The following is a 72,089-nucleotide window of genomic DNA, read 5'->3' on the forward strand; positions in this document are numbered from 1 at the left end:
TAATTATTACCCGTCTGTCCACAGACACACCTTTTTCCGCCTGTCTCAATCAAAACTAACTGCAACTAACTTTTCAAATGAAAATGACAATTCCAGAGCCTGGCAATTCCGTACAATCTGTCAGAAAATCTCCAAAACTCACCAACAACGACTAGCAAGTAGCAGCAACAACCGTTGATCAAGCATTTACAATCATCTCAATCACTTCAAAAAACCAAACAAAAAAACAAAGCAATTGCGCAATAATCAAACTCTCGAGTAAATGTACTTTTCGTATTGCCGGCTACGCCGAACTCCAACAAAATCGGCGAATTTGGTTGCAGATGAAACCACGCCATAGAGAAAAAAAAGGCAAGCCAGCTCAGGCGGTTGAATCAAAACTCGAAGCAAGAGGAGAACAGAATCTGAATTCTGAATCGGCAGATGTAAAGATGACTAACGGAAAAAGCTTTCTTTTTCCGATCTATCAGGTAATGGCGTAGTGTGAAAATTCGGATATAGATACAGACAACAATTTTCTGTATCTATATGCAGAGAGAGAAAGGGCGGCGAACGAAAGAGAGAGAATTGTGAGAAATGGTTATAATTTAAGTATTTTAAGCGCGGGTAAGACCGTAAGAGTTAGAGGGAGAAAGGGAAATCGGTGGGAAATTATTTTTAAAAAAAAAATAGAAATGAAAGTGGGGAGGGACGGGTGGGTGATAAAATGCGCCGGGGTGTTGAAAGCGCACCTACAGCTCTGTAGCACACGTCAGCGGAAGTTTGGAGGCGTATGCGAAATTGAGGTGGGTGCGTAATATTGTGCACCGCCGCGCAGGTTAGAAGGATATAGTCTTAAAAAAGTGCAAGTTTGTATATGCAAAATCCTAAGTCGGATGGAGGACTTGGGCCCGTGGGTGTCAGCATGATGGCAATCCTCATTGTAAAATGAAGCGGGACAAGTTGACTATGAGGCCCTTCTTGAATGCTGAGGGATCCGGATCTGTTTGGTCGACGAGAATACTGCGTTGATTAATTAGACAAGCAGACGAAGAAATTTTATCCAGTCCAAATACTGACAAATACTTGGCTCGATTGCTAATATTGGGGGCTTTTTGTTTTTGGCTCGATAGAAATATCGGAGGGTTTTCTTTCATTTTTTTTATTTTATCCGTTGGTGTGTGTGCAACTTGATTTCATTATTTGCATTCATTAGATATCTAAACTGTATATGAAGCTTGAAGAAGGGGTTTGAAATTAATATTAAAATTAACATTTAGCATCACTTTATCAACTTTCTTTTTTATTCTTATCAAAATTATTTTTACTTTAACTACTTATAATTATTTACAACTACTTTTACTTTTAACCATTTAAATATATATTTTTTTAACATAACTATCTCTAAATATTATAATTACATATGAAATTATTTTATAAAAAATATTTAAAAGATTAAAGTTTGCTTCAATAATAAAAATTTTATCTAAAATATATAACTATAAATATTATGTATTTTTTTATTGCGCACACGTTGTATCATGTATGTGCATTTTGCAATAGTTTGTGTTAATTAGGGAAGGCAGCCAGGCAGTCAGCTGCCCAACCTCGTTCCCAACTCCCCCAATCATTGCTGCTCCTGCTCCGCTCCATTGCCTCGACAAATACCTCGCCCTATTCTACTGGAGTATCATTTATTATCTTATATTTGATTTAACTTTTTCTATTTATATAGATCTAAAATAATGTTTTATTAATCATTCTTTTGAAGTTTTAGCAAAATACTACATCATTTTATCATAAAAACATATTGTTTAATTCATACAAATATATTTATATAATAACAGTAACACATACTAGTATTTATTTCATATTATACATATAAAAACATAAATAGATGTTATATTATATTATGTTAAAATTTAGGTAGGTACCGGGCGGAGGATGGACCAAGGGTATGTTCCCCTGTCCCTCACCCCATTTAAGGCACTGGGAGAAAAATTCTCCCACCACCGCCGCCCCGCCTTGCCCCAATCCCCACCTTTATATTTTAGAACTACAGTGTCTCATTTTGAAATTTAGGGATTAGAGTGAAAATTCGGATACAATTGAACGGTGTAAAGTGACATTAATCCTAAACGGTTATAGGTTGCTATATTCTTTTTGAGTTAATTGTATAGGCAAATATAACAAAGACTTCCAAAAACGTAAAAGTTCTGGATTCTAATCTCCTTGCCCCTGTCCAATTTCTTAAATCTCACACCTCTCCTACTAAAAAATTTTTTTTAAAAAATATGACAAAGACTAACAAATAATAGTCTACTAGTACAGGTCGAGGGCATATGCCAATGTAACTGGACAGTTCTCTCTATTTAAACAAAATTCTAAATTGTTTGTTTATGCTTTTAAATCACTTTGAACTCAAGTTAGAACACTAGAAGTTAAAAATGATACTCCTACAATATGTGATTTAAGTTTTACATTTTTTAATTTATGATTTGATCAAATCATGACCATGAACTTTTTAAAACGGTTGTTTCGGTCAATCATTCTTAGGAAAGAGACAGTAAAAGTTATCCCTACAAATGTTCATAAATGGTATAATAATATATATACAAGTTATAATTCATGTTAAATTACTTGTGTACAATTTTGTAACAAAATATTATTATTGATTCTATGTATAGGCTCGCACGAATACTACTGAACATCACACTTATGTTTTGAGGTTGAGCAAGTAGCTAAACATTATTGAATTCCAATTGTCTAATTGCATCATTCAAATACACTTGTGTTGCACCGTTCTAGTCTGTACCCCTATTTCGTTTGGCAGCTCACATCTTACTCGAAAGGCTAGTATTGACAATTACTGAAGGCCCACGCTAGTTTGCCTCGCTGAAAGGAAAATCTACAGAAATTGTATATGTTGATGTTCTATTTGTTTGAATTTCTTGCCAAGCTTAAACTTTTAAGTGATAATTAATACCCACTCGTTGCATGATCAACCTTTGTGGTGTTGAGAAAGTCACTGGGATACCTTTCTTGTGAAAATAGTTAGGAAGTTATCTGCGAAGTATTTATTGCCATCTTAGCTGTACGAAAATGTGCAAGGATATTGTAGCATGTGAGGCTTTTTTTTAACCTTTTCTAATATTTGATAGTGTCATGATTAAAGCACACAAACAGAGGCCAGACGTGGTATAGAAGCAGGAGCTGATGGGAATTTCGGTCATCTCCTTGATGCCATCTATTCTTCTCAAAACTTTCACACGATCGAGGCATGCAAAAATCTTTTTGTCACTCGCAATTTTTCTTCTTCTGTTTTTCTTAAGAAGCAAATCCAAGCAAAAATGTATCTTCCCAATCCTCATATGCATCTCTCATTGTTTGAGATAAGACTAAAACAAGTAGGTTCTTTTGGGGTATAATATTGAGTCTTATAGCTAGGGTTTCAACTTTTAAAAGACGGGTTTTTTACTTTCTAGTAAAACTTAGGAAGTGATCATTTTGAAATAAAATTTAGGAAGCTGTATTAGTTAAACTAGTGTTTGATATCTTATAGTCGACCAAATGACTTATATAGTTATATTCACCTAAAAAGTTCTTTTTAGGCGATAGTGTATACACCGTCAGTGTAGGAAAGATTTACTCTTATTTTATTACTTACGCGGTTTATGTCATTGGTAACATGTTTCCCAATCGATGTAACGAATATACCAAACTACAATATTAAAGGAAATTAAATCAAGCTTAATTATATTACCAAATTACTTCGAAGTTGAAGCCGCGTTAGATTGCTTTATGTGAGCCATCATGCAAATTTCAATCTTGGTTGGCGTTAGCAAACTAAAATACGTTCAAGGAAGTTTCCTGTTTGTTTTTGGTCCGTTGGAGTCCTAGTTGATTGTCTTTTACATGTCCCAATCGATTAAACCTTTGTACGACTAGTGTCGATAGTAATTGGTTTAGCGAGTTTCCTTTTCTTTTATAATTTTGAATCAGGAGCAGGATGCCTTTATAAATTGCGAAACATGTATCATTATTTTATTGAAGAAAGAGTTGAGAAAGTATAGTTTTAAAGAACTGAGTTGTGATTTGTGAGTTGTCGCGAGTGAAAGATTATGACTTGATATTATTATTGTTGAGTTTTGAGTTAACAAACAGTTGAATATTTGTTGATATGTTTATTCTCCTCCTCCTCTTTTCACATATTTTTATCTGTGCTAAAATTGCTTGTATTACGCTTGTTTTTGTGCCGACAAGCAATATACAAATTAGATAAAATTGGTCAAGCTCAATGCAGTTTACAGAGATTAACACTAATTGAGGTCTACATGATCACTAGCCAGTCCACTTTACTAGCTCTATTGGAAACGAAAATAAGAGAATTCTTTTTTTATATTTCCGTGCTAGGGCATATGCTGCACTCAGCTACACAGTCAAGACCAAAACGATCTTTTAATTTCAACAAAATATGGGTTAATTATCTGGTAAAATAGTACATAATCTTGTTTTGGTGGTATTATAATGGGTATGTGGCGGGGCACGATGGAAATGGCCCCCGGTGGCGGTGGTTGGGTAGCTGTTGGCCTGGCCGTCATCCCGGAAAAGTCTCGCCTTCACTTCCCCAGAGGTCTGTGGAGTGTGTCCAAAAATTAAAATAGGATAATATACAATAGTCGTGCACCATTGTGGATTACATAGTGTATTAATATGTTTACATGTGGATTTTTTTCGAATATTACTTGGTTTGCATTATAAACATATTTTTCAATCAACGATTAATATTTTCAACAATCATTTTATCTCACATAGGGATGTAATCGAGCCGAGTCGAGCTCGAGTATCACTATACTCGAGCTCGACTCGACTCATACACACAGAGGCTCGAGCTCGACTCGAGCTCGATCGAGCCAAGAAAATCGATACTCGAAGATCGACTCGAAGAATTTCCTCAGGCTCGAGACTCGACTCGATAAGGCTCGATCTTTAATCGAGCCTTATCAAGTCGAGTCTTATCAAGCTTTTTGACTCGATTTGACGAAAAAAACATATCAAAGGTGATGTTTTGGGAAGATTCAAAGGCAAGCAAGTAGCTATCAGCTGGAGTAAATGAGGCATAAAATCCATGATTCATCAATACAAATACAACTAAAAGTATCCACATTCTACCTCCCACAGTTAGCATCTTTAACACCCCTAAAAATCAGATTCACCACAAAGAAGAATAGAGAAGAAAAAAGGGAAATTCCCACTTGCTGGATTGCTTGACATGAAACTTTCAAATTCAGCAATTACCCACCAACGGTAGGTGCCCACAAGAGCAGAAAATATGGATGATTCTAATTCCTCGGATCATAGTTCCTAAGTGTGCTGCAAAAGTACCCAAACTAACCAAAATTCCCCACAAAATTTCAAAACTCAGCAAAACATGAGCTGAGCCACCAAATTGAGAGACAAACAATTATCTCAAACAGCCACAATATCCCAACTACCACAAGCTCAATTCAGAAACCAATGCCAAGATCTATCCAGAAATTCCTTTTCCCCACAAATATCACTAATTACTAACTAAAGAAAGCTGCTTTAAACAAGAACATGTCAGAAAAATATGTTCCTGGTTCAGAAAAGGACAGTAAGACTTTCAATCTCCCAAGTACAGGAGTCCTGCAATTTCCGGAGGAGTTGCCTTTTAACAAGATTTCAAAATGTGTACACTGCTCATATCTGAAGTCTACAAAATTATTTACATAAATGGCGTGCCTGGTTAGGGAGAAAAAAGATGATTGATTATCCTAAGACCATTTCAGTTCTCAACTGTACAGCAAGTTAATATCAGCACGCCAACAAAACAAGTAAGGTAACTGCACTCAAAACTAGCTCATATAAGAATATAGTTAATCATCTGGAAGGTTTTTTTTTTTACTGACTTGACATATCAACCAACCAAATATTGAATGGCAGAGCTGAGTTTCACAACATTTAATATGGATCTCTGAGAACTAAGGATGCTTGAGACATGTAACTGCTATAAGCCTTCACAAAATTATCTATTAAAAACCTCAAAAAAAAATTGACAGAGATTCACATAAATCTGCTACAGGATAAGAAGCACTTGCTTGAGACTAGCATCTTATTTCAAGCCATCATGCAGTACAACTGCATAATTAGTCAATCTACTCACATCCAGTTAATTACCAAGTAAGGCTCAACAATGAGGCACAATCTAGAGGGGAGAACAATTATCTCTTTTACAGAGACGTTCCCCAAAAGTACAATATCAGAACAAGATGCCATTTACATATGCCCAGAAGGTGATCAACAATAGGACAAAACTGATTTAGGTGTCTGTGATGCATATGCATTGAATCATAATTCATATACTGCTAGCAAAGATTTGAGACCTAGAGCATGTTACTGAATCCACCACAAATCTGTTGAATAAAGGTAGCAGCTAAGATATAAAGAGTGGTCTATGATCCACTAAGGATGAGTCATTTTGGACAAGATTTTCAAGGCACTACCCACTACAACAATTGTTAACTAAATTAACTTGATATACTAAGCTAGATCTATAATAAACTTCTAGTTTCCAAGTGCGTTTGAAGTGCCGGAGACGAATATACCAAATTCAAAGATAATCAGTTGTCTGGGCCACACTTAGCACCTGGAAAACGTAATGAAAAAAACATTGAATCAGATGATTCTTCACAAATGGGAATTTGAGTGCTTACTCGACTCACATAGCACCTAAAATGTGCAAGACTGCATCCAGAAAGCCAGCCATCAGAAAGCCAGCCAAGACTGATCTAAAATGGCAGCCACGGCCAAGTTTCCTAGTCGATCTTGGCCCATTTTAATGCCAGAGACACAGAGCCAAAAACAGAGGAGCACTTACCTAAGTGAGCCAGAGATGAGCAGTGATGAACCAGCGATGAACTAGTGAGATCTTGGTGCTTCGTCTTCGACACTCGCCAGCGATGAACCAGCACGGCAGGACACAGCCGACAGGAGACGTACAGCGCGGCGGACTGGCGGAGGCCGGAGAGGCAGAGAGCAGCTTCGATTTGGGACTTGGGACTTGGGACTTGTTAAGGCGATGGCGATGGCGATGGAGTCTCACAGATGCGGCGAGCAACGGCGTCGGCGACGAACGGAGTGAGGGTGTAGATTGGTAAAGTGAATTTTTTTGCTAAGTAAGTCGCACAATCGGCCCTCGGCACAGAGAAGGAAGAAAAGAAGGTAATATTGAATTTTTAGACATTTTTCTTTTTAGTGTTTTTTACAATTATGTTATTACTTTTTTGCCATTATAGGATTTTATTATAAAGAAGGTAATATTGTAAATTTCATATAATTTATACCCATAATAGTCATTTTATAATTATAATAAATATATATTATTTAAATTAAAAATATTTTATTTAATTAACTCTGGCTCGTCGAGCTACTCGACGAGCCACGAGCTCGGAAAATAGGGCTCGAAACTCGACTCGCTTTGGTGTCGAGTTACTCGATACTCGACTCGAACTCGGTCAACCCGAGTTCGAGTCGAGTTGTTGACCGAGCTACTCGCGAGTAGCTCGCGAGTAGCTCGGCTCACCAACAACCCTAATCTCACATGCGCAAAAAAATGCTGTTTTAGTCCCTAATGTCCTTTGGTAGAATCAAATCTAGTACTTAATGTTTAGCAAATGTGCAATTTTAGTTCCTAAAGTTTTGGCAAGAGTAGATCTAGTCTCAAATATTAACAATTTGAAATAGATTTGAGACAATTGATGGATTTTTCTTAATATTGATGGAATCAGTCACGTGCAGTCACATGTTTATTAAATTAAACTTTAACAAAAAAACAACAAGTAATCTTGAATAATAAGAGTAACTTACATGATAGCACGTTAGTAACTAATTAATCAAGAAACAAAAAAAAAAAAGAAAATTTTGTTCATCCGTATGAAAAATTAAGTATTGTGATTTTTTTGATTAGGGACTAAGGGGGATAAAGAGTGAAAATGAGTCCTGGATCGATGAATTGGGTGCTATGACTAGTTTTGCTTTACAATTTTTGCCTTTTTACTAGTTAATTAGTTAGCACATGAGTTATTAGTTCTAAATTCTATTGTTTAAAGTTAGCTACTATTTCGTTTCTTTATTTTGAAACGAATAGTTAGCACCATTGCTACTAGCAATATGGTCATGGCAGTATAAAATGTGGTATTTTGGTACCATAATATTATTCTGAATGAAATACACATTGCTTGAATGCTTGATTTTCCGTGTTCCCAATTGGCCTTTGACTTGCTAGATTTTCCAAAATCTGACCTGTAATTTTCTCATTAAGGCAACTGCATGCCAGAAATGGTTTGTGTTTGGAAGTAGAGCGACATGCGCGCATTTGCCCGCCCGACATTTAATTTGAAACTGAATTAGGCATAAGTGATCTTATCTTCAAAAGAGTTGATTGACTAATAATACGACAACTTTTATGTTTCTTTCCTTCATTCAATGGAGAAAAAAAAGAATACAGGCGCTCCTTTTAGAACTTTGTCCTTTGCTATTTGCTAACGTTTAGAACTCCAAGAATAGCAGATATGGATGGTACTTTAAACACTAAACTAATGAAATTCCTCAATAGTATATGACAACCTCAAGAATAATGGTCAGTAGTCAAATCGATAAAGGAGAAGGATCATCCCAGATTAACAAAGCACATATATGCATATATTTTAGGATTATTATCACTTTATCCCCTTAAACTATATCACTATTATCAGTTTACCTCTTAACGTTATCTTTTAGTCACTTTACCCCCATAAGTAATTTAACTCAACATGTTAAGAAATTTCGGACAAAAATACTTTTTTATTTTATAGCATTACTACATTGTTATTATCACTTTAGTCGTTCAGATTATAGTGATACAATCACTTTAGTTCCTAACATTATTTCTAGACATTTTACCTCATCGTTAATCTAACTAGTATAGTCAAAAAATTTTAAATATATTTACCTTTTTATTTTATAGCATTACTACATTGTTGTTATCACTTTAGTCGTTCAGATTATGGTGATACAATCACTTTAGTTCCTAACATTATTTCTAGACATTTTACCTCATCGTTAATCTAACTAGTATAGTCAAAAAATTTTAAATATATTTACCCTTTTTATATATAATTAAAAAATTATATATATATTTTACCCCCATAAGTAATTCAACTCAACATATTAAGAAATTTTGGACAAAAATACCCTTTTTATTTTATAGCATTACTACATTGTTATTATCACTTTATTCATTTAAATTATAGTGATACAAACACTTTAGTTCCTAACAGTATTTTCTAAGCATTTTACCTCATCGTTAATCTAACTAGTATGGTAAAAAAATTTTAAATATGTTTACCCTTTTTTATATATAATTAAAAATAAAAAAGTTGGAATGGTTATTCTTTCTTTTTTTTCACTTTAAGAGATCGAAAAACATAAAAATAAAAGGATTTTCTCAAATTTCTTTTTTTTTCAAATTTATTAATACTAGGAAAAGAAAAGGAGATAGGAAAGAATGAGACAAAAAATTAGATTTTGCAAAAAAAAAAGAAAATAAAGAAAAGTCTAACATTATCGTATTACTTTAAAGTTGTCGAGATTATGATTGGAATTTGGTGATCAACAAAAAAAGAAATAATTTTAAAATAATAAAAGTATTTAATTCTTTCTTATTTGTAGTTTTTAAAAAAAGAATTGAGCTCTTTCTCTCCCTCTCCCCCTCCCCCCTCTCCATCTTTCTATTTTTTTTTCAATATTAATAAGATTGCCAAGAAGAAAGAAATTAATATTTTAACTTTTTTTCTTGATATTAAAAAGGAGAAGAGTCACTCTAATTTTTTTATTTTTTTTATTATGAAAAAATGAGGATATTTTCTTTTAAAACTTTTTAACTTGTTAAGTTGGTTTAATGGTAGGATAAATTGCCTAAAGAATAACTCTAAGGGGTAAATTGATAATGTGACTATATTTTATGGGGGTAAAGTGATAATAATTTTAAGGGTTAAACATGTCTTTTCACTTTAATTAACAAACTCTGTTAAGTTTGACCGTTAGTTTTGGGGGTAAAGTGACTAAAAAATAACGTTAAGGGAGAAATTGATAGTAGCACTAAACGTTAAGAGGGTAAAGTGATAATAATCTTATATTTTAGTTTGCATAACCTTGATGGAAAGTACTTAACAGGTCGTCTTTGAATAATTAGAGCATTAAATTTTGAAAAGTTACATAAGTTGTCAACTATTTGTAGAGAAAACACTTTTTATTAAGCGATATAACGGAAGAATAAGTGCATGGCCGTAGATATAATGACTGTACGACTAATGCAATGTACTTAAAAAACCTTGGAAGTAATTAATGATGGATCATTTAATTGCTGACTAATTCATCCATGTTTCATTTTTCTAGCTGGTGCTCTATGAATACTGGTTAAAATGTATTTCAGGTGTTTTTATTTTTAGAAATATAAGATTATTTAGGAAAAGCGTATAAATGCAAGGGGATTAATTAGGGAAGGTGTATAAATGTAAGATAAAGTAGTAATTATTAGTATATATATACATGATAGGTTAGATAAAATATAGGTGTTTTAACATATCCTCTATGGACACCTGTCAGAAAAACCTTCATTTTTTTCTTGTATAGTTATTTTACATAGTCAATGAGTTATTGAAAGACCAAATGTTACCATTAAATAAAAAGAAAAATAAGCAGTCGGTTATTCAGTTTCCAAAAAAATGGCAAAACCCTAAGGACCTGTGGTGGTGAAGTTGCTAGATTCTCAATGTGTTTGGATTGTAAATTATCTGAGATAATTTTGTGAAAAAAGAATTGTAGCACTTTTTTGATATGACCTATGTGAGATAAAAAGGTGATTGGAAAATGTGTTGATGATGCAAGCAAATCAGTGTGTGTAAATAAGTTGTAAATAAAGTGTAATAACTTACAATCCAAACATTGAAAGGCCTAGTCTTTAACTTCTTGTTTTTGGAAATTCTTTCGGAAAAAAAAAAGATGGATTGTGCCAAAAAATTTTCAAACAGATAATTCCAATAAGAAGATGTATCATTTCTTTCTTGTACTCATCTCATTACTTAATGCAGTTATATAATGGAGCTTATACTACACGAATCCAATACTTGTCAATGGTATTCATAACAATTCTTGATCTGAAAGATAGAACATGATTCCACTATAGGACGAAATTTAACATTGCAAGCATATTTTTCAGTCTGCCAAAGGAATATACATCTTATGACGTTTGAAACTTGTTCTCGATCGAAAGCCAACAAAACACTGAGGAGGAACCCTTTCATCCAATTAATGGCATTTGTTCTTCTGAGCTGTTCTCCAAAACTTCCAAGTTCCGACATCCATTTGTCGAGGGTAATATAATATTCACAAACTTGTTTTTCACTTTTTGTGGATCCTATTATACGTGCTTCTCGTTTAGCCTAGAAAACATTCAAAGTATAATAAAGGGTTGCATGAATATCATAACCCTTTCTTGCTCTCAACTCTATATAATGACCAGAAGAAAACTTTATTGTGACAACTTTGTTTGGCTTGTCATTTTTCACCTAAAAATTTTTGCATTTTTTCGTGAATAAATTTTCTAATCATCTTTCATTTCACATATATCAAATTATTATTGTATATTTTTATACAAAAATTCTGAAAAATAACCTAGCTTTTGAAATTTATAAGGATTATGGTACCAAGCATAATTATGTCAAAGCATTGTGGTAAATGTATTGGTTTTAGGTTTTTTGGCATGGTTTCCCTCGTATAATGAAATTCTTGGATTCCAATTCCGACCAAATGTGGTTGCGATTTTCTCTAACCTCCTCTTAGAGGACTAGATATCTTTTTTCCAAGGACAAAATTAACATACTACTATAGTAGCAAGTAATCCATGATCAGACATTTGAATAATGACTTTAGTCCAATGGTGAAAGTGTCGTTAGCTCGTGCTATAACATAGATCCAATACCCTTTTTCTTAGGTTAATTACAAATTGACTTTCAACACTTGCAGATTTGACACCCCTTTTTCTCTATCCTTCATGCAGAAGACTGATTATCCTTTTTTTTTTTTTCCAAGGACTTAACTAGCATAATAGGCTACTAGAAAATAATACATGATAAGACATTTGAATAATGACGATAGTCCAGTGATAAAAGTCTTATTAGCCCGTGATATAACATTAGATTCAACACACTTTTTTCTTTGGTCAATTACAGATTTGACTTTTAGCACTTGCATTCTTCCTCTTCCTTCTTGGAAAGGCAGTTTTGACTTTTAGTGTTTTGTTTGAATTAGTTTTTTTTAAAAATATTTTACTATAACAATATATATGAAAAATTTTTATTATAAATATTTTTTGTGATATTTTTAGAATATATTTTGAAATACTTTTTAAAATTAAAATATTTTAAAGATACTTTTTAAAAATTAATACTACCACCCCTACTCATCACCGCCACCACTCCCTCCCCCCTCCTTTTTCCTTTCTCTCTCCTCCCTCTTCACATTCTCTCTTCCCCCCATCCCCCGGCTCTCCTCTCCCCACTCGATCTAGTTGCGACTAGATCGCTGGGGAGGGGGGAGGAGGAGGAGGAACGGGTAAGATGGACATGAAAATTTGGGTTTCTTCATATGAAAATGAAGGAATATGCACATGAAAATTTGCGTCATTAACACCAATAATCCAAGATGGACCACAAAATATACTACAGTAAAGAACTAAAGATACAACAAGGCAAAGTTGGCTATAAAGTATAAACTCCAACATCAATCGATCTCTCTCTCTTCTGGACTAATGTACCTTAATTGTTTACGTAGAAAATCCTAGTCCTTGCCCCAGACGGCTCTGTGGACTAGGTTCAATGTACAGCCTTTTACTACTGTTCATTAGCCCTAAAACAAAAGGAGATGCTGGTCCACTAACCACTGCCTAAAGCTAATCTTAGCATTAGCATAAACCAAACATTACAATATTTAGTCGAACAGTGAAGGACCACGATCGATAAGTTTGATAGTACTTTGATTAGGTACTGAAAGAATTGTTCAGATATTAGTGTTTAAATTTTAATCTTTTATTATTTACACCTGATTAAGTTTTATGAAAAGTGTTTTCTCAAACAAGATTTATGCCAAGCACGATTATTATCCCATGTATGATATAACCAATCATTTTTGGAGGGAGAGTTGGGTCATGTGATAAAACGGAAAAGATTGTAAGTAGAAGATCCTGAGTTTAAAACATTTTACTTATTAAGGAAAAAAAAAGGTCTTATAACCCAATCATTCTTTCTTTTTCCTTAATGAATAAAAAACCAACAATTATTTGTCATTGGTTTTTATTCTTTTTTTTTCCTTTATTTTGGCGAAAGATTTTGATGTTGGGCAATCATAATTAAGGGCAGTGAGCCAACTCAGTGGAGACATTTGTTTAGTTCCCAATTGGTGGATTTGGAAGATATTAAAATGTCCCACTCGTAGATGATTTCAGTGGCTTTTGGAGACCCAAAGACCTGCGGAAGAGACACTTTCTATATAAAGAAGTTCATTACCGTTTATGGGAAAAGGGAATAGATCTCATCTTGGAAAAGGGAAAGTGGGAAACATATTTTTCTCTTCGAAAGTGCAACTGATCTGCGGAATAGGAATTCTTTATTTCTGTATCATCTCGCTTAAGTTGCAAGCTACAGCAGAGTTAATGATATCAATTGCGACTTTAAACATGATGATCAGCCTAGGAAATGTTAAGCCGTTTGGATTGCTATTTTTAAAAATTTTTATACAAAAATATATTATAATAATTTGATATATGTAAAGTAAAAATTGATTGAAAAATATGTTCATAAAAAATATAAAAATTTTTTTACAAAAAATTATAGTCCAAACAAAGGTACATGGGCAAGAACAATTGATGATTTTTGTCTAAAGTAGGCACGACTTGATTGAAGTGGTACTAAGTGCTTTCAGTGATTGACAAACTAACTTTTTATTATTTAAGTTTCCCCAAAAAGTTGGTTTGTTGAAGGACGATTGGTATTGAACCTGGGAATAATAAAAAATTTTCAGATATTATCGAGGTTGCAAGCAGGAGATTGGTTAGAGTTTCTCATCAATCTTCCCCACCACTAACCTAAGTTTTGAAGGTTGAAACCGTTCACCAAAATAAGCTAATGACAAATGATGCCACATAATTTTTTTTTTGGGTCCAGTGAGCTTCAACTTCACCTTGGAGCATTAAACGGGCATCCGTGCTTTTATAACCATTGCATCGGTGCAATTCGACTGTCTCCCACATTCCACACAATAGTGACAAATTCTCAGCCAATTAGGGAAATTGTTACTATTCTTAGAATTAAGTGCCTATTTGGATCCTTGATAATATGCCAGCAATGACGAATAACCTCATCAATTGGCTTTCTTTTTTATTTGAAAAAAAAAAAATCTCTCTTCATGTGACAAGAGGAAGTGGCTTCTCAGTCTGGGTACATTTGGCGAAAAAATTAAAGAGAGAGATCTTATTCTTTGCTCCATCATGATAATATAAGATGCAAAGAATTGTCCTTAGGTGAGTTGGCTATCAGGTGAAATATAAAGTGCAGGTTTGATTGCAGATTATGAATTCAAACATGCATCTGCAATAAAATCAAAAAAGTGCAGTAATGCACTCTTTTGTCTACAGGTGGGAGTTGCCGATTGACCGAAAACAAAAAAATTTGTGGTTTGAGTCTTTATTTTTTTCGTTCCTCACTTTGAAATGGTGCATTTTATCCTTTGAAATTCATCATGATTTGGTTCCTTGACGATTTTGGAGCAAAAACATGATAGGAATTAGAGCATAGAACAAAATTTGTGAGTTTACGCTAGTGAGAGATATAAATGCACCGTTCAAAATGTGAAGGACGAAAAAATTTAGAACTCTGAAATGTGAGAGACTTATTCTTATCGTGCATCTTTCCCATACATAATTGCTAAAATTAACTTTGTGATGAATTGTCAAATCTCAAATTGTCCTCACAGCTAGGAACTTCACTGAGCTTTGATTCTGCTACGTACGTGACTCGTAAGCCTGTTTGGAATTTTGACAAATGATCACGCCTCATAATTTATAATTGGATACCTCTAGAAAGTTGAAAGTGCCCTCTTGAAAGCATAATCCTGGAATCTATTAGCCAGAGCAATACTTGTTGGTACTGTTTAAATCAATTAATAATTAATTAAACTGTTAAGTGGACGGTGTGTTGGATTAATTAATCTTCGTAGGTTGATGGGCTACAAAGACCCCGGTGAGTATACAAAATTGGATTTGGAAATAAAATAACACGAGAGGATATCATCTATGATCTGTAACACCCACCACATGGATGATAATGGAGAGCTAAACAATGCTTGTTTAAGTGCCAATATTATTGTATGGTGGATTTGTTACCGTGCTTTATACTTGTAGACGTAAATAAATATCTTGTCCAATAATGAACCGTAATCCTCATCAAGATTTGTAGAATAAAATTTTGAAAGTAATCTTATTAATATTTGTTGTATAGCATATCTTAATCCATACTTTATTAGCTGAAAATTGGGCACAGTATTTGATTTGATTAGAAACGACGAAGATAGACATTTTCTAGCATGCGTATTATTTTACGGTTTGTCTAATGGGTGCCTTGTCCATTAAAATATATTTCCAGTATTATATTTTTAAAAATATAAGATTAATTAGGAAAAGTAAATAAATACAAGGGAAGGTAGCCTAGACTAAATACGGAAAGTATATAAATGCAAAAGAGGATAATAATTATTAGTATTCATATATATATATATATATTTATATATTTATAACGAGCTAATTACACCTCAAAAGTAAAAGTGGATTTTCTCAATAAGGTTACCATGAATCACATTGGTGGAATCGATGGAAACTATTCAGGATCCAATAACATTACAAGCGAACCATAAGTGGTGGACTTGAGGAAAAGCAAGTAAATCCATTAGGCCATTGCTCGAAGGTCCAAGTTTGATTAAACTCTAATCTTACATGATTACTGGTTTATGGATAATTGCACATACTTCACAACGGATCGTGGAACCAAAAAACATATACTCCAGAATTGCGTCGAGGGCAACAAGTCCAAGGCTTTGATTGGATTGTGAATTTTTGCAGGAAAATTCTGTCAATACATTTTTTTATTATATACACGATATAGTTACAATCAATTCAAGACCACCTTGACGTGAGGCTAAACAATTGTCCGCTGCCCGTAAACCTTTCCCCTACCCAATCTTTACAAAAATTTGAAATAGGCTTGAAAATTTTATAAAATTTTAGGTTTCTCTCACAATTGCCTCCCCTCAATTTTTTTTAAAAAAAGCTTTTATCTCTTGACATTGGCCCCTTATAATTTGGAAAATAGTCACCTCTAAACAGCAAATTTCTTTCTTTTAATCATCTCTTCTACGGTCCAGTTGTTTCAAAGCTATTAATTCAGATACATATAATTACTACTTGAATGAGAAAAATTATAGGAAGTAGAACAAAAACCCATTTTTTTTTTAAAAATTTTAAGTGTACAATCTTACCACCACTGAGCCCAAGTCTTGGCTCTACCACTAATTACAGTATATTTTTCTATAAAAACTTCAAAACATTACAATCCAAACGAGCTTATAGTATTAATGTCTTTAATGGCGTGGCTGAATGCAATTCCCTGATCTGTGAATGCGGGCTTTGTCCGGTTATAATTTTTTTTCCCCAAAGGAGAGTTCAAGCGTTACAAGGGAAGAGGAAATGAGAAGATTTGAGAATTACTTATTTTAACGGAGCATTGCAGCGAATGGTTAGTAGGTAGGAAAGCATTTATCTGGACTTAAAGTCTCACTAGTCACTAGCATTGGGTTCAGGCCCAATTCAAGTTGACTATCTCGTTCGTTTCAAAGGCCCAGCCGCCGTGGTGGTAGCGTGCTTTTTAACTTGCGTGTCCAAAACCAAAAGTAACATGAAATTTTCCTTCAAAAGTAAAGCGTCTCCTCCATTTTATTTTTGTTTTTGGTAAAACATTAAAGCATATGGTTTGGTCTTTTTTGTTTTTTTTTTGAGTATTCTAGGAAAGTTGCACAAGTGCATGTTCATATCATTTGTGTAAAAATAGATTGCTGTATTTTTTTTTTCTTGAACTAAAAATGAATATGACTAGGTGTATAATCATGTTCATGAGAAAATTAATTACAATCCTAATAAATATGCATTATACTTCTTAATAAATATTATCACATTGTAATAAATTTATGTATACGAGTTTTTAAAGAATAATTTGGCAGTTTAATATTTGGAATGCATTAATCTTTTTGAAGTGAATATGAAGAATATGTAGAAACATTATTGATGAATTATTTATGCATTTAAAAATAACCACACTTAAAAATATGCCGTGCTGAGGTATGGGCAAAATACTAGTTAAAATTATTTTAGATACACAAACCATTAATCAAAGACTTTTGGACAAAAACCATTAACTCATAAAGATAGAAAAACAAAAAGAAAGAAGTCTCTTATGCATTAATTATGATTTCATTTTTTTTTTATATTTAATGGGTTCAACTTCATCTCCCAATCTTAAAATTTCTTCTTGTTTAACTCGCAATCAAAATTTTATTAGGCTGATTTAATCTAAATAGACAACTCTTTGACATTCTTAAAATTCACAAAAAAACTCCATTTTTGTGTAATTCGCATAAGCCAATCAATTAGCCACATCACCACTTAAATGTGCAAAAACAAATCTTATTGTGGATGGAACTAATTTTGTCGAGTAGGCGAATTTTAGATACCTACAAAGTACAAACCTCTATAAAGAAGGTCATGACATATTTATTCAGCCCACCGCTCCATGGCTCCATTTCAAAGTTCCGGACTTTCAGGGGACATTTTAGAATTTTATTAAACTTCCGGGGCGTAACAACTTTGCTCTTTCCGACCCCAAAAGATTTAACAATTACATAAAAAGGAATGTTTAATTGTAAATTGGTCCTGTACACATGTATCTGCCAGGCTTCCGCCTTTACGTGAATTCAACGTTTTCAACTTATCAAAAAAGGTTACATGACGTAAAAAATTAATTCAACCTTCACAGAGATTTCATTCCCAGATCTTGGATACCCTAAACCCTTAGAAACAGAAAAACTTAAACGAAAAGGGGAAATCAAATTGATATTCACTGACAAATTCATCCTTCCGATCAGGTAAAATCTCATTTTCCGGTTCATTTCAATTTACCGTTAATGGACTTCTAAACTCGTCAATTTGAGTTCTATTTTTGTTGCTTTAGCTTGAATTAGATTCTGATTACTTTTTACTTTGTCGGTGAACTTTGTGAAGCTCACAATTTTTTTTTAAAGTAGTATATGATCAGGTAGCTCCGGATTGATTAAGCTTGTTTTGATTGTCGGTTTTTGTTGGAATAGGAATAGTTTTGTGTGGTTTTAGAGTGATGTTGGGCTGCAAATTTGATTTGTGGCTGTTGGAAGTCTTGACTTGATAAGTGCTGAGGCCTCTGGAAGCATGAATTTTGTCAAGGGAGTTGCTGACCTTATCCGGAGGACATCGGCTGGGCAGAGTGGAGACTTTGCTTCGGCGTCACGGTCGGAGAGGTTTTCTCTCCCTTCTCCAAAAATTCGATTCAGGTACTGGAATACCCGTTGATCATGGTCTATTTTCCTTCAAACTGTGTACATTAGATAGTGGAATTGGAATTATATGCTTGTTTGTGTTAAATTGTGTGTTCAGTAATAAAATCGCAATGCTCATGCCATGTGGTTATCATTTTACCAAGATGACAAGGTACTGAATAGAATTTGATCTACTGAAGCTTGCGGAAGAGGAACTAAAAGTGATATTTTAGAGTCATCGGTTGGCACCTTTTGAAATTGAATGATAGGTTAAAAGGTGCAATAATTTAGATGCTTGGTTCAAAAAAGTTATGGTCTTGATTTTGCCCAGTGTTTGTCAACTCGTAACAAGAAAATTATGCTGGGGATGTAGGATGAGTGTTGTTGGGATGACCTTGATTAAACACATGATGACTTTGAATGAATTAGGATATGCTTAGGATGATCTTTTGCCAGTAAGCCTACTGTGGTCAATCATGGAGAATCAAGATTTGAGGGGGTTAGGAGTAGGCGTTAGGTAATTGATACACTTTTAGCATACACACTGAACGTACTTTTGGTTCAAGTTACAATTTTTTTTTTTTTCAAAATCCTGCCATCCTTTGCCCTGAGAACTAGTTTTTGATTTTCTGTTATTTAATGTGGTTAATTTATCTTTTGTATTTTTTTCCTATTAATAGCTTCTTGATAATTGAAAAACTTGAGATACAAAACCAATGAGTGCCATCCTATCAGGGCTTATTTGCTTCATGATTGGATAGGATGGCATTTCTGATCTTGGGAAGGTTAGTATTGAGCATTTTTTTAGGTTCCATTGACCCTTGCTTGTAATCTGCACAGTATTCAAGAAAGGGTATCCAGAACAGAGATTTATCCTGTCTAACTTTTGGTCAGGCAGCTGCCTCCACCCCCCAACCCAAAAAACTAAAAAAAATAAAAGAAAGAAATAGGAAACCACATCATTTAATCATTTATTGTACTGCTAAAATTACCAGATCAAATCACCATTACTGTTGTTTCACAAATATTATAGGTATCATCCTTTAGATCAAAAAAATCTGTACATGCTTATGTGGATAAAATTTCATCTTTTGTGAGTTTAATTCATTTTAACGTCTTTAGGAAATAGAGAACATGAAGTTTGGCTAATGAGCTTCTGTGCTCATTTAGGGAACCTAGGTTTAGTCTGGGGGTCAACTATTTTTTTCCCTAATTTTTAGTTACTAGTGTTGGCGGAGTTAGGTTTGTATAAATTGCCTTGTGAACTCTAGTGCACTTAGTTCTACAGAATAAAAGCACTTTGTTGAGAATACTTTACAAGGGTCAAAACACCCATTTTTTTTGGAGATCAGCTGATTAGAGGAAGATTATTACACAAAGAAAAAACCTGAGATGGCATATCTTGCTCTATTTGAATAATTTGGAGAGAGAGAAACTGTAGATCCTTTGGGACTTTGAGAATTTGCTTTGGATATCAAGAGCACTCTGATGTTTAATGTATTTCTGGTTTAGGAGGAGAAATTTTTTAGGAGAAACGAAAAAAATTATTTCGCCAACATAAGAGAAAGAGGTCCAATGCATTTTGTTATGTTGGACATGGCTCTGTTACTTTGATTTATCTTTCTACTTGCAAATCCTATTAATATTTAATTTAATAGTAGTAGTTTGTTCATTACTTTATCTTGTTTGTTTATTTCCAATGGTTGATTTTAGAATCTTCTCTTTTTTAGTGAGGTTGGTGATGAGGCAATCCTGAATACCTTATGGGACAGATATGATAATTCCTTCGATAAGGTACATATGGGAATTTCTTGTCGTTGTTGCTTTATGACATTGTTGTCACTTGGTAGATTTAAAATTGGAGCTCTATGTATTAGGACTCTGAATGATAGGCAACATTTGAAATTTTGAGAATTTATGAAGATAGAGTATTAGAATTTTCCCTGAACAAGTCAAATTAATCTTTTTCTTCTTTGATGCTGATGTGAAACTTTTGGCGTGTGCAAAGCTCTGGCTTTGGTTTGTCAAATGCAATTTGTTTGGTTTTCATCTTCTAAGTTCAGACCAAAGCTGATTCAGTTTTGAAATGTCAAGCCAGTTTCTTAAGTCCCAAGACAAAACAGTCTTCAAGGGAGGTAATTAGAAAACACAACCAAATATGAATTATGTACTTATGTGAAGTTATAAGAGCATTTAATGTCAAAAGACTTGTATATTTGGGGACAACAGGATATTGGCCAATGGTAAAATGAGGTTTTATTCTCAGTGCCTCCATACCCTTTCCATTTCTCCCTTCACTAAACATAATGAAGTAGCTTTTTGCCTAGGAAAGATGAGGTTCGCTATCTCACCGATCAACATATCACAACTGAAAAAAATTCTTTGTTGATGCTCTAGAATTCTCACACAGCAATAAAGGAATGTAATGTCTTACTGACCGAGTATTATTTCTGACCGAGATAGCTTTAGTTTCTGGATGTTGATCTTTCATACATCCCTTTGAATCCAATATCTGAGTTAGATTCCTGCTATTCCAATCTGCCAATGTCACATAGTAAGCTTAAAGTGAAACCCAATAGTGCAGCCACGTTTGAGTCTGAATTTAAACTGCTACTGATTAATACACATCAATTTACTTTGTTTTTAGACAGCTAGAAGGACTGGTTCCATTCCATCCTGATTATTTCAAATTACTACTTTCACCTTTGGATTGAAGCTATTGTCCTTGAGTTTCAATGCTTTGGTCTAAGTTAAGCCAGATATCTTCTTGCTCCAGGTGTTTGCAATTTTATGCCTTTTGTCAGCTTTCTTGATTTTGTGGAACTTTGGAATTTGTACTGGTATACAAGCTTGATTTAGGCTTTTCCATTTAGCTATCTACCTATGTTAGTTCCTTTCCTTGTAAATCACTTGAAGAGTCAATGTCTATTTAGGCATGAACTTAACTTCCTGAACCATGATTCTGCTCAATTTCTTACGTCTGTTTTTTGGGCTTGAAACTGTGAGATGCAAATTTCTTCCTTTTTCCCTTTATTAATCCTTTTTTTTGGGGGGGGGGGGGGACGGGCGAGGCTATGGAGGATTTTGGTAGTCTGCTGGTGCTCTTTCCTTGCTTTAGTCTTTATTGAAGTGAATCTCGTCTCTAATCTTATGTCTTGCAGGTGGAAAAAAGGAAGTTATTTTATGTTTTTCTCAAGCAATTTTTGATTGTATACCGGAACTGGGAACCACCTAATGTGGGCCAATCTCCTGATCATGCCTCCTCCGCCTTACCTGTGGAATACTCAGCACATCCAAGTGATGTGGTGATTGGATGCTCAAATGGCCATCCTTCTGAGATTATTCATGTTTTAGCTGAAGAAGTGACACAAATAACGGCAATGGTTACAGAATGTAAGTTGATTCTATATCTGTTCTCTGAGGATTGATCTGATCATCTATCTGGGGCTAAATATTTGAGAGTATATTAAAAACTCATGAATGCTTCCACCTCCAGAATCTTGATCTTTAATTGAACAGTTAAATTTGTCTGAATTCTTGCATCAGTTTGGGGAACAGGGCTACTTTTTGTACTCCCTTTTGCTTTACTTACTACATAACAATCACATTGCTTTTCTCAATCTGTTTCTCCTCTCCTTAGAGTTCTATTGCGACTTAAAACCATCTTTGGATTTTTCAGTTTATTGTACTCCTGTTTTCTCAGCTTTGCCACTGAGCATTTTGCAGGCATAACTGCTTCTGTTGACCTTCAGTATATAGTGAAGTGTTTTACAGAATCATAGGTTTGCATGCTTGTTTTTCGAGAATTTTGTGGAACTTATTGTTATTCAATGTTAGTGGAGAAAAATGGAATCCTCTAGACTGTGTTATTGGGATTGTCTTCTTGTTTGAGTAGACGTGTTTGTGGGAACTTTTTGCTCTAATTTGCATGTAATCTCTTAAGTATAATGTTGTTCAGTCAGCTTTGTTTAGTCCATTCGGAAACTTATCGAGATTTTACAGCTTTTGTCACATAATTAAGTCACGTCATTCTTTTAGTAGCATTCTGAAATTCCAAATATGGTGTTTTGAGGTACTTATTTTCCTCCTAATTATTTGAGTTGTCCAATCAGGCACAGCTAATTCAGGAAGTCATACGAGCACTATCATGTATGAGGGGTTGCCCGTGTTAGATGCTTTGGCTGTTATCACTCGGTCGATGCATAATTGCAGAGTTTTTGGCTTTTATGGTGGTGTTCAGAAGCTTACAGCATTGCTGAAAGGTACAAGTATTGGTTTGTGCGACTTTTCTTTCCGTTTTATCGTAGTAGGTGCTTATTGAAGAACTTTGTCTCTCCCATCTGGAAACAGAAAGCCATGTGCAGTTTAAATTTTGTTTGTCTCAGTTTTGCATTATCCCTATTGCACAAACGAATCATAATTTGTCATCTGATTTTATTTGCAGCTTTTTTTTTTGGTGTTTTTGTTTTTGGTGGGGGAGGGGGGTGCGGGTAGGATCTTATATTTCAAGAGGCTTAGAGGATTTAATCGAACAATGACCCCTTTGATTGTTCCAAAAAATCCCAATATTGCACCAAGCTTAGCCAGCCAGTATAATGTTTAACTATGTAGTGCAATGGGGAAAATAGATGGAACTATTCAACAGTATATATCTAACTGCAAGAATCTTTTACTTGAGCAATTCTTTTAACTCATTTGGTTTTCTATCCCTTGAGACAGTACTTGAATGCACTGGTTAAACATCATCCTAAAAAAGTGATGTTGGATAAACTTGATGATAATGTGAAGTTATGCTTTTTATATTAGTTTTGTAGTACTCATAGCTTTCAAATCTGTTCCAAGAAGATTTAAGGTGATCTTCTTGCCATAGAAAATTTATGTATTTGAGAAATGGCGGATCCTGTTGTATCATTTCTATGTAACATTGGCTTTCCAGGAACATGAGTTTGAATTGCAATTTTCGTGGTTTATTTTCAATACTAATTCATTTATGCTCCTTTAGCTGAATTTGCTGACAAACAAAGTTTATTATTCAATATTCTACAAGTATGGTAAATTGTTATCTGATTAGAAACAGAAGGAGAACCTAGAATAGGACAATGACGTTTAAGGAGGGGTGGCAGACAACGAGGAAATGTTTCAGAGCTCTAAAACCTTGCTTAAAGGTTATAACTGATCAGTCAAATTAGTGCCTATTTTCTATCATGGCCATTAATTTTCTATTGGTTGTTTGAAATAGAGTGTTTTTCTGTTTTCAAAATCTTGAGTAAGAGAAAGTGGATTATGATGTTAGATGCTTGTAGTTTCATGAAAAGTTTTTCGTTGCACTAGTATAGACTGCTGTCAATTGGACATCCTCAATGGTAAATGTTAATTTCTTCTTTGGTGTAATTATCCTTTATAGCCTTTTTGTTTTGCCCTTGGAAGAAACGTTGATCATGCTGATTGCCTAATTTGCAATTTTGGTGTGCTAGGCAGTTCTCCATTGTACATCTTCTGTAATTGTTGATTATTTGAAGTTGGGAAGGAAGCCGCAGACCTGTTTCTCTGTTCCTAGATTTATTTGTTAGTCTTTTTCTTTGGGAAGACGGTCTTTTTACTTTTTCTCTTATTTTTGGGATTTTATAACTCTCAGTGGACTGTTTACGTATTCTAGCACCATCGAGATTAAATACTACAAGAAAGAAAACTATCTTAGTGATTCCCTTCTACTTGATTGCTGCTTCCTTTTAGTTGTTTGTTTCAATCCTTATTTTGTCTGTGGGTCTTCATTAATTCAGAACATATACTTAACCTCGTGGGATGTTTATATTTCAGCTACTGTTGTGCAACTCAAGACCATTAGTAGTGCTCTTTCAGCAGATGAAAGTTTGCCAACCTCTCTTGTCGACAAGTCCGTAATTTTGCAGAAGATACTAGTTCATGTGGTGTTAGCGTTATGTAGCTTTATTGACTTGCATTCTGGTGAATATGAGAATACTCAATTGAACAACAGCAGCTGGGTGTTTTATGAACCAAAGACTGGTGCAACATCACCTCAATCTTCTACTAGTGTAAAGGCTCCTTCTCCTGAAACTTTGTTGCAGTGGCATCATAGGGCCATTGTTTTACTCATGGAAGCTGGTGGCCTTAATTGGTTAGTAGGTAAGGTACGCAGTTTCTTGTTTATAATGTTTTAAGTACCTAGTCATTTTCAGCTTGTGGAATACATAAATAGTCTGGAAACTTGTGGCTTTGCCTCATAGTTTGATGTGGTATTGTTCTTTCTGGTATCCAATGCATGAGATCAAACACATCATAGCTGATTGATATACAAATTGGAGGTTGAATAAGCCTTTAAAGGTTTGTGGGCTGAGAGTTGAGTAGGAAGTTGTGCAACTTTTGAACCTGGTACTGGAGTTGATTGTGATTATTTGGTTACTCGTCTGTACCTCTAATACTTCTGAATCCAATCATCATATTTCCTTCTATATGTTCGAGTTCTGTTTGCTCTCTCTCTTTTAAAACAGTGATTCTTAGTCCAATCTAGTGCGCAGTTTTAAGGAATTAAATTAATAAGCACTCTTCTTCCTGTCTTCTTTCTGGAGGCTTATGGACATCAACTGCCTCTCTAAGGCCTTCAATAGTTGGGGGGTTGCGGAGCCACTGTGGGTCTGTTTGGTTAGCTTGATTTGCCAAAAAAATTCCAAATATTATTCAGCTTGCATCATAAACACAAATTTCAACCACCTTTTTATCTCACGTACATCACATCACAAAAGTGCTACAGTGTTATTCCAAATAATTTTTCCAAATAATCTCCTATCCACGCACAGCCACTGTTATCTCCTCTTGGCGAGTATGGCACGCACTCCTTAACATGATCATGCTCACTGTTTGGTCTTATGTTGCATGCATATTTCGTCCATGAGTCCAGGTTGAAGTTCAAGTACGCAACTTTGAAGTACTAGTGTGGATGCTGTAGAATTAGGTTGCAATTTCACTTTATTTTGCTGCATAAAAAGGGGGGGGGGGAGAAAGTGGTTGACATTGTCTGCTAGACGTGTAAATTAATTTTCTTCTGAAGTGTGAGAATAGTTAACTACTGTTTGATGAGAGATGATAAAGGCAAATTGGTAAGCAACTAGCTTTTAGAGTATTATTCTCTCACCAATGGTTGAGATGGTCGAGCACTGCAGGAAGTTACTATAGACTTTTGTGTTTATTGGATTACTGGCTCTAGCAAGCCGATTAAGGCAGCTGCAGGAAGCTAACTTTTGCATATGCGCTTCAAGTACCTGAGATCTACATAACAGCAGAGAGGGTTTTGCTTTTACTCCAGGTTTTTTTTTTCGCAATAGAGTCCCTTGAAAGAATCAGAGGTTCTTCCTTCTTTTCATATATGTTAAGCATATGGATGTTTAGATAGCCCGAGCAATCAAAGGTTGGCCTTTGTTTCAAGGACCTTTTAATTTTTTTTTCAAGCTACTTAATTGTATCAAAAGGTGAATTATCTTTTCTGGTGCGTAAGATGATATAAAGCCATGGAAAATGAAATTAAATCAGTCTCCGCTGATTTTTGTTTCTATGGTTGCTTTTTTTTCTTTTCTTTTAATTAAGATTCTTTTTCCATTCTCTTAAGTTTCAACTGCAAATTTTGTTGCAGAGCTTCTGCGTGTGTTGAGGAGGTTAATCATGAAAGAACAGTGGATTGATCTATCACTTCAGTATTTAACTCTCAGAACTCTTAAGATGTCATTAGCTGATAACCCTCGGGGTCAGAATCATTTTCGTAGTATAGGAGGACTGGAGGTTTTGTTGGATGGATTGGGAGTTTCATCAAACAATGCTATTAGACCAGGCAATTCCTCATTCCCTGGGGTGGTGAGGTAATGCTTTTGAATTGATAGGTTTTTTGTGTTCTTCTCTTTCTCCTGTTGAGGTTTTTATATTTTTATATTTTATTTTGATTTTAATTTTTTAGATGCTTGCTGAATGTTAGCTTACACTTTCTTTGTAGCTGTTGCAAAGTTTCTATTAGTCCTTTGTTTGGTGAATTTTTCATTGTGGATACCAACCTTATTTTGTTTTAATGATCAGAAAGAATTTATGTCTCCTGAACTTTTTGAAATTCTTGGCAAAAGAATGTGTTTTTCTTGGTAATTCTGGCAGTGTTATTCCATTTCTCTTGCTGACTTTGGAGTTTTGAGAAGTTGGAGATATTGTAAATGTGTCAAGTGGATAGACTTCTTTTGGATTGTGCTGATTTCTAGAAACGACAGACTTTCATATATCTTGGCTTTCTAATAAAAAAACATGGAACTAGTTTGCTGCTGGGTTGTGGCCTTAGCCCCCTTTGAATCTATTAATTTCAAAATGTTTATTTAAGAACGTTTGATATGTTTCTCACTTCCTCTCCTCTGCCCTTGTCCTTGCCATTTGAATCAAGAATTTTCTTAGTGTCATGATTCAGTAATAATGCTTTTTGATTCTTGTTATGCAGTTGAGAATATGTATTTTGGGAGAAAAACATCTAGCAACCATATTATGAGTGACCAGCTAGTATTTATAGGAGTACAAACCTAACAAACTATTTACAAGAATACCCTTACAATTTTATTATCTACAAGAATACTTATATTCTCTTAATACTCCTCTCAAGTTGGAGCATATATATCATAAGCATCCAACTTGTTACAAATGTATTTCATCCTAGAGTTCCCTAAACTCTTGGTAAACAAATCAGTCAATTGATCTATAGACGGTACATGAGATGTCTTGATGACTCTATCAAGCAATTTCTCTCGAGTGAAATGACAATCAACTTCAATATGTTTTGTCCTTTCATGAAACACTGGATTAGATGCAATATGAACAGCCTCCTGATTATCACACACTAAATTCATAGACTGTTTATGCTCAAACCCAATTTCAAGTAATATGCTCTTCAACCAAATCAACTCACACAGTGTGAGCCATAGCGCGGTATTCAGATTCTGCACTTGATCTGGAGACAACTGTTTGCTTCTTACTCTTCCATGACACTAAATTATTACCAACAAACACACAATATCTTGTGGTCGATCTTCGATCTGATGCAGAACCTACCCAATCTGCATCACTATATCATTTAATATCAGTGTGTCCATGATTTTGATACAGCAACCCTTGTCTAGGAGCACTCTTAAGATATATGAGAATTCGTATAATAGCATTCCAACGACTAGTACGAGGGGTATCAAGAAATTGACTCACAACGCTCACTGCAAACGAAATGTCAGGTCTCGTTATAGTGAGATAATTTAATTTACTCACAAGTTTTCGATATTGCCTAGGATCATCTAGTAATGCATTTTGATCTCCTAATAATTTCACATTAGGATCCATAGGAATATTCACAGGTCGGCAATCTAACATCCCAACTTCACTCAGCCTATCGAGTATATATGTCCTTTGACATAAATAAATCTCATATTTAGACCGAGCTACCTTAATACCGAGAAAATACTGTAAATGACCGAAATCCTTTGTCTGAAAATTTATATGCAGATTGGATTTAAGTTTCTGGATTCTTATAACATCATCACCTGTAATCACAATATCATCCACATAAACAACTAATAAAATTTTATCAACATTAGAAAGCTGATAAAATACAGAGTGATTTACTCCACATTTTAGTAGACCGAACTCCATCACAACACTACTAAACCGGCCAAACCAAGCCCTAGAAGACTGCTTCAATCCATATAAGGATTTTTTCAGACGACAAACCAACCGTGAATTTTCCTCCTGAACAACAAATCCAGGAGGTTGTTCCATATATACCCCTTCTTCCAAATCTCCATGTAGAAACTTATTTTTCACATCCAACTGATGTAATGACCAATTATAAGTTGCTGTCAAAGAGATAAGAAGACGAACAGAGGTAATCTTTGCAATAGGAGAAAATATTTCTAAATTGTCGATTCCATACACCTGAGTAAATCTTTTAGTTACCAGATGAGCTTTCAATCTATCAATAAAATCATGAGGCTGCACTTTTATAGTGTATACTCATTTACAGCCAACAACAGGCTTACTAGAAGGAAGAGGGATAAGATCCCAAGTATCATTTTTCTCCAAAGCAAACATCTCTTCTTGCATAGCTAATCTCCAACCAGGATGATTGAGAGCATGGATAATAGATTTAGGAATGGATACAGAATCAAGTGAAGCAACAAAAGAAGAATATGACAGAGAGAGACGAGAATAAATACAAAATTAGAAATAGGATAAGTACAATGTCTCTTACCTTTGCGTAAAACAATAGGAAGATCTAACTCATAGGAGGGCATCATACCTGGATTTGAAGATTGAGAGGTAATTGGTGAAGTGCTTGGCATATCAGGAGCATTCTCAACTACAGAATGACGAGAATAAACTTGAAGATTTGGACGAGATAATCGAGTTGTGGAATCTGGTGGACTAGATAATTTAGGTAACAAAGATGAAGGGGCTGGTAAAATAGGAGAAGGAAAAGAGGAACACTGGTCTGACTCACAGGGCATACCTTGTTTTATAAAATAAGGAGTGGATTCAAAGAAAATAACATCAACACAAGTAAAACAACGATTTAAAACTGGACTGTAACATCCATACCTTTTTTGCGCTCGTGCTTATCTTAAGAAAATACATATAATAGCACGAGGATCTAATTTATCCACCCTAGGAGCAAGTTGATGAACGAAACACACATCCAAAAATACAAGGAGGTAATTTAAATACAGGTTCATGAGAAAAAAGAATGGAGTGAGGTAATTGGCCTCCAAGAATATTGGATAGCATACGATTAATTAAATATCATGCAGTTAAAACTGCATCACTCCAAAATTGTTTGGGCACATTCATGTGCAACAAAAGTGTTCGAGCAATTTCGATTAAATGTTGAATTTTTCTTTCAGCAACTCCATTCTGTTGTGGAGTGTAGGGACAAGAAGACTGATGAAGAATACTAGATTTAGTCATAAAGGTATCAAAAGGAGTGCAAAAATATTCTTTCGCATTATCACTGCGAAGTATATTTATAAGCACACCAAATTGATTCTTTATTTCTGTAACAAATGCACAAAAAATAAAATATAGTTCTGAACGATCTTTCATTAAATAAAGCCATGTAACTCTGGAAAAATCATCAACAAAGATTACAAAATATTTAAAACCTAACTTTGAAATGACTCGATTAGGACTCCAAACATCAGAATGAACTAACAAAAAGGGTTTAGAAACTCGTTTATTGACTCTAGGGGCTAAAGAAACACGATGATGCTTTCTTAACTGACAAGACTCACATTCTAATGATGACAACTAACTCAAAGTAGGAATCAACTTCTTCAAATTTTGTAGAAATGGATGATCCAAACGACAGTGAATTTCAAGAGGAGAAATAGTAGCAGGACATGCAATCGGATCATTGGAGTTGAGAAATAAAGACCATTATGCTCATGCCCTCCACCAATTGTCCTCTGTCTTTAAATCCTGAATGACAACAAAATCAGAAGAAAAAGTAACTGAACACTGTAGAAATTTAGTAAGCTGACTAATAGACATTAGATTAAAAGGTAAATTGGGTACGTAAAGAACAGAAGACAGCGGAAGAGATGGGTTAATTTCTACAGTGCCTAGTCCTTTCACTTTAGTTATAGATCCATCAACTAAAGTAACATGAGAAAAGGAAGTAGACTCTTAAAATTAGAAAAATTTATAAAGGTACCTGACATATGATCAGTAGCCTCGGAATCAATAATCCATGAGTCAAAATTAGATGATGTGGAGAGACAAGCCATAGCATAACCTTTTTGTGCTAAAGAAGCAGAGGGAAGAGATGCGTGATTTGCAGTTTGGTATTGCAGAAATTTGACATAATCTTTCTCGGATATAGTAAAAGTCTTCTGGGACCCTTGTGCTGAAGAACTTGATTCAGCTTATTCAGTGGTAACCACGTTAGCAAACCGAGAAGGTTTTCCAACTAAATCCCAATAAGTATCACGAGTGTGATTTTTCCAATCACAATGAGTGCACTCACGGGTGCCTTGGCCTCCACGGCCTCCTTGACTTCTTCTTTCATGAGAGCCACGTCCAAAGCTAAGTTGCTCACGTCCAGGACTAAGTTGTTCTATTCGATTGTTGTTAGCAACTAAAGCAGACTTGTCATTAGTTGGAGCACCATCACCCTGTGCATTGTCCTTAGATGCAGAACGTAAGACACATGCACACGCCTCTGCAAAGGACGGTAATTGTTCACCTACTAAAATTTGAGATTTGATTGGTTCAAATTTTGGCTTAAAGCTAGCCAAGAATTTGAGCACAAGCATTTGCTTTCTTTGCCTTTGCATAATTGTAACATCAATTGAGAGAGGCATTACAGCATTCAATTCTTTCGAAATTCGCTTGAGATCAGCAAAATATTCAATTACTGTCTTGTTATTTTGTTGCAACTGAAAATACTCCAAAGAAATATCATACATCCGTGAAAGATTACTGCAATATAGTAACCGGACATAATCCCAAACTTCTTTTGTTGTTTCACAATGAGAACATATGTAAGCAATTCGTAGTTCCATAGAATTTCATAGTGCTCCAAGAATTTGGGCATCCTCTTGAATCCACATTAGTTTCTTGTTATCCTCTATAGGAGAGTCATCTGTGAGATATCGTTGCTTTCCTAAGCCTGTCAGATAAATCTTAACAGCTTTTGACTACTGTTGATAATTAGTGTCATTCAATTTTCAATTAGTGATTTGAGGCATTACCATTGGCATAATATTAGTGGATGTCAGGATATTTTTTGATAAACTTTCAGCCATAGCGAATAGCACTTCAAACCAAAAAACAGTCAAAATTTGTGATAAACAGTACCTTGGAATAGTATGCGTGAACAGTATGCGATGAACAGGACTTTTGTTAGATGTTTAACCCTAGTCCTAGGACTTTAGCTCTGATACCATGAGAATATGTATTTTGGGAGAAAAACATCTAGCCACCATGTTATGAGTGACCAACTAGTATTTATAGGAGTACAAACCGAACAAACTATTTACAAGAATACCTCTACTAATTTATTATCTACAAGAATATTTATATTCTCTTAAAAGCAACATTGCAAGTAAATGGCTCCAATTCAACCATTGAAACTTTTCCTTTTTTGCCTCCTGTTCCTGTTTTACTTGATTGTGTGGTATTTGCATCCTGAAGAGTTTTTACATTATTTTGTTCCCTGTTATAGCATCAATTTCAGTTTTAGACTTTGTAACCAAAATAATTTTTGAAAGTGTGCCCCTGAATGGCCAAACTGAACTCAACTGGGTCGATTATCTTGTTTTATAGGTAGTCGTGCTTTGGTATAGCATTGTGTGATACAACATTTGATGTCACTTAAATTTATTTTCTTTCGTCATTTTCACTAGCCACTGATGTTGTGGGTATTCTCATTGCAGAACCGAAAATTCCTTGCAGGCTATTTTCCAGCTGCACGTTCTTTCCTTGGAGATACTTAGAGAGGCTGTGTATCCTTTTGAACTCTGACATATTTGTATTTGGTTGCTTTTCATAATTTGCTTTACATGTTCAAGCAAGTATTCCAAGCCTTGTGAACTCTCACATAGTGCAAGAGTGCTTTAGAAATGCAGAAGACCGTGAAAATTAAATTGGCTCTTTTCTTTTTAAGTTTGCTTGACAAATAGGATTTACATAAACATGGAGTTGCAAAAATAAGCACTTTTGTGTTTACTTTTATGATTTTAAGCTCTTATCTCAGTGCTTTAATATAACTTTAGAAGATTCTTCATGCCCTTGGCATTTAATAGCTTTGAGGTTTTGCAAAAATTAGTCATGCCCTTAACCAGCTAACAGCTTTGGGAATATGAATAATTTGCAATTCCTGTCTGAGAATGGAAGAGTACAGAAGTTTGCTAATAGCTTTTGTTCGCTCGCATTCATGCTTCAAGATTACAAGCAGCAGGAGTTGAAAATGCTTGTACATGACGATGAGGATGTTAATGCAACCAAACTTCACGAGAAAGGGCTTTCTCCTCCAGCACCTGATTCACAAAATTGGAATCACTATGTTACGAATTTGATTGCAGTCCTTTGTTCTTTCCTTCTTGGTTTTGAAGATGCTATACATCAAAATCTTCAACCATCAACTAGTACAAGTACCTTGCCAGTTTCTTCAGCATATCTTGAGCTTTCAATAAAGTGGTTCTTGAGGGTGCTTCTTACAATATTCCCTTGTATTAAGGCATGCTCCTATGGAAATGAGCTGCCTAGCCACTTAAGGTGTGTAAATAAGTATCTCGCGTTTTCATCTCTTTTGCACCCAATTGCTGGCTTCTGCCAAAACTGCATGGAGCAGATACATAGAAAGGGGGAACAAAGGGAAGAGAGGTCACTCATCCAGTGGTTTTGTAGTTTCAGATTGTCCATGTGCTTGGCTCTTTATTTATTATTAGCATCTTTTTTCTCTTTCATATGGTTTATCTTAGGCCTATTTTTCCATATTTCAGTTTTTCCCTGACATTTACATGCTTTGTTATGTATTCTCTCTAGGATTTTTGTGTATACGCTGCAGCATTCTGTTCTTTTGACATTCCGGAAGATCCTTATTTTATTGCCTTCATCACTGGATGTGTTCCGGGTTGAGGGAGCGTGGGACTTTATTTTCTCTGAGAATCTTTTCTACTATGGCCCAACTGCAGTAGAATTCTCTGGTGATAACTGCTCCAGTTCTGAAGGTTTTATTATGAGAAGCAGACAGTTTTCTGGTTTCACTGGGAATGAGGGCCATATCAGTAGTAACGAAGTTGAAGTTCTCCAAGTGGAAGCAATTTCATTCCTGGAGCTGGCAGCAACTTTAAGTGGAATTTCACATAACTTGGTTGGTTCTTTCTTTCTGTGCGGGTCTCACATTAAATATTTCATCTGCTATTTTAGATTTTATAGATTTTGCCAATTGCCTGTGTTGTATCAGCTCTTTTTTGTTCCCTCCTCTTGGCTGCATGGTATATATGCTCTGATGTTAGAGATTATTGTCTTGTGTAAATCTGTCTTTCTTGGTTGTGAAGTGAGTAGAGGTACTCCTAGAAGATTTGACTGAGGTAAGGAACTTCTATTGGATGGCATGTCCTTGAAAATAAGATATCAAAAGATGGAAACTGTAGATCAACAGCAGACAGTGGAGCAACTTTTGGTTCACCACCAAATCTGCTTAGGCTCTAGAATACTTGATTGTTATGAATTGACATGGCAGTACAGATATTCCTTGTACGTCTTGTTGGTTGACTTCAAATGCCCCCAGGCAGGTCACAAGCCTGCTTTACTAGGCTTGGCAATATATTTGCCCGTCTCTAAATCCAAGAAGTTCAGGTCTGTATATTCATCACTCCTGTGATGTTTTCATTTGTTGTAGAGAGAGTTGTTCAATCACATGTTTAAAGGTTGATTGGGCATATGTAAGACCTGTTCACTGAACAGAATAAGATGACCACCTCCTGATCCAGGTCCACTCTAAGTTCCCCTTGTTTTGCATGAGATTCAGCGTCTGAATGTCGCATCAAGAGTACTTCACTGCTACTGTGAATTTTGTAAAATATTGTAGACAAAGTCAATAATCTGTTGATCTATTGATCTGTTAATCAATGTTCTGTGAATTTGATGACTTCTTTCCTCGTTACTTTTAATCTGTTTCTCTGTCTTTATCTTTTGGGTGACCCTTCATAGTCTTTACAGGATTGTGATTACAAAATCAATGCTTGTTTGTTTGACAAGTGCTATAATTCATTACTAAATTGTTGCTATGGAACTGTGTTTTTCTTCAATATTTTGTTCTTCTTTTTATCATGAATCCAAAACTAACTTTGGCATCTTTGTAATCCTTTTTCTCCTCAAGCATGTATTATGTTTAACTTGCAGAAAGATTTGCCTCCCTTCTCTTTGTAATCTCTAAACTGTATGTTCTTCATAAATTTCAGTCTGTATTTCCTTCTCTGCTTGTTTGTTTTTGTGCTCCAACAAGTCCTTTTCATTTTCTGGCAGGCTGAATGTTCAGTTTTACTGGATGCCCTTGAACAATCTGTTGCTAATCCTGAGATTGCTAATGTTCTTGCAAAGAGCCTTCTTCATGTAATGCAGCTTTCACCTGAGAAAACTGTTTCTTCTTTCAAGGCTCTTGATGCGATTCCTCGGGTGCTCAAAGTTGCTTCAATTCTGGCTCAAGAATCAAAAAGGCATTTGAGTTCAAGTTTTTCAGAAACTACTTCTGAGAAAATGGTCTTTTTAAACAATGGGATTTCTGATTCACCTAAAACTGTCCCCAGCTGGCACAAAAGTGTGGAAACCTGCCTTGAACTTTTTGCAGAGTATTTTGTCACAGATGATGCAAAAATTTATATACTCCATAGTTCTGCTTGCATCGATTGCTTGTTTGATTTATTCTGGGAAGAAGATCTGAGAAACCGTATGCTCAAGTACATTCTTGATTTGATGAAGGTACATTGTTTGGCTCATAAAAAATTTATTTAATGCTAGTCATCATTGTTCTCGCAGTTAAGCACCAGATGGATACTTACATCTGTTCAAGTATTCTATGTGACAGGTAGTTCCTTCATCTGAGGAGGATAGAAAAGCTAAATTGTATTTATCTTCCAAGTATCTTGAGACATTCACTCATGTGAAGGAACGAGAGATGAACTTTGCGGAATTGTCAGTTGATTTGTTAGTTGGGATGAGAAATATACTCTTGATGGATCAAATGGTATGTTAATCAGGTGAACCAAATCTGGTTTTTCTATTATCCATTTTTGTTCTTGTATTTATGCATGTGCTTTATTGCATTTATTCTTTTGCATGCGCTGTGTCATGATAAAAGGAATCGTCAGTCTCTGCTAAATATGTTGTTACCAGTTTTTGAAATAAAAAAATGCCTCTATAATATGATTTAGAAGTTAATTGGCCTCGGTCTTAGAATAGTTGCTGAATTATGTGACAATGATGAGACACCATGAGCTACTTTCAAGCGTCTCTTGCATGTTACCTCCTTGAACCATACCAGACTACTATGTTTGTTTTCTGGATACTATTACCCCCAACTGCATACAATATATCTCCTTCTTTACACAGGAAAGAAAGAAATATGTATATCAGTTGTCTCCAACATGGCACTGGCTTAATTACTTGCTTCCACACCACCTCTTTCACCATCTTTCACGTCCTGTTTTAAAACCTTGTCTGTCATATTCTCCTATGGATTTAGACAACTGAGGAAAATGACACACACACATGTTGTAATTGTCAGTTAAATGGATTGGGATTATGGTGAATGAGCTAATTGACTCTGATCCTTGCTATTGTTGCCCGTTGAAGCTTGGTATAGCGGGTCAAGGCATCTAGGTTAATTGTCAAGGTTTATTAGATATCCCTTGTACTGAGGTGGAATTGGGAGGTTTTGTGTTGGATGTGGAGGAAAGGAAGGACTGTACTAGCTAGTGACAGCAATGGGAATATGACTGCACAGGGTAGGCATTGGTATTGCAGGGTGAAGGGCTCGAACATATTTCATGTGGGAGGGCTGGAACATATTTCACGTGGGAGGGCCAAATTGTTTCAAATGGCAGTTGACTGTAGGTATGGGTTCTGGGGAATCAGGGGATGGTTGTTTGTTGCCATTGGGAAATGCGTAATTGATGAAGCTGTAGGAGATTTTTTTCCCTCTCGTATTTATGGGTGATTTGTATCTTATTTCCTTATTATCAGCAATATCGGGCTTTGTTTCGGGATGGTGAGTGCTTTTTGCACATTGTATCATTATTGAACGGCAACCTTGATGCAACAACTGGTGAGAAGTTGGTTCTCAACGTTCTTCAAACACTTACCTGCCTGCTCTCTGGCGATGATGCTTCAAAGGTGCCTGCTACTTTCCTTGCAGTTTTATGTAGTTTAAAACTTTGAAACTGAACTTTAGATTACAGTTCTCGTAGCTTGATACAAGTATAATTGAGCTTCTAATATGCTGTGGTTGAACATTGCACGGTTTTTTCCCTTCTCAACTCTAGTAGTCGCTGATGTGACTGTACTTCTTATCTTTGTGCCTTTTTCTGGCTGTGTTTGGTCAACTTTTTTGTTTTGCGTATCAAAAGATAACTCCTCATTTTTTCTGACTATGATTATTGTAGATTATACATGTCCCTGCATATCCAGAGAGAACTATATGTCTTTGTGGACAGGACAACATGAGCTGCTTTATAACTTAGCGAAGATTGAAAATATGTGTTATGACAATCTTGACAAGGCTGTGATTGATTTGAAAAGAATGCTCTTTGAAGGTCCATTTGAATCTAGAAAGTCTAGTTGGGAAACATTTCTGAAAAGATTTATTAAGAATTTGGTTGACACTTTTGTTTACTAGGCTCTGTGAGAAATAGGAAAGATGAACTTTAACAAGCTAGAAAGTAACTTTTTTTTTTTTTTGGGTTGGGGGGTGAAGGGGGGGGGGGGGTTAATTATTATAGGCCTGCGAATTCCTATTTGCTAAAGGATTGGAAATTGTAAATTCTAGTACCAAATTAACATCTATTGGTATTAAAGTGAAGAAGATTTGTATCTGAAATTATTAGGGTGGACACAAGTAAATAATATTGGCGTCAGTTGTCAAGCCTTAGCATAGACCATGCTGGAGGTTGGTTACAGTGTCTTTGTATTGGCCCAGTGTCTTAGCTGACACACTGGAGTTGGCTGCTGACACTTACAATTGAGTTGATCTTAGCATGGTCTTTCTTGTAATGCTCATAGCCTCTTCTTCTTCTTCTTTGTTTTTTTTTTTAAATTTAATTTTTCTGAAATAGGATAAAGAACAAAAGTTAAAATTTGAGTTTACAGATTATGAGCTGAGTACATACTAGTTTCTTCTAGATCAAGGACCAGGTTAGTGGCTGTGGACTTGGGTTTGGTGTAAATATTATTGAAATTAAGCTTGAATTGAGACCTTCTTGTTTAACTTGGCCCTGGGTTGGCCTATCCTTTCTTGAGCTTGACCAATTCAATCTTGGCCTCAATTGTTTACTTGTCCCATTAAATTAAGGGGTTTGGTCCTATCGTTATTTTGCTTAAGTTTTGTGTTGGGATTTTTTTAATTTGAAGGCCTTTGGTATGCTTATGGCCCAAATAGCTCTCAGGCCTTAATTGTCCATAGGTATGCTTCATATATTAAATATGATGCAGTGACTGCTTGCTAACATTTAATCATTTGTGTTCTTGACCAGCCTTGTAAGGACTGTTAGTTAACTGGTCTGTGTACACATATTCATGGGCTCTCTGGATAAATGACTGGCTGTACCTTACCTCCATATATTTGTTCTTTTCCTTTGCTGATTTTAAATTTTAAATTTGTCTAGGCTGCTTTTAGGGCTCTTGTGGGCAAGGGTTACCAGACTCTGCAGAGCTTATTGTTGGACTTCTGCCAATGGCAGCCAAGTGAATCACTTTTAAGTGCTCTGCTTGATATGCTGGTCGATGGAAAGTTTGATCTTAAAGCAAGTCCACTGATAAAGGTGAGTTTTCAAAGTTTTATTCAGAATATCGCCATTCTTTTGCCAGGTGGACCTTAGGCTCCTTTTGGAAAATGAACTTGGCCGTGTATGGGAATTTCACTGACCATTTAGCTGTAAGGCATGTTTTCTGGTTTCCTTGTACTAGTTGTGTGTAAAGTACTGATGATAGTTATTACTTTTCTATTTACAGAATGAGGATGTGATCTTGCTTTATCTTAATGTTCTTCAGAAGGTTGGTATTTCATATCCCTCATCGTGTTCCTGAGTAATGGACTTTCTGTCATTTTCTTTTTGAATGTCAGATTGCCTTTGTTTTAAAGTTCATTTGAGCCAATACCTAGTGATTTTCATGACTGGGCAGAGCAGTGACTCAGAGCGGTATAATGGGCTTAATGTTCTTCTTCAACTGCTACGAGATTCCATATCCAATCGAGATTCATGTGTCAGAGCAGGAATCCTAAACTTTCTTCTGGATTGGTTTTCACAAGAGGATAATGTTAAGGTGGTCTTGAAAATAGCGCACCTAATCCAGGTCACAGGTGGATATAGCATTTCAGGAAAGGATATTCGAAAAATTTTTGCTCTTCTCCGAAGTGAGAAAGTTGGAACTAGGCAGCAGTACAGCTCATTATTGTTAACCAGCATGTTATCAATGCTAAATGAGAAAGGACCTACAGCATTCTTTGATTTTAATGGGATTGATTCGGTAAGTCTAGTGGTGTCCTTGAATGCTACTTTAGAAGTTACATGGTGATAAATGTTTTTGCTCATTTATAAGAGAATATTAATGGATTTAAATGTTGAGATTGCACGTTTTATGAGCCCAAGAATACCTTTTTCATGTGCATCATATATGTGAAATTTAGTAATTATAGTAGTGATCTCTGAGATAGGGTGAACATATTTGCTGGAACTTTTTCCCCTTTTTCTAGAAGAGAAGATATAAGCATCCAATTAATAGGCTTTCCATAGAGTTTTTGCTATCCTCTGAAATTCATCATCTCATAGTTGAAGCCTAGTTCCTACTGTAAATAGTTTCAGATGTTCTCTATGACTGTTATGTACTTTGTTTATTATATACATTTCATAGTCGTACACTTTGTAGCAATGAAGGATTCTATTCTAGTCTATTCATCGACTTCTAGAGCAAATCTGGCTGAAGTTATAGATACATGTGCATTCGAGAGCTTGAGTTTAGCTGGCATGGCTGCCTGCTTCTGAGGAGAAGTCATTTAATTTAATTTGCTTGACAAATTAAATCAAAATAAGGCTAGAGTAACCTTCCTGCAGATGGTTGGACATGCTATAAGTGGGGGCAAACGTGGTTGCCACTAAATCCCCCAACACATAGGTTTACATTCCATCTTTAATTATCATTTTTGAGAACTTTGGGTGTGCATAGGAAAGAATAAGCAACTCAAACTGTCCTCTTCCTTGGCTGGTGGAATTCTTTTCTGAAAAAGTTGGGGGGTATCACTTCCGCTCCAATTTTTTGATACTTATGGCTATAGTAGTGAATAAGGCTCCTCAACTACCAGGACATGGTTCACACTCCTCTTCACCACTACCAACAGCTGCAATCCTTTTTTTTTTTATTAAACATTGACTGCCAATGAGTAACAACATATATGCCTGGAAATATTTGATGGGTGGCTGTTTATCAGTTCGCATATGAATTTCGGTATGTTCATGTTGCATCAGGGTGATACATGTCTCAATGTAATACGTGGAATGTTTATTTGTGTATTTGCGCATATAGTGGTAACAGGTGGTTATACATTTCTCTTTTCAACTATCATTTGCCATTTGGTCTGATGCATTCTTCAGCTGATGCATATGGGTTGACCTTGCCAGCACCATTATTCATAATAGCTTTCCGTCCATTCATGAAAATTTTGAGCCTATTAGAGGTTCATTATGTGTTCACATGGTAATAAGAGAGATTAAGTTTCCAAGATTGCCTCTTGTATATTTAATGCCTACTGCTTTTGGACTGCATGGAAAAAACTAAAACTGATTTTTCCAAACATACTCCTCTCTTCTTGTTAGAATTGATCTCTATCAAAACCTAGAAAGGAGAATATAGACTAGAAGACAACTTTGACAACTAGGTAAAGAAAACATTATCGCCCAAATCCAGCATGGCATGAATAATGATGAATAAGTTAATGTAAGAGTTGTGGTTTTGCTGGATTGGTCTTTTAGAATGCTAGTTGGAGAAACTCCATATCTGTGTTCACTGGTGGTATTCATCGAGTAATGACTGGATGCAAGTCGGAAATGTAAGATGAACGAGAAAACTGGTCCAGCATGGGTTTGGAAACTTAAATGTTTATATCACAAAAGTTTGAGAAAGAGACAGACTATGGCAACTCAGTGAAGAAAGTGTAAAGTGAGAATTCCCAATAATTTCTGGTGTTATATCTATGTTTCTCCCCCTAATTAGTTTTGAAAGGGTTATGATCTTGTAATGGCTATAAGTAAGGCTCTATGGAGATTTTTCTTTGCTATGTTCTTCATTATATACCTATTAATTCCAGTAGGAGCCTTCAAAAATATAATATAAATTCTCAACTCAACAGAGAGTATATTGACTAGGATTCTAGTTAATGTTGCCATTCAGACTTGTGATGAAAGCCACTTAGACTGCATCTCCATGCTTATCACATTTGTCTTACATATATAGCCTATGTTTTCTACCTACTATAGCTCTCTGCATATCAATGCTCTTTTTTTTTCATGTCCATATCCAATTTTAATTTTATTTTAGGCAGCACTCCATGTATATATTTACATTCTCCATGTCCGCTTTTTTAATAATTTCTTTTGGCTGGATTTTTTTCCTTGCGATTGCACTAATTATAGCGACAAAAGTTTTGTGCACAAGAAGGATCTGTTAGCAGCATATCTCTGTCTTTGTTTCTATCTGTGTCCCTGCCACTCTCTCTTGGCTGCTATGGATCTAAGTTTTGTTGTTAGATATCCTAATTTAGAAAATTGACCTTGTTACTCTGTAATGCTTTCTCTTTCACTTGCAGGGGGTCATGATCAAAACACCAGTACACTGGCCTTTGAATAAAGGATTTTCTTTTTCTTGTTGGCTCAGAGTAGAAAGCTTTCCTAGAAGTGGGACAATGAGTCTTTTTAGTTTTCTAACAGAAAGTGGAAGAGGGTGCTTTGCTGTTCTTGCAAAAGACTGGTTGATTTATGAGGTAAGACTCAGGTTTTCCCTGTTGTTACTTAGTTTGCATTTCTGTCAATGTAAGTTTACAGCTTGGATCTGGTTTCTTGTTTCAGATTATTTTTGGTTTGTGAACTCCATAAATCTCTGTGGCATGTCTATTCTTTAGCTTGTGGAATTATGATTATGTGTTTCACGTCTTTGCAGTCAAATAATCAAAAGCACCAGGCTGTGTCACTGCAAGTCAACCTTGTCAGAAAGAAATGGCATTTTCTGTGTTTGACACATACCATAGGCAGAGCATTTTCAGGGGGAAGCCAACTGAGATGTTTTGTTGATGGAGTTCTCATCTCCTCAGAAAAGTGCAGGTGCTGTGCAATTGTATATGAAATTCAATTTTAAGTATTAGGAGGAAGAAATTGCAGATTTAATTAAACAGATCATTCAAGTTCCCCCAGCCCTCCAAAGACACGGGCATTAGAAGGATTAAAACCTTGATAGATATTAACCTTTCTTTCATCTTTTTTTGGTCAGATATGCAAAAGTTAATGAAGTTTTGACTAGTTGCTCAATTGGTGCAAAACTCAACCTAAAATTGTACGAGGAAGATGATGCAATTTTCTCCATCAAGGATTCATCCCCTTTTTTTGGTCAGATAGGTCCAGTTTACCTGTTCAATGATGCCATTACTCCTGAACAAGTACAGGGTATTTATTCCTTGGGACCAAGCTATATGTATTCCTTTCTTGATAATGAAGTTTCAGTTTCTGTGGATAATCCCTTGCCTGGTAGCATTCTTGATGCCAAAGACGGCCTCTCATCCAGAATAATATTTGGGCTTAATGCACAGGTTATATTTCTGTTGCTTCATGTTTACTGGAAGTTTTTTATTTGTCTTTGGTCCTACAGAATTCTAAAAATTATATGTTTTTTAGGCGAGCAACGGAAGGACACTATACAATGTCTCTCCTTCACTGGAGCATTTGCCAGATGACCCATTTGAAGCTAATGTGTTGATGGGGACACAGCTCTGTTCCAGACGGTTGCTACAACAAATCATTTACTGTGTTGGTGGCGTATCTGTTTTTTTTCCACTTTTCACTCAGTCTGATTTATATGAACACACACAGAGTGAGAAATTTGGAGAAACTTTACTTGCAACTATTACAAAGGAACGTTTAACTGCTGAAATCATTGAGCTTATAGCTTCTGTTCTGGATGAGAATTTGGCCAATCAGCAACAGATGCTTCTACTTTCTGGATTTTCTATATTGGGGTTTTTGCTTCAATCTGTTCCTCCCCAGCAGCTTAATTTGGAAACTTTGTCAGCTTTGAAGCATTTATTCAATGTCGTTGCGAATTCTGGTACATCTCATGAAATCTTTACTTCTTTTTGTACCTGTCTAGAAATGCTTGTACAGATTTCTCAGCTTCAATTTGCATTGTTATTGTGCCGACTGTATGTTTATTACCATAGATGTGAATATCACACGGATTCATGGGCTTCATTCTTCATTCTTTTACTTATTCTGAAGCTAGTTATAATATTTGCCCTTAGAGTTTTGTAATTTTAAATCTTTTATAGGCTTGTCTGATGCACTTGTTGAAGACGCTATATTCCATGTCTTTCTCAACCCCTTTATCTGGGTCTGCACGGTGTACAAGGTGCAAAGAGAACTGTATATGTTTCTCATTCAACAATTGGATAATGATCCAAGGTTACTAAAGAGTCTGTGTAAGCTCCCTTGTGTTCTTGATATAATACGGAAATTTTACTGGACCAATGCAAAATCCAATTCTGTTATTGGAAGCAAGCAACTTTTGCTTCCTGGAACAAACCAAGTTATTGGAGAGAGACCTGACAGAGAAGAAGTTCATAAGATCCGTTTACTGTTACTGAGTCTCGGTGAGATGAGTCTCAGGTAGAGTATTCTCTTTCACCTGCTTGCTTCTTGTAGTTATACTGTTCAATTTGTTTCTCTTTTAGTATTTTCATTTTAGTTTTATGAAAAATGATCGCCTTTGACATTATGTATGATATGCAGGCAGCATATTTCAGTGACAGACATAAAAGCATTGGTGGCTTTTTTTGAGACCAGTCAGGATATGTCATGCATTGAAGATGTTTTACACATGGTCATTCGTGCTGTTTCCCAGAAACCATTGCTTGCTTCCTTCCTGGAGCAGCTCAATTTGCTTGGTGGCTGTCACATTTTTGTCAATCTTCTTGAAAGGTATGGTGTATGTGGTTATGCAGTTGGATTTTTAGACCTCCAGTGAACTGCTGCGCCTCAACACTTTTTTACATTAATGGTCCTTTTCTAATTCTTTGTGTCATTTCACTGTATTCGGTTGGAGTTCTTTTTCATTTTTTCACCTCATCATCGGTTTATTTAGCAATCTTGTCATTGTGATTGCATTGTTGGCTTTTCATATTCCGCTAACTTCTTTGAAAATTCCACACTTGTGTGTAATCTCTACTACAACAGTTTGTACTTGAGCAATGTATTCTACCAATATTTAAGCTGAACAAACATTTCAAAGAATTGAGAGATCTACAAGTGTTTCATTTAAGAAAGAGTAAGTCTACCGGTTTTCAGTGACTTTGGTTTTTAATTCTTTCCCATATAAAAGGAATATTCATTGGGGATAGAAGACAAGAATGATACCCCTTGAAGAAAAGTAAATACTTTTTAACAGAAGAACCATAAAATGCACAAATGCAAAAACCCAATGACAGGAGGTGTGGATGACTTTTTTGTGCAGCAGTTTTGTATACATTAAGTGACATTGATAATGCCTTAAGTACCTCTCTGTCCCAAATTACTGCAAATGCTGCAAACTGAGTACACTACCATAGATTTTTTTACACTTAAATCTATAAAGACCCAAATATTTTGCTTACACGAGGTGCTGAGCATTATTTGCTATCCAAATTTAGGGCATTCCTTTGCATAGCTTTGTCACCTGTCCTTGCAACCTCCTTCTCTCTCCGATTTTGATGCTTTAGTGGTGTGTCTGAATGAAAATTGCCAATGTTCTCTATTTGAAGGTTGTTACCCCTCGTTATACTTTCTTGCTTCTGGATTTTAGAATGCTGCATGCACTTTTAAAATAATATTATATATTATTTGAACAAATCAAGAGTAGAATGATGGGAGAGATATACTGGATTTAGGTACTTTGGTAGTGGTTTGCTTTAGTTTGCTTTAGATTAGCTCGACTCTGAGGGGCTGCTGATGCATAGTTTAATTCTTGGAACAAGCAGCCTTTTTTTTTTTTTTGGATCAGCATGCAGATATACTCCAATCTAACTTTCTTAATTCCTACTTGTTTGTGACAGGGAATTTGAGCCCATTAGGTTGCTAAGCTTGCAGTTTATTGGAAGGCTTTTAGTTGGTCTTCCACCTGAGAAAAAAGGTTCAAAGTTTTTTAATATTGCTGTCGGAAGGTCCAAATCGCTTCAAGAGGGCTATAAGAAAGTCAGTTTAAGGATGCAGCCAATCTTTTCCATGATATCGGACAGGCTCTTTAAATTTCCACAGACAGATGTTCTGTGTGCAACACTGTTTGATGTTCTTCTTGGAGGTGCTAGTCCTAAACAGGTATAGCTGTCATATGAACTCCACTCCTCATTTTTGGTTGTTGTTGAGCTATGTTATTGCAATCATTTTTTTCTGTGACTGTATAGTGAACTTGTGACACTCTGGAATGAATAGCTGAACGACTCTTTTTCAAACTTTTGTTTTCAGGTTTTGCAGAAACATAACCAGACTGAGCAGCAAAGAAGTAGCAGAAGTAATTCTCAGTTCTTCCTTCCTCAAATTCTGGGTCTCATTTTCAGATTTTTGTCAGGTTGCGAGGATGCAGTAGCAAGAATCAAAATAGTTGGCGATCTACTCGATCTTCTTGATTCAAATCCTTCCAATATTGAAGCTCTAATGGTACAGATATCATTGGTTACATTTACTTTTTGCCTTGGATGTACCATCCTCTTATAACTTTCTATATTCACATAGGAAAATGGATGGAATGCATGGTTGCTCGCATCTGTTAAACTTGATGTGGTTAAAAATTACCAAATGGAGTCACAAAGTCTCAATGACATTGAGATGAATGAGCGAATGTTTGTTAGGAGCTTATACTGCTGTGTTCTTTGTCACTACATTGTTTCTGTAAAAGGTGGTTGGCAACAGCTGGAGGAGACGATGAATTTTCTGCATATGGAATGTGACCAAGTATGTCTCTCGTAATGCCTGATCAAGTAGAATATATGCATTGTCAAATAAATGTGAATAAGTATATTCCTTTTTCTGCAGGGCGGCATCTCATATCATTATTTCCTTCATGATGTCTATGCTGACATAACTCAGAGGCTAGTATCTATTGAAGAAAACATTTTTGTCTCTCAACCATGTCGAGACAATGTTTTGTATCTTCTAAAACTAGTTGATGACATACTGATCTTTGAAGTTGATCATAAGATTCCGGTATGTGGGGTTTTAGATTTCATCTTTTGTGCTGTTACTGAATCATCCTTTGTTCATTCTTTTTAATTCTACTTTGTGTTCCACATCATAAAGCATTGCTGGATTTCTGCTGCTAAAGATGTAACCCTGTTATTCTTTTTCATAGTGTACTAGGAGGAATTTCAGGCATTTTTGAAGTTATTATTGTCGTTGCAAAATTTAGAAGTAGCCATAGGATCATCAGATAGAGCAAGTGGTGATTGTGAGCGTACTCCTTAATTGGTATCGTTATCACATTGAACATTACTTTATTTTCCTTGATTAGTTAAGCATCTAATATGACTATTAATACTATTATTCACTATTGGAGTCGACTATAAGCATGAGTACACATGAAGATTGCTTTGTTTGTCATTAGTTCCTGTAGAAGTTAGATGTCTATGAGACTTCGTACTAATTGCTTCGCTTGATTTTTTGCTTGGATTTCCTTTCAGTTAATTAATTATCATTTTTCCCACACAAACCTGAATTCCAATTTAAAATGGTGAATAAACAACTTTGTTTAGCCGTAATTCTGTCTGTATCTTTGTCGCTGGCATGACGAGTGAATCTTCTGATTATTTCCTCAAAGCTTTTTCATTAGACCTGCATATCTATCTTTTGTATCCAAATGCAAAAGAAAGGAAGAAACAGAAGAAAGAAAAGTAAAACCTTTCTCTTTGCTCTCTGCTTACTCTCAGTTTCCAACAAATGGCTCTGGATATCCTCCTGACTTTCTTGAAATAGAAAATCGCAAAGATGTTGGCTCTGTTTTATCTGAAGCCCTTCAAGGAGAACCCCGTGATGACTTATCCAGGTACCCTCGAATTCTTCTGTTTCCAACCCCCCCCCCCCACCCCCACCCAAAACCACAAAAAAAAAAAAAAAAAACAGATGCTGGAGCTTCTGTCTGGTAACTATCCATGATGTGCCAACATCCCTTCTAATCAAACTTCCTGTGGTTAACTTGTTAATTTTGTGCATATGTTTCTTCAGAAACCCATGGATGCAACAGCAAGATGATTCCATACAAGATGAGAAAACTGATGATGAATGGTGGATTATGTATGACAATATTTGGATTATTATCAGTATGATGAATGGCAAAGGCCCAAGCAAAGCATTGCCCAGATCTTCATCAACATCAATTCCATCTTTCAGCCAACGCGCCCGTGGCTTGGTGGAGTCACTCAATATCCCTGCTGCAGAAATGGCTGCAGTAGTTGTATCTGGGGGAATTAGTAATGCATTAGGTGGGAAGCCAAATAAAACTGTTGATAAGGCGATGCTGTTAAGAGGGGAGAAGTGTCCAAGGATTGTTTTCCGGCTTATGATTCTCTATCTTTGTAAATCCTCACTTGAAAGGGCATCTCGATGTGTCCAGCAGTTTATTCCTCTTCTTCCTAGTCTTCTGACAGCTGATGATGAGCAAAGCAAGAACAGAGTGCAACTTTTCATATGGTACAGTTTGATGCCTCATAGATTTAGATTGGTCAACAAATAATCAAAAGTTTTGTGGTGCATTGGCTTGCTTGAGTTAGTATGCTGTACTTTCCTGACTTCTTTTGCTCTTGGAGAACTTGTGACAATTGGTTGGCTTCTGTGCAGGGCGTTGCTTGCTGTTAGGTCTCACTATGGGATATCCGATGATGGCGCTCGAATCCATGTTCTCTCTCACTTGATTCGAGAAACGGTCAATTGCAGTAAGTTGGTACTTGCTTCCAGTATGAGCAGAGATGACTCGTCAGACTTGGGTGGCAATCCAAAAGAACCAAGTGCCTTTCACAATTTAATTCAAAAGGATCGAGTTATTGCTGCGGTACTTGCCTCACTTTTTCCTAGCCTTATTTAAATAAGTTATGTGATCTGTTCTATATTCATTTTGCCTGTAGGTTCCATGCTGGTGTTGCTTGATAGAAAAAGAATTTCATTCTTGCAAAGTCCCCAAGCTTCTTTGACAATTTTTTTGACATTCTGAACTGGTTTTCGTTTGCATAAATTATACTCGCTCTTCTAAAAAAAATTAATGAAGTATAACACTTTTTGATCGTTTACAAAAACATAAGCAGGTTTAAGGAATTAAGCCAGGAATTTTGTAGTTTGTTCAGAAATACAAACAGTATAGCTATAGATTGTACTAATAGTATGGGCTTGATTTTGTTGTTTGGAGAAGGTAAATTAGTTGTATAAATGAGGCACCAAAGGATGCAATATAACACCACAGGTGCTGACAATATTTATGGAATGGAATGCTTTATTCAGAAGGTAAGCAACTAGTAATATTAGGTTGTGAAGTGTCTTGAATATATCATAAGTTAATTGAAATTTGCTCTGTGAGTTTTATATGGTCATAAATAACAGCTTTCTGACATTTGTGCACTCAAATTCTGATACAAAGGTTGGAAAAAAATTTTAAGCTATCAACAAAGAACCATTGGAGGGTATTCAGATAAAACATGACTGTTATGGATAAAAGAGAATGTATTGTATATTATTACTGTTTCCATTCTGACACTTATAATTAATGTTTCAACATTGTTTTGTGGTAAATGTAATGGCTGAGAAGTTTAGTGACTTTTCATTTATGCCCAAGATTAAGTTGTATGGTGAAATAGGAACATAGGAGTGATGTCAAACGACAATCCAGAGGACTGACTACATGCCTTCCACAACTAATCATCCTTAATTAGCCAAGCCTCTCCATCAGCCCAATGCTTGTTGCTTGTATATAGAGTTTACTTTATTTCCACATTTAACAATAATGTCCTGATTCCTGATCCCCAAAAAGAATTTCACACTTGTATATTAAGAAGAATTCTGTATTCAACTCTTGAAAATCTAATTTAAATTTGGCATCGAAGTTTGGCAAAAGGATCATATGAGAGAATATTGTATGATAAAAGAAAGTATGTCTCGATTCAGGAACTGCAGATGATAGCAAGCTAATTGTGTTATTGTTGCAATTGCTCTGAATCTTATCTTCAAATTTGAGCGTTGCACTTTTTAGGTTGCTGATGAAATGAAGTACATAAAAGGTTCAACAGAAGATCGGACTAGGCAATTAGATGATCTCCGCTTTAGAATGGATGAAGTGTTAAATTCAGAGTCTAATCAACAGAGAGTTTTTGAAGATGAGACACAGAGTAATTTAAGTTCCATTCTTGCTTCCGATGATGGTAGAAGAGCTTCTTTCCAGCTTGCCTGTGACGAGGAGCAGCAGAGTATCGCTGTAAGCCAACAGAATCTGTGTCAAGTTGTTGCCTTTGTAATTGCTTTTCTAAATGGTTATACATTTGAGGATTGCTTAGATGTTCAAAATTTTGCTTTATTAGGAAAAGTGGATACATATGTTTCGGTCTCTAATTGACGAGAGAGGTCCATGGTCTGCTAAAACGTTTCCAAACAATTCTATAACACATTGGAAACTCGACAAGACAGAAGATGGATGGCGTCGAAGGCAGAAGTTGAGACGTAACTATCGGTTTAATGAAAAGCTTTGTTATCCCTCAAGCAACTTCCCAAACTCTGATGCCCTTTCTACTGTTAGTGATGCCAAAACTGGTTTTGGTGCACATATTCCTGAGCAGATGAAGCGTTTCTTACTCAAAGGAATTCGCAAAATTACAGATGAAGGGACCTCAGAAATGAGTGATAATGATGCTGAATCTAGCAATCCAAAGGCCTCAACCCCAGAAGATTTGACAGACAGACAGTATCCTGAGACAGTGAAAGACAGTAGCAATCTGAAGGACATTGTACAGGACAGAAAAGATTCTTCCAACTTAACATCAGAATCAGAAAATAATGAGGTATGACATATGAAGTTATGTGGAATAGCAAATATGCATCTGCATTTCTAACCTTGGAGTAATATTCAGGTCCTTAAATCTGTTCCCTGTGTTCTTGTAACACTGAAGAGAAAATTTGCTGGACGTTTGGCTGTGATGAAGAACTACCTTCACTTCTTTGGAGAGTTTTTAGTTGAAGGTACTGGAGGTTCATCTGTTTTTAAGAATTTTGACTCCTCAGGTAACCTAGATCATAAAAGTCATGATCAGTTGGGGGTAGTTGACAAGCAGAAGTTCTATAAGTTTCCTATCGGTTCAGATTTGAGTTCTGAAAGAGGAAGTGTCTTGGATCGCATTAATGCTGTTCAAGATGACATTCTTCAAAAGCAATACAAAGACATTAAGCGCCACAGAAGATGGAACATTTCAAAGGTGTTGACACTGTAAATGTTCAACTGTTAGATTTTAAGATAATTGCATGCCTATAATACGAACTTTGCTTTTCTAATTTGTGCTGCTGATTATAGATTAAGGCTGTTCATTGGACTCGATATCTGCTCCGATACACTGCGATTGAGGTTTTCTTCAACAACTCTGTTGCTCCAGTGTTCTTCAACTTCTCCTCACAAAAGGATGCAAAAGATGTCGGGAACCTAATTGTAGCAACCAGAAATGAATCCATAACTCCAAAGGGATACAAGGACAAGAGTGGAGCTATTTCCTTTGTTGATAGACGTGTAGCACTGGAGATGGCTGAAACAGCCAGAGAGAGCTGGAGGAGAAGAGATATTACAAATTTTGAGTATTTGATGATTCTCAACACACTTTCTGGGAGATCTTATAATGATTTGACTCAGTATCCTGTATTTCCTTGGGTATTAGCTGATTATTCATCTGAGAGTCTTGATTTCAATAAGTCGTCAACTTTCAGAGACCTTTCAAAACCTGTTGGAGCATTAGATTTGAAACGCTTTGAGGTTAGTTAAACTCTCTTCTGTTCAATCAATGATCACCACTGTAACTTCCTCATCAGTTATGGAATTTAAGAAGGAAAAGAAAAACAAAAGAAAGCTACCAAAAATGAAGATTTTTTCAGGCGTTCACTTATATCAGCATATTGTTTAAAGGTTTAAACTTCTATCCATAGTTCAATTATAACACAATTGAATAGTCATTGTTGTCAAAATGCAAGTTTGATTCTTTACTTTTGTGTAATACTTATCTTCTATTTGTTGTCCTAATAAACCTAATGCCAGAAAAGACTTTTCGTGATCTTTCTTGAAGCAAAGTTCAATGTTCCAAATGTGGCCTAGAAGATTAGGGTATGACAGAGTTGTTACCTTATGCTTAAGACTACCTTATCATGGTCATATTTAGGCTAGATATACTCTCTCTCTCTCTCTCTTTCTTTCACACACACACACACGCTCACATTTTTCGGCTTGTGCATTTGTCACAAAGTGTGAACTTAATCTGGATCTTTTTGCTGTTTAGCATGCTCTAATTCATTATTTAGGACCTTTTGAAAATCTAACCAACCTTATTGGCAATATACTGTGGGATGATACTTATTTAATTATACTTTGCAACAATCAGTGACTTTTAGCCTCCCACACCAATTTTTTACTCTCATCTCCGTAGGTTTTTGAGGATAGATACCGAAACTTCTGTGATCCTGATATTCCAAGGTACTTTCCAACAAAATGGAACATTTCATTGCTTGTAAATAATAACTTCAGACCTGGGTTTAATAATTTTGTTGGATAATTCTGTTTTTTCTTACAGTTTCTACTATGGTTCTCATTACTCAAGTATGGGAATTGTACTCTTTTACCTTCTTAGATTGGAGCCATTCACTGCTCTTCACCGTAATCTGCAGGTACTATATGAATACCTACTTAATACTTCTGTTACAACTGCATCATTTTGTTTTAAGCTATTGCATTTTAAGTATAAATTTCACTATCCTTTGTTAGGGTGGTAAATTCGACCATGCAGACCGACTTTTTCAAAGCATCGAGGGCACGTACAAGAACTGTCTTTCAAATACTAGTGATGTGAAGGAGTTGATTCCTGAATTTTTTTACATGCCTGAATTTCTTGGCAATACAAATTCTTATCATTTCGGTGTGCGCCAAGATGGAGAACCCCTAGGTGATGTTTTGCTCCCCACTTGGGCCAAGGTATGTAAGTAAGATGTGCATATTTACATAGATTTTTGTATCTCAGTATGAAAGAACCAGGATCTCATTGATTAAGTGATTTACTCAGTAGCCTACTAGAGCTTTTCAAGAATTAACAATTGGACTTCTGAGTGAAGATACTGTAGCTTTGTAAGTGTCAACACTGGAACATAAAATTTGCAGTAATAATAAAAAGTCCATGACTTGCACTGTTATGAGGATTGAAGTTGCTCTGCACCCCAAAGGCCTATTTGACGCCTCAGGCTTGTCAGGCATCAAGATATGCATTAGTGTACTCTTAACCAAACTAAAATTGAATGATACTAGTTTTTTAAGATTCATTTGCTTGGAAGGTTGTTGGCAAATTGAAACGAAACTCAGTAATAATTCCATTTTGAAGAAATTGGAATTAAAATGGTTAGCTTATATCCTAATATTCGGGACCACCATTTCACGATATTTGACACACATTTCCCACTTATTTGTACTAGGAGATAAAATTTGTAAGGGTATCTTCCACAACTGCAACACCATCACAAAGCCTCCAGTAGCTCTCAATTCCCAATTATGTCAGCACCTTGAACACTAGAATTGCACTAAATCACTGAAAGCAACTGTACATAGTTGCACAATTCAGATGTTACTTTCAATTGGTGATTCCAACGACACCAATTTACTCATTAGTAAAGCTGAAGTCAATGAGGGTACTAGCATTGAGCTAAAGGCAAATGTAGAGGATGGAGCCTTGTTTGGTAGAGGTCTTGTTTGGGTAAATCATCCTTTTAGTTGGGAATAGATAGGGGTTGGAAGACAGGAAGAGCAGCTTCAATTTGCAATTGCAGGTCTAGATGTCATTTGATCTTCTTTTTGTTTGAAGTTGTTGCAAGTATATGATTCCATTCGAAATTCCAATATAAAAGGAGAATGTGAGCTAATAACTACTCCAGGGAGTCTTTTATTTGCATCAAATTTTGTTGGACTATGAGGTGAGAAGTACAATGACCTGAACAAGGCTATTACCCGATATTGTGCAATAGAGATGATTTTGATGAAGAATAGGGTCTCTTTGCCCCTTTTCTGCTTCTATCTGGGAAAAGAAATGTTCTTTTAGTACAATGGTTCTGTTTCCATATTCATTTATGTTGTCATATAAAAGAGAAATAGTTAGGTGTTCCTTTAAATTGCTTTACAGGGCTCAGCTGAGGAATTCATAAGTAAAAATCGAGAGGCTCTTGAAAGTGAATATGTTAGCTCAAACCTTCATCATTGGATTGATTTGGTATTTGGATACAAGCAGCGTGGTAAACCAGCAGTTGAGGTATATGGAGATCAAGATCCACCTGACTAAACTTGAAGTAATTTTTTTTGTTAAGATTTAATACTATTTCATACTTGCTAATGTTTTCGAGATATAATTTCTACAGGCAGCGAATGTCTTTTATTATTTAACTTATGAAGGTGCTGTTGATCTGGATACTATGGATGATGAATTGCAAAGGTCTGCCATAGAAGATCAGATTGCCAATTTTGGTCAGACACCAATTCAAATTTTTCGTAAGAAACATCCTAGAAGAGGCCCACCAATTCCAATTACTCATCCTCTTAAATTTGCTCCCGCTTCTATCAATTTGACTTCCATAGCCTCAAGTTCAAGTAATTCAGCGGCTGTTTTATATGTTCAAGTCTTGGACTCGAGTATTGTTCTTGTGAATCAGGGACTAACCATGTCAGTCAAGATATGGTTGACAACCCAGTTGCAGTCTGGTGGGAATTTCACCTTCTCTGGCTCTCAGGTTCATGTGCTGGCTTAAATGAAATCAAAGAAATTTAGCATTATGCAAAATATCCACAACGTGTTTGACTAGTCATTTTAACGCAGGATCCCTTTTTTGGAGTTGGTTCTGATGTGCTTTCTCCACGTAAAATTGGCAGTCCTTTGGCTGAAACTCTTGAACTTGGCGCACAGTGCTTTTCAACTTTGCAGATGCCATCTGAAAATTTTTTGATATCATGTGGCACCTGGGAAAACAGTTTTCAGGTAATATCCCTGGCTGATGGAAGAATGGTGCAAAGTATTAGGCAGCATAAAGACATTGTCAGCTGTATAGCAGGTAATTTGATCATATCTGTCTATAGAACAGTTTTCTAATTCAAATTGAACTACAACACTGGCATGTGCAATCTTCTAGTTACAAGACAAAAACAAAATGAAGTTTTTTTAGTGCTTTCGGCTGAGGGTTCATTGAGACTTAAAATTTGATACAACAAAGTCTCTTGAGGATGTATGGTGTAAACGTTAAATACGTAACAGTTCAGTATTTTGAGCTATCGTTTAGTTGTTTACCTGCTTCTTTGTCACCTTGATAAAAGCATTGTGGAATCTGAATACAATCAAAAGTGTACCTGTATCTATTTCAAGTCAAAATGGAACAATCATCTGTTATTTGATTATTGATGAAATACTTGGTTCTTTGAAATTCTTGATTCTGATATTTGAACCACCTCGCCTGAGGTAAAAGATGATTTCAACAATTCTATTAACATATTTGTTTGCCACGATTTTTTTTGAAACTGCTTCAATCCAAATGCAATTTATTCAGGTCCTTCAGTTGACAATGCCAATTGAGCAAGACATCATCATCTCTTGTTGGATGAGACTTGCTTATTTGCATAATGGAGGTCGCCCTGGAGATGCTAATTGGAGACGTATAGCATTAACATTATTTAAAGCTAATTTTTTCATTTTACGTGAAAAAACCTTCAGTCATTTGTTTCAGTAATTTGTTCCTGGTAAGGTGAGTGGGTGAGGAACGAATAATCGAAGTTCAGCAAAAGTGGAAAACGAATTATTAACGCTGTGTTTGGTAGTTGGCAATATGAGGAAAAAAGAAAAGTAAGGAAGAGAACCCTAAGTTTTCTTGATTTTCGGAGATTTAGTAGTAAAATGATGGGAGAAAAAAGAGACACGGGGAATGAATTTTAGGGCTGCAGTTCAAAAGGTTTTGTCCCCAAATTGGGAAGAAAAGGAGAGAAAACTGGGGAAAGGCTTGTGTAAGTTTTCAAAGTACCAACCATGCCCAAAACATTGTAATAGGAGATTGCATTGATTTGTATGTCCCAAATCATACTGTTTCTTTCCTAAACTCCCAAACAAGATGAGAACTTGTTTTTTCATTTCTCTCATAACTGAAGCATTTTTTGTTTGCGCTTTATTTCCTAAACTTGCAAAATAAACACAATTTGAAGGATAAAATGTGCTTTTTTTTTTTTTGTTGGGGGAGTTTTTGGTTTTGGTGTTGGGGGGGGGGGGGGGGTGCACATTATGTGCCCCAGGCAAGTGCATGATTCAGGTAGGTGAAAATTGGGAACTTTCATTATCTCATTTAGTAGGACCTATCTTTATTTCTTTTTCCCTGAGACTGAGTTCCAAGTTTAAGTTTTTCCTTGAATATGTGTTTATGATATCTGTCATTCTTCTGAAGTTTGTAGTTTGTGCATGCAGTTATACAATTTACAAGTTTCAGAAAAAGCAAACGCAAGAAACATAGATTGCACGCATCATCTCTCACAAACTATGGATACCAAATTGGACTAGTTTATGCTTGAGTTATTGATATCATGTGTGAATCCATTATTACAAATTGTCTTCCTCCCACATATCATATTTAGATATGAGCATTTCATCTGATCTAATTCTTGATATTTCAAAACCAGATGTTTAAGTGAACTGGCATTTTCGAAGTTAGGAGAATTGAAGTGAGCAAATATTCTGTTACAATGATTTTTGATAATGTAATAAGAAAATGTTCTATCAAGGCATTATCCAAGTAAAGTGAGATTATCTGCTATCTATCAAACAAGTGGTGTAGTGACTATTTTGCTGTTCTAGTTTCAGAATTATTCAATCTCATAAAAGTTTCTCAAAATGTTGCAGTCACATCTGATGGAAGTATTCTTGTTACTGGAAGTTATGACACAACAGTTATGGTGTGGGAAGTTAATCGTCTTAGGGCCACTGAGAAGCGAGTTAGAAATGCACAAGCTGAGCTTCCTCGGAGAGACTCCGTAATTGCTGAAACTCCATTTCATATTTTGTGTGGACATGATGACATAATCACATGCTTGTTCGCAAGTGTCGAACTTGATATAGTTATTAGTGGATCAAAAGATGGCACCTGTGTTTTCCATACTCTGCGGGAAGGTCGATATGTAAGATCTCTTCAGCATCCATCTGGCTGTGCAATATCGAAGCTCGTTGTATCTCGCCATGGACGGATTGTTGTTTATGCTGACGATGATCTGAGTTTGCATCTCTATTCAATTAATGGGAAACACATTTCTTCCTCTGAATCCAGTGGTCGCCTGAACTGCATGGGGTTGAGTAGCTGCGGTCAGTTTTTAGTTTGTGCTGGAGACCAAGGACAGATTGTTGTATGGTGCATGTATACACTGGAAGTGGTGAGAAGATACACTGGTATTGGAAAAGTAATAACTTCACTAACTGTAACCCCGGAAGAATGTTTCATAGCTGGGACAAAAGATGGAAGTCTTCTTGTCTATTCCATTGACAATCCTCAACTTCGAAAAAGTAATGTTCCTCGTAATTTGAAAACATAATATTCTGCAGTTGATATAGTCGATGTTGAGAGTCTCAGAATTTTGGACCGGAGGCTATGATTGGAGAATGTTGGAAGTTCAAGGTGCGTTGCTCTCAATTACATATTACAGGTTACTATGTTCTCTGATTGCATTCTTTTGATTCATCATGCAAACGTTTCATTTCACTTGGTGCTGATTAACTACCTATTCTTCTTGCTATTAATTTCGTTATTTTTTCTTTGTCCCTTGTTTTGGGCTTTAGATATCTACTTCAGCTGACTTCAAAATTCTCCCAAGCTTCCAGATAGTGAGTGTACATGTCCATAATAGCTGCGGATTATCTACACCTACATTTCAGCTTGTGGAAATTGTTCACGATAAAGAGGATCAGAGTCCTTCAGCAGCAATTTAAAATTCCCACCTGATAATGCAGCATCTACGCTTACATTGCAGCTTCTTGGGGAACATGTGGTTACTAAAACGAGGTGGAGAAAATGACAAGCGGTGATTTTGAATCATCGGAGAGTCCATGTGAAAATATTGAATTGCTGATACATACAACTGCATTCACCCTTATTGCACCTGGCTGCATGCGAGGAGACTTGGGTGTTTAATAATGTACACTATATTCTTCACATTAGAGGCCAGAACTACACCGTAATACGGATAGGTGATTTTGTTTATTGTACCCCCAATCTTGGAGGCAAATTTTTGTGGAAATTGAACCAGCCAAATGTGTGCTGGATCAACAGTTTCTTGTTAACCTCATATGATTTTTCTGTATATAGGGCATCGATCAAGTGCTCCAATAGTAGAATCGTACTTCATACCAAAGCCTATAATCTGCACAAAGAACATTGCCCACATCAAAACCTATAGGTTGAACACTGAAGGCTAAACCCCTTTCACTGTGTTATTGATTCAGATGTTCGTCAAAGTTCCGTTATTGCAAGTAACTGTTACTTTCTGTTGTGGTGGCTTGAAACTGCGTACTGTTTGAGCCATTAAGTATTTGCTTTGTTGTGCTTCTTTAATTAACCTAGCATTTCTACATCAGTCCAAGGTGGTGGTAATTTAATTACCCATAGGAATACAAGTAATCGGCAGCACCTAAATTAGAATAAATCTATATAATATATAAAGGGGGCTGTGTTTTGGGGGGGTGGTTGGTGTAAACATGATTTGTCACTTTTTAGCTACGGGTATAACTACCAGTATAACAACGTACACCTTGATACGTAAGGAGTAGCAAAAGTTTTTTTCTCATCTCTAAAAAGACCTAAAACATATAAGTTAAAACTATTACAATGATTCATATTATTGGATTTTCTTACACAAAAGGAGCACAATTGAAACAAGATAATTGGTTAGTCCAGCATCTTTGGTTTCGTTTTTAAATTACTTGGTTCTTTCTCTCAACAATTTAATAAGTTAAAGTTCTATAGAGATGGATCTTATTATAAGGATCAATAAACCAAATAGTAAGTGAAACAAAAAAGAAAAAAAATAAACGAAAAAACAGGTACCAGATTCTAAACAAATAAAGATAATTGTTTAAAAAAAATCTCTAACGGGTATATGCCAAAGGTGATTTAATCATTTGATAATGAAGAATGAGGTACATTTTGACAAATTGGCTTAAAATAACCATAATGACTTTGACAAAGTGGTTTAACATAATGAGAATAACTTTTGAAGTCATTAGGAGCATGAATAATATTAGCAAACCACTATCTAGGATAAGCCCCAGGAGTGTTGAACTAGGGATATAGATACTTTTTTTCCTTTTTGGATAAAAGAGTGTAACTTATATTAAAGCCTTTCTCACATGTAAATTATAAATTAGATGCTCAACTATTCAAATAAGTCCTTTGGTCACTAACTATCAAGGTCAACCCAGTGACTGGGTGAAGGGCTTTAAAGTCCTCCCTATTGTCAAATTTAGGGTTCAATTTTTGCGCCTGATAATTAGAGTGCAAAGGGTGTAGGGAGGGATGGGAAGGTAAAAAAATAAAAATGTCTTTGGCCATTGCAATATACAATGGCTTCCAATGCAAACGATGTGGAGAAAGGTAGAAGGGTAAAAAAAAAAAAAATTTCTTTGGCCATTGCAATTTGCATGGGCTTAGAGTTCTATGGCCATTCCACTTTGTTTTAGCATCATATTAGCATATAAGTATATGCTTTGTTGTTTGATTTGTGTTTTTGACTTTGAAATATTTCTTTTTCAGGTTTCTTCTAATTCCTCATTAACAAACCTTAAGGTTAAGAGCAATACAATGATGAAAATTTGTTAGCGACTTCTGTATTATATTGTTTAATACCTTTGTGCCCATACTATTGTACGTACCAATATAGTCTTTTTCTGCACAGATTTTATAGTTATAATCACTTCCAGCTAGAGCTGTGTGTGAGAGTCTAACAATGCAATTATGTGACATGAACTTTCAAAAACAAATTTTTACCACCGAAAGAGACCTATTAGTTTCATAAAATGTCATATTCTTTAGAAGTTGGTAAATTTGTTTCATGTACAAGAGGGGTTAAGAAAGCAATGTGATTTTTGTATCAAGTTGGAGTATTTAAAACAAAAAAAAAAAAAAAAATCTTTTGAATCTGCAACATTGATGCCTTGATCTCCATTATTTCTTTCAACAAGATGGTTGTTTTTCTCAATGAAACTCATCTAAATATCCAAAACATGCGTACTTTATATCAGTCACAATAACATGAATATGTTATCATGTCCATATATATATATATATAGAAAATGATATATCGTATATACATAAAGAGGTCTTGGGTTTTGATGCCCATATCTTTTCCCTGTTTTTTAATGTCATTCTTGTCCTCCTAGGGAAAAAATGGTTAAAAAATGATATATATATATATATATACTAGTAAGGGTTGGCGGTGTCACTGTGTGCAGTGCCAGCCTTGAAGCGTTTAAGGTTAGCAAAATTTGATGGAATGTTTATCAGTAGAATGTCATGTGTGGTAGTACACGTAAAGTATGTATATTACTGAAATGGAGAGAAATTGGATTATCAGTTTTTAAATTTGAACAAATGAACTTTGTCATTTTGTTTGTCAATTTTCTTTTGAGTCATTAATACATTAATATTTAGTTAAAATATGAGTCATTAATGCTAACTGAAATTACCACCAAGTATACCATGCAAATTTGATGAGAAAAATATATATGTCTTTATTACATTTCATTAAGATTTTTTTCCCTCTTTTAATGATAGCTTTCAAATATACATTTTTTTGTCATTGTCACTGGATTTATAATTGTCCACATTTTTCATTTAACAAATTTAATTCAGTGTACAAATTAATAATATACTTATATACTTTTTTTAAAAAAAGTTTATGTATAACTTTAAATGACAATAAAAACATGAATAAACATAAAGTCAAATGTCACTAAATATTTGAACATGCACAAATCAAAATAAAATTGACACAGAAAATGTACATTGCATTAAGCAAAAATAATAATCTTGTTCTTTATAATAGGATAGAATAAATTTTAAATAATCTTTTGCTTGACATCAATTTTAAATGATAACTTATTTTGACAAATATAATTTTAAATGATAAGGTTGAAAACTCGAATAGAAATAATTAAATCTTAAGTTAATTTGTCAAATATAAGTTGAAATGGTAATGTAAACAGTAATAAATATAAATTCTAATTGAATTATATATGTTCAAAATATAGAGATTGAAACGTCTACTCAAAATAATTCAACCTTATAAAGAAATGGTAAATGCAATATAATTTGGGTCATTGAGCACATTTAAAGCAATGCAAATCCATAAAGAAAGTAAAAGAGAAAACTCAAAATTCAGACAATAAAAATATGAATAAACATAAAGTCAAATGTTACTAAATATTTGAACATGAACAAATCAAAACAAAATTGACACAGAGAAATGTACATTGCATTGAGCAGAAATAATAATCTTGTTCTTTATTATAGGATAGAATAAATTTTAAATAATCTTTTACTTTACATTAACTTTAAATGATAACTTATTTTGACAAATATTTTTTCTTAAATTTGAATGATAAGGTTGAAAACTCGAATAGAAATAATTAAATCTTAAGTTAGTGTGTCAAATATAACTTGAAATGTTAATGTAAATAGAAATAAATATAAATTCTAATTGAATTATATCTGTTCAAAATGTAGAGATTGAAAAGTCTACTAAAAATAATTCAACCTAATAAAGAAATGATAAATGCAATCTAATTTAGGTTATTGAGCACATTTAAAGCAATGCCAAGTCCATAAAGAAAGCAAAAGAGAAAGCTCAAAATTCACACAAAGTGCCACGTGTCAGCAAAAGGGATTGCTACAGTAACTTTGGCCTTTTGTTTATCTTATAGTAAGATGAGATATATATGTAAAGAGATACACCATAGATGAAATTTAAGAAGAATCAAGGGCTGTCGCAAATTGAGATTTTGAACATGGCTAACGTTTTTATGTCGGCATTTGGAAAACATGAACACCAATTATAAGTCTGTTGATCTTGAACATATTTGAAACATTTGTAATTTGAGTGTGTTAATCAAGGGGTTGATACTTTCTTATGGCTTAAATTAGCGACCTGCTAAGCTTTTGTCTAATATCATTTGATCACACCATATATAGTTTCTTTCACTGCATACTTTCTTTTATTTAATTTGATACTTTGGTGTGTATGTATAGTCAGATATATCAGTATAGGAAAGATTAATCAAAAGTTTAAATTGTGGACTTTTGAACTTGTGTGACTTAATATTTAGCCGTTGGATGAATAATCATACAATTTTGTGAATTTGTTATGCAATCCTTACACACACGTATATATGGTATTTAATATAACTAAGCACGTAGGTTTTATCCATCATAATGAGATAGTCATACATAACTTGAAACTATTAACAAACATCTAAATATACTTAAAACTGTATTAAATTGTTAAATTTTCCTCTCTTTTCTTATTAATTGTGAGAAAAATTTTATACAAAAAATATTACAATGAGAAACACAAGACAAGTGCAATATATGGACATATTCCCATACTATATATATATAAAGTAAGAAAAAAAATACACACAAACACTTAGATACATTTACATAGATACTCAATTAAAATTGACAAGCTTTTAGAGTCTCCAATGTGTATATTAAAACCCGATTCATCAATCTATTAGAGCTATTTCAATTTGGCCCGAGCTTTTGGCCAACTCGAAATCATGGTTAAGTTTTGAGTAACTCGTTTAAAATTGAATTGTTTGCGCTCCGAATTGTGGCTTAAAGATATCATTCATGATAGTTATTGATAATAGGTGCTTTGTATGAACAATCCAAGTGTATTGTAATATCGCATTCTTTTTTTTTTTTTGGTGTGTTGTTGGGGGGGGGGGGGGGGGGTTGTTGAGGGGATATACCACTCAAATTGGACTTTGCTACCAAAGTATTCGCCCTACCTAAAAAGGAAAAGAGGAAATATTAAACGTAAAAGAGTTAAATTTGTGATCATATATAGATTTGACTGTGGTAGTGACTCTTAATCGATCTCCGTCCTGTATACTATGACTGAACAGACATTAAATGCTACAACAGAACACTCGAGGATCATCCAGCACAATTCTCATACTTCAGGAAGTAGGTGTTCAGGCCAGGAAATTAGATATTTTTCTCTCTTCTAAACATCGAACAAATGTGTCTATATAATCTTGATTCCTCTTCCCATTGCCAAACAAACTTGTCATTTGCCTGGCATTAGCCCTCATTGGCTCTCCCTCCTCACTCACTACTGCATATCTCAATGTCTCGGCTACAGCAGTGCTTGTGAACAAGCCATCTTCTGCAGCTCTTGGTATCTCCACTCCAACTTTCTTGCCTTCCAATAGCCTAGCATTCAGCCCTTGATCATTCATCACCGGAAATAGTATCAGAACTCGGCCGAAACCAAGTGCCTCTATCACTGAATTCCAGCCGCAGTGAGTTAGGTACCCTCCAATTGCTGGATGACTTAATATCTTCACCTGAGGAACCCATTCAGTGTAAACCACTCCTTGGCCATTGGCATTGATTCTCTCTCTGAACCCTTCAGGAAGCATATCTGTCACATCTTTTTTTGATCCGGGTGGCTTTCGTAGTACCCAAAAGAATGGCAATTCAGATTGCTCTAAACCAATAGCCAAGTCTTGGACTTCTTTTTGGCTAATTGTTGCTTCAGTCCCCAGTGCCACATAAACAACTTTGCTTGCAGTTTGTTTATCTAACCAGTTTTTAATCTTTTGCCACTTTTCATCAGTTTCCAATTCATCATCATCGTCAAGGGATGGAGGTAAAACACCCAAGGAAACAACTGGTTTCTTGTAAAGTTCACGAACAAGATTGAACCATTCTGGTTCAAATTCAACGCTTGTCCTAAATATGACCAGGTCGCTTCTATCAATAGCAGCAGCAAACCTGATAAAATCTGAAGCTCCAGATTCATTGCCAGATGCATCCTCGATGTTCTTCCGCACCTCGTGCAAGCGATAAGCACAGTTAGATGGAAAGGGTATCCATTTGGGCACAACTGTGAAGTCCTCAGCCGTTGATCTACCATCCTCTCCACTCAACCAGGCAGAGGGACGTCCGAGAAAGGACAAAGCTGCTGCAGTGAAGAGACTAAAGAAGGCAGCTGAGACACCATTTTGAGCAGCAATTTCGGGTAGCCAGTGGGAAGCATAGTCATGTATAATCCAATCTGGTTTTGGCCTTGTGTTTTCAAGAAAGGAGGCCATTGGTGATTGAAGCAAGTCAAAGGCTATCTTCAAGAACTGATCTTGTTCATGGGGTATGTCAGTTGAAGTCTCTCCCTGCTTTGGTAAGTTGTCAACTTCTGGCAGGGGAATGCTAACAAGCTCAATCTGAGAAGCTAATTCTTGGGGGATTTTAGGGAGTCTTTGGAGGTTTCTTGGAGTGGAAATGAACGAAATTTTATGCCCTTTTCCAGCTAACAGTTTAGATAGCCTAAAAAAGGGTATCAGATGACCCATGGCTAGCCATGGGAACATCACAACATGGAGAACATTGCTGCTTTCCATGGAGAAGAGATGTATAATGAGGCTAGACTCTAGAGTCGAGACAAGACAATATTTCCTGCTTTGTGAAGGCTCTAAGGTAGCAAGCATAAATCGGCTATTATATAAGAAAATTGCGAGGCGAATTCGCCGTACCTGGACTGGTGTATGAGGCAGGACTTTCTGAAATTTTTAGACAATATTATATTGAAGTTTGAACCCAGATTGACTGGCATTTTGCATAAGTGAAAACGTCATTTAAATCGTTAGCGCAAACGTATACATTTCATGGAAGTTTCTGTTTTCAAGTTCCAAGTAAGAACCTCGCAGAACAAATGGTAACCCTCTTCCCGCTTCAAATTCCCTACTTCTGTCTGCTCATATGGATAGTTTCACAGGAGTCAGAGAGAAAACATGCATCAAGCGTTTGAGAAAATTTTAGGCCATTAAGACCACTTGAAGATTTGAGATGCCAGTTTGAACTTATTTTCAAGAAAGTGAGGAGTCATCACATATCCAAAGGCTGGTGACCAACATTTTTCTGACCTTAGATAATCCCTTCTTTGTTTAGTTACTAGTTAATTTGCAAAACTCTGCAAAAGTCTAATTGAGAAATATTTGTACGACAAGATATATGGAAGTACTAGTAGTAGTTGATATTGACTCCTAATTTAACCTCAACTCTTTGTTGACTACCCTTACTCTAATCATGGTATTGACCATACTTCATGAGATTATACCGGAATTGAGGTTAAAATTTAAAGCCTGAAACTTTCTCACAAGAAGCCATGTCCAAAATGACATCCTAATTAATAGTGATTAAGTTCGTTTCGAAGACGATGACATTATTATAAACAATGAAGTGCCGGCTGGAAACTCGGGCTGAGAGGGCAGCCGCCCCCAGGTTTTGAGATTCTTCTTTTAGCCCCTTGAAAATTTTTTTAAAAAAATTTCTTTTAACTCCTAGGAAGTTTTATAAGTTTGGAAGTCTTTTTCTTACCCCTCCAATAATTTGACAAAATTCTATTGCCCCACCTCCTCCTAGTATTTGCTTTATGGAAAATTTGAACTTTCACTCTTTTTTTTTTTGAAATAAATACTCCTCCAATTGCCTCCCCCTCATATTGATAAAGGAAGAAGAAAAGTTTGATTTGGCATATGAAGAAAAAATAATTGTTGAAAATTTTATTGGTTCGGACTCTCCTCAAGGTGATGAAAAGGTATTTGATTTGATAGATATGGATTTCATCGGAATTCAAAAATTTTTTGCTCCAAAAGAGTTGATTGACAATATGAAAATTTTGGATGATTGTGGCAGTGGCTATTCTGAATTATTTGGTGATGATAATTTTGGCAAGAGAGCAACAATCTATAATTTTGTATTTTTGGGCACTTACATTGGTGGTAAATATGGTGACTCTGATGATGAATGGATTTGTATGAATGAATAGTTTGATCAAGAAGAAATTGCTGAGAAATTGTTTGCAAAATACAAAGTGCGTCCACTGTCACATATAAAAATGAAGTTAATAACCGGCAACAAGATGGAGTTGTATGTCAACTATACAGTGATACAGATTTGCATAGAGATTGTTGCTCGAGATGGTGTTGGACCTTCTGCCTCAACGGAGAGCTTGGTTTAAGGGAAGCAATGTTGGCAAACTAAACTAAGTCTAGAACCATTTATTTATTAGTTTTATTAGAGTCAGTTTTTTAGTAGTTGTATGATTTAAGAATTTGTATTTTATTTGGTAATTTCTTATGCAAGTGGTTTCTTTTCCAACAAGTCTGGTAGGTTGTAAATAGGATATTAGTTCAGACTATTTTCCTGAAAGAGTTTAGAAGAATTTGTCAAGTTTTCTATTGTGGTGTGATTTTATTCATTATTTTTTGAGATTTCAATAATATTGTGAGCTGAGTTTATTATTTTCTTCTCTCCCACATTTATTTTGAGCGTCTATTTTATCTCTTCAATTTTGTAACCGTGCACACATTGATTATTACTAGAACCCTAAGATTTGGGTTCTACAGATCTTATTATTTCATTAATTGATCTACAAAGTTCAGTTTTTTTTTTTTAACTGCTTTGGCATTATACGTTACTCTTTTAAAACTTTGTATGTTATGTAGAAAAAACTTTTGTTTGAAATAATTTGGGTATACCTTTCACTTAACTATTTTCTTTTAGTTTTCCCTTTGGCATACTTACTTTCAAATTTAGGTAATTGATTCTATATACTTGTGATTTTATATGTTAAGTTGAAACTAATACATTTGTATATTTTCAAAATTTCTCTTCTTAAACATAAAAAATCAGCATTGCATTTAATTAGCAATATTATATAAGCATTTTGGTCTTCAGCTATGATTGCGTTTCAAAATTTGATGCTATAAAATATTTAAATATATTTTTCCCATCAGAGTGTAAGAATGAGCTAGTAGAAAATAAGTAGTCATATTACTAAATAATTAATACACATTTCTAAGTGTTAGAATTTTTTTTTTTTTAAAAAAAAATAGAAGCCATAACTTTAAAATTATACCTGAAAATGATAATTTTCTATACATGATGAACCCAACTCCTCGCCTGCTCCGGCCCAAAAAAAAAAAAATCCTGACTTTGCCACTGATTGCAAAATCATCGTAGAGCGGTGGCAGAGCCACATGCAAACAAGTGGGGTGAATTGACACCACTTAATTTTGGAAAATTAATTTTTAGGCTTTAGTAATTTAGAAAATTTTAAAGTTACATCTTATTTGACCCCACTAAATTTTATCAAATTCTCTTTTCTATATACATTGACCCCAAACAATTGAAATTTCATAATTCTCGCCATCACAATAATTTTGAATTTATTTCAAGTTATTTATGGAAGTTAGTTCAAGAATAAATTCATTCAAAGTTTTCAAAAACAAGGAGTGTGCTTTCTTGAGTGGAGTAAAAAAATCAATTCTTCAAACTGTAAAGTTTTCAAAAACAAGAAATTTTTTTATTTATAACATGAAATCAAGTTAATATAATTTTTTTTATAATACAGTAAAGATAGATTTTTTAAAAGAAACTCGTAGAAGATCAAGTCGATGGTGATTCACAAATTATTTTTTTAAAAATCAAGATATTCATTTGGTTACATTGAAAAAGATGTATTTAACAAAATTGATAATAAATTGATTTTGCAGCGTTTTAAAAGAATGAATACTCATATGATACAATTTTAACATATATGTAACGTTAGTAGTTTTTATTTTTATGTTTTAAAAAAATAAGTTTTTAGTGTACTAAAAATTTGAGTGGGGTCTTAGCTCCGCCACTGTCGCAGAGGTACCATCACCTGCTAAGAAGTCTTGAAAGTCTTCATCGGACTTGGACTTAATTTGATTATGAGTTTATGATCTTTCTCGCATGCATTGTCAAGGACACCCTAAATTTTTCAAAAACTAAAGCCTTGTCTGATAACTCAATTCAATACTTAAATTTAATAGATTCAGATCTTAATATATTTAGATCATTTGATAACCAAAAATTGAATATCGAAATTAATTAAGTGGCACTGAATTTCCTAGGTAAAATTTGCTCCAAACATTAAGTGATAAACTATTAATTGAATAAAATATGCGCTTAAATATATTAGATTTAATACTTAACAATTCAATAACTTAATGAATTCAAACTTCAGTTTTCAGAATTCAATGTTATGAGAGTTTATGCCTAGGGTAACTGCTGTGGGATTGATAGTGATTTAAGATCATTTGGAAGACAATACTTTGATAAAGCATACACAAGCATGGCTGAATTTCAACATCATTTGTATCGGCATCATCGCAGAGGACTGTAATCAATTTGTCAACTTAATAGTTTCAAAATTCAGTCGATATACTAAGAGCCCTCATCAGTCATGATTGAGCTGGAACTCAGGCAGTAAGCAGAAGTAAGTTAGTGTAAATCATTTGTTAGTCAGTTCATTTTCTGGGAAACTCGTGTCAGTTCTAAACTGATGTAATGGAAAATTCTTTGACAGTATTCTGGAACTGTTACATCGATGGATCTCAACAACAACACAACCCTGTCAATTCTGTAATAAGTTCTTTCTTAAAATCTTTTATCTTATTCTCTGCTAGCTCCAGATTCTGCTTTTTCTAGCAACATGTTTCTGGTAAGAGTTTATTTTGCTAATCTAAATGAACTTTTCAGTGCATTACACAAGCCTCCAATGACAATCCTACGCAGTTTTCCATCGACTAAACAACTCCTCAGTCCTCACCACTCCTTCAATAGGCAAACTGAAGATCCACTAAATTGTTACCTTCAACACAATGTCCAAGAACCATGATGTTAAGACAAACTGAAGACTTTTGAGGACTCCATCAAGCAGTTCATTTTATCTGGATCATCATGAACAACTCATGTACCTTTCTCAACAGCTGGGCCAGGGAACAAGATGTGTTTTTTCTCTTCCAACGAACGAACAAAACTGTCAAGATAACTTTGATTAGCATTCCCATCGCCAAACAAATTTTTCATTTTCAGGGCATTAGCCCTCATTGACTCTCCATCTTCACTCACCACTGCCAATCTCAGCGTTTCAGCCACTGCAGTGCTTGTGAACGAGCCATCTTCTGCCTCTCTTGGTATCTCCACTCCAACTTTCTTGCCTTCCAATAGCCTAGCATTCAGCCCTTGATCATTCATCACCGGAAATAGTATCAGAACTCGGCCGAAACCAAGTGCCTCTATCACTGAATTCCAGCCGCAGTGAGTTAGGTACCCTCCAATTGCTGGATGACTCAATATTTTCACCTGAGGAACCCATTCCGTGTAAATCACTCCACGGCCGTTTGCATTGATTCTCTCTGTGAACCCTTCAGGGAGCATCTGTGAAACATCTTTTGTTGATCCTGGTGACTTCCTTAGCACCCAGAAGAATGGCAATTCAGATTGCTCTAATCCAAGAGCCAGTTCATGGACTTCTGTTTGGCCTAACGCTGCTTCAGTTCCCAGTGCTACATAAACCACTCTGCTTACACTTTGTTTATCTAACCAATCTTTAATGCTAAGCCATGTTTCATCAGTTTCCAGTTCATCATCTTCATCCAGGGATGGAGGCAAACCCCCTAATGAAATAACTGGTTTCTTGTACAGTTCACAAACAAGATCAAACCATTCTGGCTCAAATTCAACACAGGTTCTAAAGACTACCAGGTCACTTCCCTCGATAGCAGCAGCAAATCTGATGGCATCTGAAGTTCCAGATTCATTGCCAGATGAATCCTCTATGTGCTTAGCCACTTCGTGAAGACGATAAGCAATATTCAATGGAAACGGTATCCATTTGGGCACCCTTGTGAAGGCCTCAGCTGTTGACCTACCATCTCCTTCATTCAACAAGATCGATGGAGGTCCAATATAAGCCAAAGTTGCTGCAGTAAAGAGACTAAAATAGGCTCTTGCGATACCATTTTTGGCCGCAATTTCCGGTAACCAATGAGAAGCATAGTCATAAAGAATCCAATCTGGTTTTGGCGTTGTGTTTTCAAGAAAGGTGGCTATTGGTGATCGAAGCAAGTCAAAGGCTATCTTCAAGAACTGTTCTTTTTCGTGGGGTACGTCCATTGAAGACTCTCCCTGCTTTGGCAAGTTGTCAACTTCTGGCAGGGGGATGCTAACTATCTCAATCAGAGAAGCTGAATCGTGGGGAACCTTGGGGATTCTTTGGAGGTTTCTTGGAGTGGAGATGAACGAAATTTTGTGCCCTTTTTGAGCTAAGCATTTAGACAGCCTTAGAAACGGTATCAGATGGCCCATGGCCAGCCATGGGAACATGACTACATGAAGAAACTTGCTGTTTTCCATGGAAAAGAGACGACAAATAAAGCTACACAATATGTCTTCTGCTTTCTGTAGTTCTGACTTCTGAGGCCTAGTAAAAGTAAAACAAGCAGAGAAGGGATAGGCTCATAGGCACAATTGCCAGTTTCGATTCGTCCGTCTGATAGTAGAGTCAATAATTCGGTGCCGTGAGTACTAAAATTAAATTGAATGTCCACATCTAAAGCAGCAGCAAAGAAAAGGACCATTTGTATCCGTTCAAAATATTATATCACTACTATCTTGAATCCGGCAAACGTCCTTTTAATCATTATCATCTAACTTGTCTTTCATCCAAGCAGCTATATTTCAAGGTTAAACTCACCCACAAGTAAACAGAAAGAAGAATAGTACTTTTTTTGGCTGTCTCGTCCTACCACCTCTGCTAAGAAACTTGCGCCAATTAGTGGTCGAGTTAGTCTCTATTGTTTATGAGTGCATACAAGGTTTCCATTTTCTTCTGAATAACATTGCATGGCCAAAGTGAATGTAATCAAGATTTTCATGAATGAATTAATATGGCTAATTTGAATTAATTGATTTCCAAAGAACTTCATTCAGACATGATATCATGGACTGGACTTGATTCAGGGATTTGTGGAGAAATGTGAAAATGATGGTATAGGATCATTTTCCAATCGTTTCACATTATAGCTCCATGAAAAAGATATTGTATATTTTGCCATCAATACCGTAAAATACTCCAAAAATAATGAATAAGAATCCTAGTTATTGGTTTTAAGCAAAGAATCATACGTGACACTATAGTTTCACCTAGAATCATGTTTATTTTATGGATTATTTTTTTATACACTGACAGTATAATAAATTTTTTACTCTAGCAGTTTTGGATGTATGTTATAAATGCATGATTTGAATTTTAATTTTGAATTCGTGTTATTTAGCATGATCTAAACCTACTAATGTAAAAAATGTTATACACGGACAGTGTACAAAAACATTATCCTTTTTAATTAGATAATTTTGCATTTTCCTGAGACTTAAAACAGTTTAACTTTTGTTTTTTGACGCTAAAAGTTTCCTAATAAAGTAGTAAATGATGCTTCAAAGTCGACACTCCTATCACCTAAATCCACGTCTATTATAACTTTTAATATTAATATAGTACAAGTCATCAATGCTCGTGGAACAAATTATTAATGCATTAGGGGTGTGGATTTAGGTGGTAGAGTGTGGATTTTACCCACCTCTAAAGTAATATACAGAGAATCCCTTTCCCAATGACACAAATTTCTAAAAACTACTGCAAAGTCTTATTTCCTCCCACTCGTCTTGCACCATTGCTTAAGCTATCTTCCAATATCTTTTATGGGATAATTTCAGTTTCAGAAACCTCTCGTGAGATTTTTGACAATTTCACTAGTCTCCTCTAAAATTGGCTAATTTCTTAGAATATTTGTATTTAAAAAAAACAACCGCCAAATACACCTCTGACATGGGGTGTTTCTCATTCTATAGCGGTCGTGCTGACGCATAATTAAATATTCCACCGAAATCTTGTCTGCAAAAAATTTAGTGGTGCAGAGGTGTCAGTGCGGACGTGCTGACTGGGCACGTCCGCGGCTGAAAAAGCTGCTTCTGGTCTGAGCATGTGTCATACGCGGACGTGCTGACTGTGCACGTCCGCGGCTGATCAAACTGACTCCAAGTCTGCGCATGTGTCAGACGGGGACGTGCTGACTGAGCACGTCCCCGGGAGACACAAAATCAGTGCTGGTCTGTTGTGTCTGGAGGATTTATTTTTGGATAATTAATGAAGAAATCATAGGCTCAAACAGAGAGGGGCAACCACCCTTCTAAAATAAATCCCATCACTCTGTTTGCCTCATTCTATGAGCTATCGACCAGTAATATATAAACCACCATTTTGAGGATTTCCATGAGCTACAAGCCTGCAGCTGCACTATTACTGAGTCTACTAGCTTTCTCGGGCTCTTGGACAGTTTCAAAGCCACCAAAAACATTTGTTTAAAATTGATTGAAGTCTGTACATGGATGGAGGGAGGAAATGGAAGTCTGGATGTCCTTTAAGCAAACAAAGTATTTTAAACAAAATATTTATATTTATATATAAATATATATTTATTTCAATTGATATAATATATATAATATACATAATTTAAATATACATATACATATTAATATAATTTAGATATATATAATATAATATACATAATTGAAATATACATATTATAAAACAAAATTAAAATAAATATATTTATATATTTATATAAATATATTTAAATTAATATAAACTTGTATGATATTTATAAATAAATATATTTATATAAATATAAATATATATAAATATATTTTGAACAAAATATTATTATTTATATATAAATATATAATATTTATTTCAATTGATATAATATATATAATATATTAATATTACTATTGATTAATATTTATACATAATTGAAATATACATATTAATATTACTATAATTTATATATATAATATAATATACATAATTAAAATATACATATTAATATATATTAATATACATATTATAAAACAAAATTGAAATAAGTATATTTATAAACTTATATAAATATATATAGATAAATATATAATTGAGTGGATTTTTTTCCACCA

At 35.2% G+C, this 72,089-nt stretch overlaps 3 protein-coding genes and 1 long non-coding RNA gene across 4 annotated transcripts; 1 reads left to right on the forward strand and 3 right to left on the reverse strand.

Moving 5' to 3' along the window:
• Positions 1–6,259: 6,259 nt before the first annotated feature.
• On the reverse strand, positions 6,260–7,194 carry LOC113749818. Its single transcript, XR_003464586.1, has 2 exons — positions 6,878–7,194; positions 6,260–6,646 (listed from the first exon to the last, which is right to left on the reverse strand). It is a non-coding gene; the product is annotated as an uncharacterized LOC113749818 (long non-coding RNA).
• An 11,005-nt stretch (positions 7,195–18,199) lies between these two features.
• Positions 18,200–57,493, forward strand: LOC113748970 (BEACH domain-containing protein B). Its single transcript, XM_027292581.1, has 41 exons — positions 18,200–18,282; positions 18,505–18,723; positions 20,439–20,502; positions 21,870–22,101; positions 22,821–22,970; positions 24,526–24,852; positions 26,354–26,576; positions 32,163–32,231; positions 32,578–33,003; positions 33,274–33,601; positions 34,759–35,211; positions 35,318–35,476; positions 36,475–36,624; positions 38,112–38,267; positions 38,458–38,499; positions 38,629–38,973; positions 41,306–41,479; positions 41,656–41,816; positions 41,983–42,298; positions 42,384–42,813; positions 43,034–43,370; positions 43,494–43,682; positions 44,792–45,053; positions 45,201–45,392; positions 45,468–45,686; positions 45,768–45,938; positions 46,658–46,773; positions 46,953–47,417; positions 47,565–47,775; positions 48,964–49,185; positions 49,289–49,765; positions 49,835–50,176; positions 50,272–50,721; positions 51,386–51,432; positions 51,530–51,623; positions 51,721–51,927; positions 53,120–53,245; positions 53,352–53,720; positions 53,807–54,038; positions 55,862–56,655; positions 56,789–57,493. The coding sequence occupies exons 2-40, from the start codon at positions 18,602–18,604 to the stop codon at positions 56,542–56,544; spliced, it is 9,738 nt and encodes a 3,245-aa protein (XP_027148382.1). The 5' UTR covers positions 18,200–18,282; positions 18,505–18,601; the 3' UTR covers positions 56,545–56,655; positions 56,789–57,493.
• Positions 57,494–62,114: 4,621 nt separating this feature from the next.
• On the reverse strand, positions 62,115–63,628 carry LOC113750148 (UDP-glycosyltransferase 91C1-like). Its single transcript, XM_027294091.1, has one exon. It carries the CDS (start codon positions 63,626–63,628, stop codon positions 62,201–62,203), a length of 1,428 nt encoding a protein of 475 aa, XP_027149892.1. The 3' UTR covers positions 62,115–62,200.
• Positions 63,629–67,645: 4,017 nt separating this feature from the next.
• LOC113750049 (UDP-glycosyltransferase 91C1-like) lies at positions 67,646–69,487 on the reverse strand. The gene has a single exon (XM_027293965.1). The coding sequence runs from the start codon at positions 69,453–69,455 to the stop codon at positions 68,007–68,009; it is 1,449 nt and encodes a 482-aa protein (XP_027149766.1). The 5' UTR covers positions 69,456–69,487; the 3' UTR covers positions 67,646–68,006.
• Positions 69,488–72,089: the final 2,602 nt, after the last annotated feature.

This window comes from Coffea eugenioides, chromosome 10 (genome assembly GCF_003713205.1).
Source record: "Coffea eugenioides isolate CCC68of chromosome 10, Ceug_1.0, whole genome shotgun sequence".
NCBI lineage: Eukaryota > Viridiplantae > Streptophyta > Magnoliopsida > Gentianales > Rubiaceae > Coffea > Coffea eugenioides.

Bases quoted from the DNA above. Each gene is read 5' to 3' on its own strand.
- LOC113748970 (XM_027292581.1), top strand. From the start codon at position 18,602: ATGAATTTTGTCAAGGGAGTTGCTGACCTTATCCGGAGGACATCGGCT. The intron at 18,724-20,438 runs GTACTGGAATAC...TCTCTTTTTTAG, and splicing joins TCTCCAAAAATTCGATTCAG to TGAGGTTGGTGATGAGGCAA. The intron at 22,971-24,525 runs GTACAAGTATTG...TTTATATTTCAG, and splicing joins GCTTACAGCATTGCTGAAAG to CTACTGTTGTGCAACTCAAG.
- LOC113750148 (XM_027294091.1), bottom strand. From the start codon at position 63,628: ATGGAAAGCAGCAATGTTCTCCATGTTGTGATGTTCCCATGGCTAGCC.
- LOC113750049 (XM_027293965.1), bottom strand. From the start codon at position 69,455: ATGGAAAACAGCAAGTTTCTTCATGTAGTCATGTTCCCATGGCTGGCC.